Source organism: Ambystoma mexicanum, chromosome 2p, assembly GCF_040938575.1.
Source record: "Ambystoma mexicanum isolate Mex_15411 chromosome 2p, UKY_AmexF1_1, whole genome shotgun sequence".
In the NCBI taxonomy this organism is placed as follows: Eukaryota; Metazoa; Chordata; class Amphibia; order Caudata; family Ambystomatidae; genus Ambystoma; species Ambystoma mexicanum.
This window is the reverse complement of record NC_090923.1, coordinates 922,905,607-922,977,695: the sequence shown is the minus strand read 5'-3', so window position 1 is coordinate 922,977,695 and position 72,089 is coordinate 922,905,607.

Below are 72,089 nucleotides of genomic sequence, written 5' to 3'. Positions count from 1 at the left end.
ATCCCTCAGCGACTCATTAGCGGCCATACTGGTTACTGACTCCTCGCTCACCATGCTAGGGGATTTCAATATATGGTTCAATGTCCCGCATAACCCTATGACAAGACCAATCCTGGAAAACCTGGAAGCCCTCCACCTGACTCAACTGGTATCAGGCCCCACTCACTCCGCAGGCCACACCCTAGACACAATCTTTAGTTCTTCAGAACTGATCACCCCGCCCGATTACTTATCTGGATGGATCACGCTGCCATCTTCTTCACTTCACTCTCTCGACAGCAGACCCGCCTTCCCCTGCGACTAACCCAGAACCATCCACCCACTTCCCACTATGGAAAAAGGTCAAAGAAACTCTGGACTTGGCCAACTCCCTGCTTGCCTCCCTACACTCCCTCCCACTTCAGGCAGGTCAGCTTCCATCAGCCATTTTGACCAATGGCTCTCAAATGCTCTTATACCTCTCTTATACCTCTCACCCCTATCAGATCCTCCTCGAACAGACAAGGCAAGGCCCCTGGATGGTTCACTCCTACCCTCAAATCCCTCAAAACACAAAACCACACCTTGGAATGCAGATGGCGGCTGACCCTTCACCTCAGAATAGCTCTGCTTACACCCAACAGATCAAAGCGTACAGGGCAGAGATTTGGAAGGCCAAAAATACCTTCTACTGAAACAGAATCTCCAATGCCCCCAACACCAGCAGAGAACTCCACAAGTTCAAACCACACCCAAGCTCTCTGTGATGCCCTCTCTCACCCCTTTTAGGACATTGCCGTGGATAGAAACTGCACCATCGGCTCTAAATTAGCAGCGCTGGTGCCCCGTCCAATTGCACCCTTGTCCGGGCTCTCAGACCCACACACCCACCGGCCACTTTTCTCTACCTTCTCACACTTCTCCCACTCTGAATTCCTTAAGCTACTAGCTAGCAGCTGTCCTTCAGGATCTCCTGGGGATCCCTGCACTCCTTCTCTCCCTAAAGATATCATTTCCTTCACCTGTTCCAGCAGCTTTGCAAGATCTATCATTCACACTTCCCTCACTTCAGGCATGTTCCCTGCAGCTTTCAAGACATCCCACATCAAACCCCTGCTCAATAAACCCTCCCTTGACCCCTTCCACCGGCCAATGACAGACCTATTTCTAACAACTGCTTCATAGCCAAACTAATCAACGATCAGCCTACTCCCAGCTATGCCTTTTCACTGAATCAAACCTGCTTCTCGAACTGCCAAGTCTGGCTTCATACCCCTACACGGAACTGGATCTGCCCTAGTAACCATCTGGGATGATCTCAAAAGAACCTCAGCCTCAGAGAGCTGTGCCACACTTGTATATGTATTTGTATTTTATTGAATTTATATAACCCTGTAATCCAAAGTGCTTTACATAAGAACAAGAAGAAATACAACAAGCATAACATGGTAATTGAATCACAACTCGAAAACAGTATAAGGAACAATTTACAATATTGCAGAGGTGAGGAGGGAGTGGAGAGGGACAGAGGAATAAGGGGGAGGGGAGAAACTATAAACATAAGATGGTAATTGGAACACAACTCGAAAACAGTATTAGGAACAATTTACATTATTGGTGAGTGAAGAGCGACAAAGGAATAGGAAGGAGTGGGAGATCCAACTGATAACGGATGGCAATTGAATCACAGCACAAATAGTATAAGGATTAGTTTACATTATTGCTGAGGTGAGGAGGGAGTGTAGAGGGACAAAGGAATAAGAGGGAATGGGAGGGATGAGCGTAGATGTTAGCGGAAGTCAGAAGGGAGGCAAAAGGGTGTGAGGAAGATGAGAGAGAAGAATAAGATTAAGTAAGAGCAGGAGGAAGGATAAAAGGGGAGAAAAGGGGAGGAGAGGGTGGAGAGGTGGAGGAGTAGGAGGTGTTGGGGGGTATGGAAAAGATAAGAAAAGATAAGATTTTAGAGAAAAGCGAAAGGAAGAGTAGGAGGGAGAAGAGCGGATGGGTACCACTGTGCCCTCTTGCACAGACTCCCCACTCTAGGCATCAGGGATGCAGCATTGAAGAGAATATCCTCCTTCCTCTCCAACAGATCCCAAATCACACACATGCCTCCCATTTCCTCGTCTCTGTGCCCCGTCACTAACTAACACAGGGCACTTCTCTATCACCATTGCTGTTTAACCTTTACCTGATCCCCCTCCCTACTCTCATCCATTCGCATGACCTGCAACTACGCAAATGACACCCAAATCATCTTCAAGATCCCAAAGGACACTTCCAAACCATCCCATGACCTCCCTTCTTTCATCACAGAAATCAGCCACTGGATGACGGCTAACCACCTCCTCCTCAACCCCAGAAAACTGAAATCATGATCCGCGGGAAGACAGCCCTCTTCCCCAATGCACTCCTTGGCCATCCTCTGTTGGTCCTTCCCCCACCTCCAACACAGTAAAGAACCTTGACACTATCACATCACATCAGATCTGTGTCAAAATCAAGCTATCTACAAACAAACTATTCTCTGATTCATCTTCCTCTACCTCTCCTATCCCCACAGAGAGACCCCAATCATGACCATCGTCCTCTCTCACCTTGACTACGCCAACTCCCTATTACTGGGCGCCCCAGCATCTCAACTCAGAAAACTCCAATGGGTCAAAAACACTGCAGCCAGGCTCCTCCTGGCCCTAGGCCCTAGAGAGCACATCACACCCGCCCTGTATGTCCTGCACTGGCTCCCTGCCAGACGTCAGTCCACCTTCAAGGCTATGTGCATCACCCACCGTGCCCTGCACAACACAGGCCCAGAATATCCACAACACAAGCTCACCCCTACAGACCCAACAGAAACCTGAGATCAGGCTCAGCTCTCCTCCTTGTCATCTCTTCTACCAAATCAACCAGAATTGGGGAATCTTTCATCTCCGTCCAAGCACCCAAAATATGCAACGCTATCCCTTTTAGCATCTGCCGCATAGAGGATCACCTCGTCTTCCAGAAGGCACTCAAGACCTGGCTTTTCCCTTCTGCGTCCTGACTGACCAAATTCACCCCTGGACAGGTAGGCAGGGCCATCAATGAGTCACATGAGGAGGGGGCGCTGCTGTGCAGCCAGCTGATGGGGACATGAGCTGTCTGAGTCCCTCAAAGCCTAAATCATCCGGCAGCAGGGATCCTGTTAGAATCACTCATTCTGATAATTTTTTTATTTGCTTCAACAGTGGAACGTCTCCGTTCTGTCCTGATTTTTTCACAGGGAATTTGAGACATTTCTTTCTTTGGTTGAACACTAACAGAATTGACCTTGAATCCTGGGGAAGGGGAATCAACCAGGACATTAGAAGGTCATTCAGAGACTGTGAATGTTGTCTTGTATTGCCATATATTTTATTTGTGTATTTGTTGCTCAGTGTCAAAGAGAGTTATCCTGTGTTAGAGTGTGTCCCCATAGCTTTGGTTAGGCTAGGAAATCCTAAGCAGAGTAGGGAGAGTGAGACTTGTTGATGATATTTTCTTTAATAAAATGCAGCATGTTGATTAATCATCAAATAGTTGTCTGCCTCACATTACTGACCCCTCACAGTACTTGGGGGAGGTTTGAATGATGTCATAGACCATGTCAATGCCTGAAACCATCTAGGCAGTACTAATCCCCATGTGCCCACCAAACTATGCTCCTTTTCGGCTGCACTGGGCCTCTCAGATGCATGGAGAACATTGCACGCCTCAGGGGGTTTTCATTTCTTTCTGGGGCGTATGCCTCGATGTCCAGGATTGACTATTATTTCCTCCCCCAACAAGACATTCCCAGGCTTGGAGAGGTGGGACGACCTCAGACTGAGGGTGCAAAACCTGATTGCAACACATCGGCAGCGCAGCAGTGGCACAGGTGGAGGGCCTGCTTCACCACTGAGGCTGCAGACATGGGAGGAGCGCTTGTGATGCTGGAAATGCATCGGAGGGGCAGGGCCTCCGTATCCTTGTCCTTTACTGCCTTTTATTGTGTGTTCTGTCGTGTTTTCCGCGCAGGAGTTTATGTGGGACTCCTGGTGGTGCAGCTCTCTTTCATTTGGTTTGGTGAACGGACCCGTGGGATACCCTTATGGCACCCATGGGTGGGGGTACAACCCTGTGCCCCTAGTGTATGTTTTTGGGCACCTGTGGGTGGCCCGCAGAGCAGGGTATGGGCTGGTGGCAGCTCCATGCTGAATTTGACAGGTGCGCGGAGTATCCTCCATTTTGGGATACCCCGGCCCTACCATTGGGATCAGTTGATTCCTGATGGAAAACAAAATGGCCCGTGTGGCCTCTTGCTTTCTATTACCTATTACCTTGTTTTCCCAAAGTCCTGGGAAGCCCTGACTCTGTCCCTTCCCCCTGACTGGCTGTTGGGTGGAAGTGCCTTATATGGTGTTGTTGTGAAGGCCCGGCCAGACTAGCTGGAGCCTTCCCTGTGATGTATGTTGTGGGTACCTCCTGTGGGTGGTGGGACCCGGGTGAATAGAGTGTGTGATGAATATGCATTCTGTGTTGTGGAAGTCTAGTATCTGGTGGTTGACGCAATGACTGAGACAGCCCTGCCCGAAACCGGCATGAATGCAGTTTGGAGTGTGTAATGGCTCGGTATTTGTCCCAATACACATAACTTGTTGTGAGTGTCTGGAGAGAAGTGAATGGCCTGAATACCTTGTGTGCCTGATCGGCTGCCTGCCTGCATGAATGCCCTTAGTCGTGATTGGATGCTTGAGTGTGACCCAGCGGAATGAATGGGAGATCAACAGTATATCTGGGGACCTCTCACTGCTAGGAATCGTGTTCAGAAGCTGAAGTCCACTACGACGAGTAACTGGAGTAACTGAAGCTTGACCTTGAAGCCCTGCTGGACGAGAAGAATTGCTGTTGCTCTCCTTCACAATCTGAAAGCTGCTGTGTCTCCAAGGACTGACCCAGAGAGGACCTGGTAAGGCGCCCTCTTCCCGAGTTACGAGGGGCCATCGTGCACCAGCTGATCTTTGCCAAATCTCCCTGGTAGACAGACCTTCGACAGGCTGCCGACCCGAGACGGGGACTGACGCGAAATCCCAAAGGGAAGCACCCGGACTGTTGTCCGCCACTGTCGACGACCGCCGTCGCCGACCGGAGCCGCCGTGCTCCCGTTTGCATAAGAACTTCATTTGATCATCGGACGCTCTCGTCTGCATCGTCGCCCGCTTTATCCCGCTGGAGAAGGCCCGACTGTCGACGCGGCGAGGAGCATCCGCCGGTGGGTTTCCCGCCACCTAAAGACCACAGAGACGCCGACGACTCGACGCCCTTGCTGGGCCACAGTTCTTCATCCTCTCTTTGCAGTCCAGAACTATCGTCACCGAGGTGCCCCGCACGCCTCTTCCTGGCAGGACGCCAACGCTCCATCGTCAACGAGCACCGCTAGGAACAAAGCTGCCACTTCACCGCCGTAGTTCAACCTGTTCTCCGTCGGACGTTCGACGACCCGTGACTCCTGCCTTAAAGGGAGGGCACTCAAGAAGGGCCGTCGATTCCCCGACACCGAACGCCGAGTTCCTCGACGCCTCTCGACGATCCGTGGCTCCTGCTTTAAAGGGAGTCACTCAAGAAGGATCGGTCGACGCATCTTCGGAGAACTCTACTCCACCAGGTACATTGGGGGGGTAAAACCTTAATAGGAGGAAATAAGACTATTGAACAATATATGGACTGGGCTTGTGTTATATATCTTTATTTACAGGTGGCCCAGGTTGGGGGATTCCCACACAGAACTGTGCCTGAGGGTAGGGGTCAGAAATCTGCCTATTGTTTCAACCATCTTGCGTTCCTTCCTATCTCTATTGATGGTTTCCTCGTTATTGATCTGTGTGACATTTTAACCGTACAGTTGATGCACTTTAATGAGATTTGATAACATTGGTGGTACTACGTTAGAATTGTATATATTTATCATTGTGGATCTTCGAGTACAAAGTGCGTTATTGTGATCGTGTACATACCTTTTGAATATTAATTATATAAAGACTGTGTTTTCAGTAATACAGTGTGTGGATATTCCTTTGTGGGAGTTCGGGGACTACACTGTACTTAAGAACCAGCCTGCATCACCTCCCAAGAAGCTAGGCCTGGCCTTGATTGCTTGACCATTGCTTCCAATTAAGAATCTTGGCTGGGGTCCTCTGTGCCTCTCCTCTACCATATATAGAGCGGAAGTACAGGCACCCCACACCAGTATCTTCACAGCACTGCAGCAGTGTCCTCCACCTTGAGGCAATACATGGAATTGGTGATGCTGAGGCAGGAGTGAGCCCACCTGCAGATGTCAGTAAGTGCACACATTTCAATGCCATATGAGTACTTGTTGAGGCCAGGAGTGCCCCAAATGACCCATTAACAACCCCCAGTCAGTGCAGGAGTGCCCCAAAGGACCCATTAACAACCACCCCCCCCACAGTCAGCGCAGGGGTGCACCAAAGGACCCATTAACAACCCCCCCAGTCAGTGTAGGAGTGCCCCAAAGGACCCATTAACAACCCCCCCTCCTCCAGTCAGTGCAGGAGTGCCCCAAAGGACCCATTAACAACCCCCCCCAGTCAGTGCACGAGTGCCCCAAAGGACCCATTAACAACCCCCCTACCCAGTCAGTGCAGGAGTGCCCCAAACGACCCATTAACCCCCCCCAGTCAGTGCAGGAGTCCCCAAAGGACCCATTCATGACCCAGACGATAAGCAACACCCCTACAATACATGGCCATCAACAGTCATATGCATGTAAATGCAAATGGTCACTGATCAACCTGTTTGATGCATGTGATGCACCCATCAGGTACCACCACACAACTAATAGCATACCCTCTGTTTCCCCACAGCCACTTCAAGTGACAGTGACAACGCCCAACAAGCGAGGCAATGTGCACCTGCACGTGGGCCACCCAGCACCCCTGCCCAGGAGGAAGACGCAAGCTGCTCAGCAACTCTGCCACCAGCTGCATCTGGTACGGATGTACCAGCCAACTCCACCATCTCCACGCTGCCTGCTGCCACACAGGTGCCACGCCCACCCATCATGGCCACAGAACCCACCCTTGAATACGTCTGCACTGCGGAGGAGGCTGCAGGCAGTGACAACAGTGCCCCAGCACTGCAGTCTGATGTAGGGCCACAGGGGGAGGTGCCCAACCTGGATGACCTGTCATCCCTCCAAGACCTCCAGTTCAGCCCACCATCACTACATAGTCCAATGAGGTCGCCAACCCCCTCTATGGCTGAGCTGAATGCCCGCATGCAGCGGATGGAGGACCAGCAGGCCACACTTACCCAGCTAGTAGAAAGGCAGCTGGAGGAGTCCAGGCTGCAGAGGGAGAGTTATAGTGCATCTGTGCGTCGGCTCTCCAGGTCAATTGGACGCTTTGCCACCGCCATAGTGACCCCGGCACATCATGTCTGGGAGGGCAACAACAACATGTCCAGCATTGCGGAGTCCATGTTGCTTGCCCAGCAGGCATATCTGCCAACTATGCCAGCAACAGTGCCATCCACAAGAACCACCCCATACAGCTCCACCTCTGCCAGCGCACGGAGGCGCTCAAGTCGCCTAACAGGGCCCTCAAGCAAGGATGCCCGTGCGCAAAAGCGCTCACGCAAATGATGCCATGTGTGTTTGGCAGTGCAGGACACATACATGGACAAGAAGGGTGTAAGGGGGTGGGTACGTTTGGGTGGTGGGGGAGATCCGTTAGGGGGTTAGTAAATTAAGGCCTGGTTGGGGGTGGGTACATTTGGGTGGTGGGGGAGCTCCATTAGGGGGTTAGTAAATTGGAGCCTAGTTGGGGGTGGGTACGTTTGGGTGGTGGGGGAGGTCCATTAGGGGGTTAGTAAATTGGGGCCTGGTTGGGGGTGGGTACGTTTGGGTGGTGGGTGGGCACGGGTGTACAGCTTCCCTACCCAATGCACCTTCTTCCCTGTTGTTATGTTAAAAATATATTATCATTGAGAAAATCATTCATGAGTGGACATCCATCATTTCATTTGCACTCCATCAATGTATTAACTGCCATCGTCATATCCATGCAATGCTGTCAATGTGCAGTCTCTCAAAAGTAAATGCAAATTAGTGTATCCCATGCTCGTTGTCCATCTTGTGCACCCCCAGGAGGAGGTGGAGCCATCCCATCCCCATCCGCATCTGCATCTCCATCACCATCATCATCCTCTGCATCTGGGGAGGCGGAATGTTCCTGCGCAAGCACAGATTGTGCAGCATGGCACAAACGAGCATAATTTTACCGGTTTTTACTGGGCTGTAGAGCAGTGATCCGCCAGATCTGCTCAAGCAGCAGAACCGGGCCTTCAGTAGTCCAAATGTCCTCTCAATCATGCCACGTGTATGGACATGTGCCCTGTTGTACGCCTCCTCATGCCTGTTCCTTGCCCTCTATACAGGCGTCATCAGCCAATGCGTGAGTGCATATCCAGCATCGCCTACATGGGATGTAGACGTGGGGGACATGTCAGTGCTTGTTGTATCATGTCTTCATCAGATACAGTGCAATCATGTGTCATTGATCATTCATCCATATGTGGCAAGCAGTGGTTGGACCGGTGGGTGAATATCATTCCTGGGTCATTGTCGTCGACGTTGGCATCTGGACATTGACCAACGAATTGATGTGCATATGTAGTTGTCCCTGCGGGCAATAGTGGTTGGTAAGTATGGCATTGTGCAATGATGTACACACATGGCGGAGTCAATCAATTGACTGTGATGATGTTGTCAATGCAGGATGTCTCATGTGCAGGCATCATGTGCATTGGGGGGGCAGTGGTGCATAGTGTGGGTGGATGTATTGAGTGGCTCCAGTTGTATGGGCCAGTGGTAGTATCGGTTGTGTGTCTCATGTGGCAAGGTGTGTACGGGCACACTGTGGCACCCTGTCATGTGTGGCTTTGTGATGTGTCGTTTGTGCTGACTGTTCACTAAATGGGCGGGGGGATGATGCATGTGCAGTCGTAGCAGCCCACTCACATTGGTCATTGCCCTGGACACACACACCCCTCTAACAGGGCCTGTGCATTGGCAGTTGTACTCACCCATTAGCCATGTGCTTTGGCCAGCATAGCGTTCCATGTACCGTGGCAATGTCGAATTCCGCAGAACCATTGAGTCATGTGTTGAGCCCGGGGAAACGTGCGCAGCAATGTGTTATCACTTGTCCGGCATCACATACCATCTGCACATTCAGTGAGTGGTACAGTTTCCTATTGCGGTACAGGGCATCCAGTACCTGTACCAATATTTTGGAGAAACAGGGTTGTGATAGCCCGTGCAGCTCACCAACTGTGTGCTGATAAGTTCCGGTGCCAAGAAAATGCACTACCGACACCACCTTCAAGAGGGGGGGGTGGCAGTGGTGATGGCAATGTGGCTGCTGATGTCATTCTCTATCATGGTGGTGATGTACATGATTTTTGGACGGTCCAGCAGGTATAATGTGTGGCTCTGTCCTGGGGTCAGGTTCCAGGGTGAGGCCCTGATGCGTGGTATTGCAGGATGCCTGCGGGGTCGTGCCGGCTGAACAATAGGGTTTGGCATGGGTACTGGGTTTGCTAAGTTCTGCCTGCGTCTCCTCCGCCTCCGCCTCCTCCTCCTCCTCTGCACCATTACTGCCATCATGTGCAGTGCTGCCTGTTGGTTCAATAGCCCCAGTCCCAATGCTACTAGAGCTGCTGCCTGCATAGTTCTGTTTGAAGTTGGCCTGGGTGTGGCCCTTTTGTAGGCTCCCAGTGGCCTGCTGGGTCCAGCTGGGCTCATTTGGTGCACCTGTGGCCTGATTCAGCTCACCAGGCACTGTTTAACGTCATGTTCGTGGTGGCGGCGATACAGCCACCGTGTTCACGGTTTTTGCGCTATTTTTCTGGTGGTGTTTCCATGTCCATGGCACTCGTAATGCCCGCAGTGTTTCGTATTGCCAGTAACGGGGGGGGGGGGTTCCGTGCAGGCGAAGTTTACGGGGGCCTTGACTCCGCAGTGGCGGTTTATAGTGGTGGTATTTCTGGGTTCGTAGGTCATAATTTGGCGATCACGGAAACGGTGCCGGTATGGTCATACCGGCAGCGTTCAGTCCGGACCGGAGAACTCGTAATGAGGCCCAATGTGTTTCAAAGCGCTTCAAGGCAACGGAGGGAACAAGGGAAAATACAATGACATTCTTACAGGCCATGAACAGTAAGGATGTGAAATTAACTATCGTACTCGGCCTAACGACATTTCAGATAGTGCAAGAGCTAAGACATAGATAAGGAAGGGAGGGGGAGAGTGGGAAGGAAATGCAAACAGACAGGCGACTACCGTACTAGGCCTGACGACATTTCAGATAGTGCTGGACAGGAAGGCGGGGGGTCTGAAACAAGGGAGTAAGCAGTCAAACAGAATGTCTGAAGCAAGAGGGGAGAGCAAATACCATTGCAGAAGTCGGTAGTAACACATAATGTTGTAAGCCTAGATACAAGATGAAGAAGGGAACAGCATGATTCAGAGTCTCCATGAGAAAGGATGACGCACCGTAAATCAATGAAGTTCATAAAAGTCAAATCCAGTATTGGCCACAAGACAGTGATGTGAAACCAGAATGTATCTGGAAAGACTCCTGCAGAAGTAGTCTGGAGTGGGGAGGAGAAGCAGGGTAGAAGAATCAAGCAAAACAGACAACACCTGTGTGCGAGAAGGGTGGGCACAAGGGAACATCACGGGGGACCAGAGGGGTGAGGATGACGTCACAAAGTCCATGAGAGGACCTGCAAAGCTGGAGAGGTGTGGTTGGCCCTTTGAGCAAGAGGCAGCCAATTCAGCAGACACTGGAGGACCATAGGCAAGGCAGAGATAACCAAGAGAGATAATAAAAGACTGCAGAGAGGCAGCGCGACCCTGGAGGCAAAGGCACACAATTTGGGCTTCACATTACATAGTAGGAAATGCAGTAAATGTACCAAAGCATTGCTAAGAGAAGGAGCTCCACTATAGCATTCAAGTTATGCTGGCAAAGCATCAAACTACCAGTAAAATATTTTGAGAGAAAGAGCACCGTGGCTGCATTTTGCCGATTTATGGCTTTGACACAATCAAACGTACCCATAAGACGGGTCGAAAGGTCCGATGTTGCATTCTAAGAAATGTAGTTAATGTATTAAAATAGGCCAAAAGACGTAAGAGAGAAGAGAGATTCTACTGCCAAAACATTTTGCTTTAGGAAACAAACTCAATTTCCCAAAAGAATCAACAGTGGATACATTCGTGAAGATGACTTGATTTTGTAGAATGCACAGTCGTTTGCTACCAAAATATTACAATTTGGGAAATGGAGTGACTTTTCCAAAGGAGACTAATGTCAGGAATGTCCCTTCTGGAAATATTGTTTACGAACTGCCATTGTAACCCTTTAATTGTACAACAATTCGTAGATAGAAACATTTTTAATGAGCTTCTTCCAATCCCACCCCCCCCCCCCCCCCCCCCCCCGCTTAACAACATGGGTAGTGAAAGGCCTCCAATTAATGTATATGCACATCTCTCACCTGTTGCTACAGAAGAGAGAACCTCTCCCTAATGGCAATATTACATTGGTGCCATCGCCACACAAACCACATAACTCCTCTGTCATGCATACTATAGCATGATCTAGTCGCAAACATGATTGCATCCTTCGGTGAATGGCAAACACTAGTGCTCAAATTCTAGGACATGAGGGAGGCGTGTCCTTTTGTTGTGATAGCTGGGAGTACCCTACGAGATATGCTAGTAGTTTCTTGCATGGGCACACCAACATCTCTACGTAGTGGGAAAAACAAATCTGTTATAACCTCGTGGGTGGTATGAGAATTCATCCCCATAGATACTAGTCTGCATGCGAGTGCCACCTGTGCAATCTGTTGCCATGCTCTTGCAACAGAACATCACAAGTGTGTGACCATTTTCATGGGTCCCTAGATGTCATCACAATCCATGAGCCGTAGGAGTCTACATGTGCTCATCGGCCGAGGAGTGATATTGGTCACGTCGCGAGCTGGATCCTTCCTTCCTATAGATTAGCGCTATTCTACCATTTCAGAGACACCGCCACTTGTCTTATCCACAAGATCTTCACTGCATCGGGCAGCCTGACCATTAGTAGTTCAGGCCTCGATGGATGGGCCCAATGCTTAATCTCAGAAGGGCCTTGTAGAATGCATGGTACCACCATTAATACCTCAGGCTTTCTTAGAATACCAGGCGATTCAACAACTGTATGGTCTCGTTTTAGGACTCCTGACATTGATATAAGGTTTGACTGCTGTCTATAACCAATATTACATTCCAGAACGATTGCACCGGTATGTATCTTATCTTTTAGTAACAATTTGCCTAAACGCAAGTTGAAGCGTTTAGTGTCCTTTTTGAGGTGTGCCACAACCACTTGCCGACAATTTGCAAACACTCTTGTCACAGACTTCATAGGCAATGGCAACACCGTGAAGTGGTAGTGTTTATATTGAGCACTCTACAAGAAAGAATATTGTATATGGCAGCCAAAATACTATACTCTCCCACTGCGATCATCAAGAGGAGAAGACAAACACTGGACGCTAGGTTTTGGTGACATATGGACACTAAGGAGACTCACCTGAATCTAGTTGTCATCTGCCCCAAGTCTGTAAACATGTAGACTGAAACCTCTAATTGGAAGCATAGGCCCAAGAAAAGCACAATAATTTGCAATTTATATTCTCAGTGAACAAGACACGGACACAACAGTGAAAGTGGTGGGCTTAACAAGAGGCCTGGAAACGCAGATCCCAACTGCCACCCATTTAATATATCTTTTAATATTAAAACACATTTTACAATTCTGCACTTTAATTCAGTGTGCTTAAAATATTGGCAATAATGGTGGAGATTTTCTTTTTCGTTCTTGTCATGGTGTTTGCTTCATTCCTCTTTTTTGCCTGGTTAGAGTGAAATGTTTTTTTTAAAAAGCTAGCTTTATATTTTTATTAGGACAGACATTAAAAAGAAATGGAGGTGGTGAACATGTACAAAATGTTTGAATAGCCCAAGACACTTCCTGTTGATTTCCTGCTCCTCTACACGATAAATAATATTGTATAGCTTTATGCAAACACAGATACCTATTGAGGGGTTCGGTCCATTGCAGCCTACATTTTAGTAGGAGTTTACTCAAAACGCGTAGGATCGTCCCAAGCTAGGTCTTATCTGGTGCACTGGTTATTTTATCAACGTGTTCCCCATGTGTTATGCCACCCCTTAATCTGCTGATCTTTTCTCTATTTCACACTTTGCGTTTAGTCTGCTTGCATGCATTTCCTCCATCGTATGCTCTAATTGAGAAATTTTTTCACCTCTAAAATGATTCATGCATGCTAGACCACCTGACTGGTGAACAAATGTTAGGGGCACATATCCTCCAAGAAAATGAAGTGCGTTCAAAGCAGCACAATTGCGTGCTCTTGTTTGAAAACCATGAGAGTTAAGGTTTTGGTGAAGGGGGAATAGAGGTCACCAACACTTGCTATAAGCAATGAAATTCATTTGAGTTCCTCCAACGAGAATGTCCATTCAAATACTAGAACTAGGGCAGGCAAAAGCATATATAATTCTCCTGCTTCTATGTCACCCTTAATCCTGGACAAACAAGGTGAAGCCATGCTCAGCCTAGGTGCCATTCAACATCTGTGATCCAGAGTGTAGGTGCTAACTACATAGCGGCAAGGACCCCTGGAAAGGTGTCCATCAAAGCCCTGGGTGCTGCCAAGAAAGCCTGCTGGGAATTACCGGTCCGAATGAACGTACTCCAAGGAGCAGCTATTACACATAGGGCCACAATGGCATGGATCTAGCATGTAATATGCCTGTTGGGCAAAGCAAATGCATCCATTCTAAGAGGATGATAGATGTGAAGTGAAGTGGAAACCCATATTGCTGATAGGAGAACGGGACAATGTGTTTTTGGCAACAAAGGCATGCTTCTCCAGGACAAGTTATTAAATGAGAACCAGATTTTTGCCTTAGTGCGAGTGTGGCTGGTGAACGTGCATAATTTACTAATGCTGATGTCGGGTAATTTCCGGGGTCCGGCAGGGCCTTCCGCGTACCTCCGGGGTTGGGGAGACCCCAAATCCTCCCGCGTCTCAAAGGAGTATGAGGCACACACAAGAGCAAAGAGTTACTGCTGTTTATTACATAAAACAGACAGGGACGAGCTCTCTGGTCACGGGCATCCGGGAGACCTCTCAATCATAGTGGGCTTGCAGGCCCTTTTTCTAGCTGTATGACGCAGGTACGTGCGTCACCTGGGAAAAGTAGCCCCAAAACCTAGCGCCATCTCAGGTTGGCTCCCCGAGTGGTAGGGTCAGTATAGATACATATAGGAAATATTGTTAGTGGTGGAGGAAGGGTCAGGTGGTACTCTTGGGCCATCCCTAATAATTGCTACAAGAGAATTGTTACAAGGGGACAATTAGTGATAGGCTAAACTATAATGGCTTCCACGTACTGGACCGTAAGGGTGGTCGAGTACCCAAATCTTCCCTTGGGTATCGTGTCGTCACATTGGGATTTGGGCAATTCTATTCATAATGGTTTCTTTCAAGAAACAAAAAGTTTTTAGGAAAACTTCTGTTGTTTTGTCATAAAAGGCTGTCCTCAAGAAGAAGCAACATTAACTTTATTCGGTTTCATTTGAGGGCAGGTTTTTTTTAATTTAAAAAGACCCCCACTCATCCCTGATAGGTATATTTTCTGGGAGGTGGGTATACTTGGTGTATGTGGGACCTACAGTCCTCGCGTCTACTTCTTTTTTGTTTTGTTTTTTTCTTTTTCTTGATGTTAGTAATATAGCAAAATTTCTCTATATTTCTGTGTGTTTGATACACAGTGATGATCCTAGATCAGTCCTTATCTTCTTTAGGATTTATCACACTGTATTCTGGCATATTGCATTCAGGTATGCAGGTACAGTGTTGTGGTGAGCCGACCGGTTTCAGTGGTAGAAGACCACTTTCATCAGGGCTGGGACAGCTTAACCAATTGTGTTGCTGTTGGTATTTTGAGGCTAGATGTAGATTCTTTACATACAGGTGGACCAATCTGTATGGATACAGAACGGGGGAGGGGATGGAAGGGAGGGAGAAAGAAGACACGGCACATTGGTAAGTAGTGTTATGGCTACACCTTATGTCTTTTTGTTACCTGGTGTGGTAGGTGTCTTACCCTCCACTTTTGGTGTCTTCTCTTCCTAGGAGGGTCCTAGATATATGAGTGTAGGCTTCAGTTCTACTGCAGATGCCACCGTTAATCAGATTTCTGCATAGACCAACAAATGTAGACCAACAAATGATTTGGGTCATTCACTAAATTGAGGTATCCATTTTTATGACATAACTTTAGCTGCCTCTTCAATTACTTAAGGCAAAGTTCACAAGGAACGGAAAGTACCAACACATCTCTGATTTTGTATGTTTATAAGATACGGATAAGCCAGACCCGGTAAGTAGCAGACAAGGGGACAATTAGCGATTGGCTAAACTATAATGGCGTCAATGGTGGACCCCTCGTATTCTGATTGGTCCACCCACGAGCCCCAAAGCCTGGGACCATCGCTGTTCACAGCTTGCGGTGTATCTGGTGTTGGCAACAAAGTATGACTATGTGTCCTTGGTGGACAATGGACAGGTTTGACTAATAGCTGGTGTGCATGTCTTTCCCATCGCTGTCGGTGTCCAATTTGTCACTTCATTGTTGCAGTCTGTGTCCCAGACGTGAGACCCCAGTGCTTCTCTGGTCCATGGGGATTGGCATCATATCAGGTCGGCCTGGTCACGTGTTGTGAGACCGTGACTGGAGCAGAATTATGAGCATTTGATTTGTATTTCGGCTCTGGGAGCATTTAGCAGTGGCAGGTGTAACCTTGGCGCGAGCAGCGCGGCATGTAGATTGCAACTTTGCGGCCTTGGCTGTGGGCTCTTGTCGGGGCTCGTTGTGCGTGATCAGCACCTTGTAGCTTTGTCTGAGCTGCACCGGCCTGGGGACTCTGGCTTTGCGGCCTACCTTGGCCGGGTTTATGGGTGGCGATACATAGTCCATGTTATGGAGGTCGCGAGGGGTGACAGAGACTCATATGCATTAGTCCATATACAGGGTTACATCTTCATGGTTATAGTGGCGAGGAAGCATCTGCAAGCATGTACACAAGCTCTTCTGGCGTCTTGCGTTTCTGCGGTGCTTTAGTTGGCCTATGTGAAAAAACAACGATGCATGTGTGAGTGTGAGTGGTCCTCTATGTCATAATACTGAGTATGTTCTTTGTGTGGATTGGTGTGTGTGTGACCAATGTGGTTGGTGGCACGTGTGTTCATGTCAGCTGGCTATGTCGTCATGGCATCTCTAACGATGGTGGTATTTTGTGGTTGCTGTCTAGGCGGGTTGATCCATACGGTCGGTATCAGCTTCACCTGAGGCGCCAGCACGTGGTTTGATTGATGGGCAGCTTCCCTGGCTGTGTGGGGTGTGGCCACAGTGGATCTTGACATCTGGGGCGGCCATGAGCAGTTCAAATTCCTCTCACGGTGGGTGCTTGGGTCGTGACGTCGTAGGCCATGGTCTGGATGAGTATCGGGGGATGGGATTGTCCCATTTTCCCTCTTCAGTCCCCGCTCTGGTCGACTTATCGACCACAAAATTATCCACTCTCTTGTCTCCTCGGATTCGCCATACCTTCGTTATTCCGGCCAAGTATTCGTACCGGTCCACATGATCTTCAAATGACCAGTACATATAAACACATCCGCCACCGGGTTTGCAATAAACCCATTTCCCAATGTAGCTCTTCGGGTTCCTTGGGTTCTCAACCTTTATTGATGGTGGATACAAATCTGCTTCTACTATCTGCTGGCATAGCCGTTCACGTTCCTTAATAATGTGTGTGTGTTGGTCATCTTCAGCTGGCATTAGGACGTGCATACCGATCATTTCTTCAACAGTACGCTTAGACCTTTCCTCCATACCTTTATCCCAATCACAAAAGCCATTCCTAAAATTATGCATCCTGCCATAACCTTAAGACCATCTGAGAGCTAAGATGGCATCCAGGACCAGATGTAAGACAACCAGCTACCATCTTTCTTCACTCCATTTGCTTCTTCTTCCATCTTGGCGTGCATCTTGGCCAACTGTGATACTGCCTCAGATAGCGTGCCGTTGTCCACGTCGTTGGCAGGAATATACGTGGCAAAAACAAAGAGGTGATGGCTGGAAGGTTTAGAATTAATCTTAACCACTGGCAAGGCTCTGGGCAACCCTCCAGACCACCGTTCTTCGCCTGCCAAGCCATTACAGAAGGGAAAGACCATATGCAAATCAGGCTTGGCCCCACCCCAAAAGGGGCAGTCCAGCCCGAACTGCTAGGCCACATCCCTTCTGCACAAGACCACAAGCATCCCCAAACATGTTTCGCCCTTGTTGGGGCTCATCAGTGCGGAGTAGCTTGGGTCTCTAGGCCCAGCAGGCACGGGACCCACGTCTGGGCATACCCGTCCCACTCGGGGTGACATAGCAAAAACAAAGAGGTGATGGCTGGAAGGTTTAGAATTAATCTTAACCACTGGCAAGGCTCTGGGCAACCCTCCAGACCACCGTTCTTCGCCTGCCAAGCCATTACAGAAGGGAAAGACCATATGCAAATCAGGCTTGGCCCCACCCCAAAAGGGGCAGTCCAGCCCGAACTGCTAGGCCACATCCCTTCTGCACGAGACCACAAGCATCCCCAAACATGTTTCGCCCTTGTTGGGGCTCATCAGTGAGGAGTAGCTTGGGTCTCTAGGCCCAGCAGGCACGGGACCCACGTCTGGGCATACCCGTCCCACTCGGGGTGACATAGCAAAAACAAAGAGGTGATGGCTGGAAGGTTTAGAATTAATCTTAACCACTGGCAAGGCTCTGGGCAACCCTCCAGACCACCGTTCTTCGCCTGCCAAGCCATTACAGAAGGGAAAGACCATATGCAAATCAGGCTTGGCCCCACCCCAAAAGGGGCAGTCCAGCCCGAACTGCTAGGCCACATCCCTTCTGCACGAGACCACAAGCAATATACGTGCAACATGAGCTCCCAATTTTTTGCGCAAACGCCTCCTTCCATTGCTGTCAGGAGGTCCAGCACATTTCTGTTCATTTCAGGCCACCATCCTGATCACCATTAGCTCTTCCTTTGTTGCGTTGAATCCGTTAACTGTTGAATTTATTGTCATCATTAGCTCCCATCTTGTTATCTGAAGCCACTTCGCATTTGCATATGCATGTACCCGTGGATGTACGATGGAGGAAAAAAACATTGCCGCTCTGCTAAATAGTGTGCCGGTGGAATGTCACCCAGGGCTGTTTCTGGTTCTCCTTGTCTTTTTACTCTGGATAGGTGGGTAGTGTCATTCCGTTGCTTGCTTCCTCCTATCTTCAGTGACCTTTTCTTGCTCTTATTGCATTCGTCCATCTTAGGGAAGCTCTCCATGTTGACATGTTTTTGCGGTACTACCAGTAATGGTACGTTGATGTGTACCATAGCGCACACTCCATTCCACAACTGTGGTAAGCTATTGTATGCCTTCGATATGCAGGCCCAATAGTGGTCCATCAGAACTGATGTTCCTGCATCCCCCTCAGGAATCTTTATTGTCCTCTTGCAACCTACATTTGCTCCAATGTCAACTTCTCCATCATGCTGGTAACACAGTGTTGGTGCTGTGAGTTGAAGTATTGTTATGGGTTCCTCCTCTTTATCTAACCATGTCACCAGTGCTGCACTCTTTGTCCATTCCTTGTAGCATTTGTCGTTTTCTTCTTGAACTGTCATCACTGGTGACTTTGCCAAGTTCAACATTTTGCTTCCTACAACTCCGTCCACCCATCCACTTTTAGTGTACACCTTGCCATATATTAATATTAGTGGCCTCTCCCAGCATCCTGGTTCTCCAGCAACTTCTTTTGCGTACCATTTGCATGGTAGGTAATTCAATGTAACTTCTTCTGTCTCTTCTTTGTTGGGTCCCTCTGTTATGTGTTTGAGCCCTTTGGTCTGCTACCACAATTCGTCATACATTGGTAGTGTTTTGATGAAGTTTTTAAACAAAAATAATTTTATTGGTTTATTCAAACAAAACAATGCAAACCAAACACGCAGCGCAAAGAACAACAGCTCAATTGTTCCTTGCTTAATTTCGGTCACTGCTCCCCTTATCCCACCCTCCCTTACGAGCCTATTTATTCCACGCTCTCTGCATCTGCCTCGCATGGTTGGGTCTCACTTTCCATGGATTCTGTCAGATCCTGTATTGTTCCAAACAATTTCGCTATTAATGATTTCCATGCCATCAGGGTTCCCACCTCTTCCTCTCCCCCTATAATGCTCGCCTCTTGTCATACCATGGTTTCTGCCTCCGCCCATTTCTGCAACTCCTTCCACCACACCTCGACCCGTGGCCTGTGACATGTTTTCCATCCCATGGCAATCCTTCTTTTTGCAAGCACATATGCTAGATCCTTCAATTTGCTTTCATGCTTAGGTTTCTGTGATCTAGGGAACCCCCCCAGCAAGCATTCCCAAGCTGTATCAATAACAATCATGAGACCCTTTTCCGCTAGTTTCTGTGCTACTTCGCCCCAGAAGCGCTCAATTACTGGGCATGACCAAAACATGTGTACCATGCCAGCATTTTCTTCGTCGCATTTAGGACATGCTTGTCTTCCAGCATTTTGAAACCTAGATATCCTCTGGGGTGTCATATATGCCCTGTGCGTGAGATATAGTTGTATCTGTTTTAGTCTAGCATTTCTTGACACCTTCTTGTGGTACCCCAGGGCACGTTCCCACATCCCGTCCTCTATCGCAGTTCCCACCTCTGCTTCCCAGTCTAGTCTTAGTTGTATTAATTCCTTCCCAACCTTGGACATCATCATCTCGTACAATCTAGAGATCTCGTGCCCACCCTCCGTTATATCATAAATTGTGTCTATGCTAGCATCTCGTTCTTCTCCCAGTACCGTTTTGGGCCATGTCTTCCTAATTCTCTGCACCATTCTGTGATACGTTATATACTGGCCCGTGTGTAACCCCATCTCCTCCCCCAGCACTCCAAACTGTATAATGGTCCCCTCTTGCCAGGTATCTCCCATCGTCACTAACCCCACCGACTCCCAGTGGTTCCTGATTATCATCCTCAGCTGCTTATCTCCCCCTGCCAGTGCAACTAGTGGTACCTGCGGGGAGCATGGGAATGGATTGTCCATCATCTGGCATGCCCGGCGCCACTTCTTCCACCCCAGCATAATCATTTTAGGGCGCTCTTCCATTTCTGTCTTGGGCAGCCAGATCATCTCTTTTAAATAAAACGGGGCACAATCCTGTCCAAACAACCTGGATTCGGGGGTCTGTTCATCTGAGAGCCATTTGGCAACATACTGCAGCTGGCTCGCTACATAATACACCTCGTAATCAGGCAGTTTTATCCCCCCTCTTTCATACAGGTTCTGCAGTTTCCATAGCGCCACCCTGTTCCGGTTACCATGCTACAGGAAATCCCTACACATGCTTTTCAGTTTAGTGAAAAACTTCTTGGGTATCAGGTGTGGAATATTCCCAAAATAATGTAGGAGCCTAGGTAAGACCACCATCTTAAGCATTGCCCCCCGTCCCATCATTGCTAGGGGCAACTTCACCCAGAACTGCATACACTTCCCGATTTTCTCAATAGCTACCTCGGTATTGTGCCTATGCTCTTCTTCCACTGTGTGGTACACGTCTATCCCAAGATACTGGAAAGTACTGACTACCCATGGTGTTTGTAGCACCAGCAACCATCCCACAGGGATTCCCTTATAACTGCCTAGCGGGAAAATACCGGATTTTTGAAGATTCACCGCTATACCAGACAACCCCGCATATCTCTCCATCACTTCCAGGATGTACTGGAGATTTTCCTCCGGGTGCCTCAAGTACAGCAGCAAGTCATCTGCATATAAGGAGATCAAGTGTCGCTCTCCTCCTATCTCGATGCCTATAGTATCATATTGTTGTTGAAGGTATATTGCTAGGGGTTGCAGAGCTAGTATATAGAGCATTGGAGACTATGTGCACCCCTGTCTGGTGCCTATACTAAGTTGCCATCTTTCGGATATCACTGATCCTGTTTTGACCCTGGCCAGCGGTTCACTATATAGCATCTTTGCCCACCTTATGTATCCCGGCCCCACACCATAGCCCGCCAGGGCCGCCAGCAGCCATGGCCACTTGACCGAATCGAAGGCCTTTATCACGTCCAAGGACACAATTACCATTTCGCCTTCGTTCTTATTTCCCCATTCAACAACCCGCTGGAGCCGTCTGTGATTGTGAGTTATATTTCTATTCGGGACATAGCCCGTCTGGTCGGAGTGTATTAGTTTGCCAATAACTCTCTGCAGCCTGTTTGCCAAGGCAGCCGTCAATATCTTGCTGTCTTGGTTCAACATCGACAAAGGTCTATAGGAACCACAGCTATGCCCAGGCTTGCTGGGTTTGGGAAGCGGTATTATGATCGCCTCTCTAAGTGACTCCGGCAGCCGTCCCACCTCAAATGCTTAATTTAGCATGTCTAACATTGGGGGAGCACTTCCTCCCTATATACTTTATAAAATTCACTTGGGAGCCCATCCGCCCCTGGAGTCTTACTAGTAGGCAGCTGCCTCACCACTTCTCCCAACTCCTCCAATGTAATCCGTGCATCCAGTTCCTCTCTTTCCTCTTCACTTATCGTGGGCAGTCCTATGTCCTCTAGTGTTTCTGTTATCTCCTCATGTCTACTCCCCTCCTTATCTCCATATAGTAACCTATAATAATCTGCGAACGCCTGGTTAACTCCCTCGTGGGTGTCCGCTACACTCCCATCTTCTCTCGTTACCATTCTAATCGTGGGTCTAGGAGTTTCGCTCTTATATAACCATGCCAAAAGCCTCCCTGTTTTATCCCCTCCCGCATGCTGCCTCTCTATATACTTTTTATAGTTGAGGTTGCACAGTCTTTCCCATTGCTCCGCACATTTCTGTTGCAGTTTAAGTATCATCTCCATGTCGCTCTCTGTGTCACCTCCCCCCTTCAATGCCTTTTCCAGTTCTTTTTCTATTTCTTGTAGGTCAGCCAAGATCCCACCTTGCAGGCCCTTTGATTTTGCTATGGCTACACCTCGCACCACCACCTTAAAGGCTTCCCATAATGAGCTTGCTGAGTCCACACTACCTGTATTTGTCTCAAAGTAGTTTATAATCTCCTACCTTATATCTTCCCTAAAGAAGGGATCCTTAAGTGCCTCTGCCCGGAGGCGCCATGTCAGAATCCTTGCTCTTGGGGGGCAGTGTTGCCATCTGAGCACCAGGGGTGAGTGGTCCAAGAGGACCCTCGCTTTATATTCTGCCTGAGTAATCTCAGTTATTACTTCCGACATAGCAAAGACATAGTCCAGTCTCGTATATAACTGCTGCGGGGCAGAATAGTGCGAATATTGCCTGTCTTGGGGGTGCCTCGTTCTCCACACATCTACCAGACCAAAGTCGTCTAGTAGTGTCTCCAACGCTTTAGCCGCTGGGTCAGGTCTATCAATCTTTCCATCAGATCTATCTATCCTGGGGTCTAATACACAGTTAAAATCCCCACCCCAGATCACCGCACTCCCCATACACATGCTGAGGTTAGTACACAGAGTTCTGAAATTTGCTGCCGTATTCTGATTGGGGGTGTATGTATTTACAATGTTTACCTCCCTATTGTGCACCAATCCCCTCAGTATGACCATCCTCCCATCTGTTTCCGCTTTGTCCTGCAACAGTTGTAACGGGACATGCTGCGCCACCCAAATGAGCACTCCTCTAGCATAAGCAGAGTATGTCGAGCCCGCCACCACCCCTTTCCATTTCTTCACAACCATCTCCATCTTTTCCCGTGTCAGGTGAGTCTCCTGCAATAATGCAATGTCTATCTTTTATCTGTGCAGGTACAACATAACCTTGTTCCTCTTTAGATAACTATTAAGTCCCCTGACATTCCACATATTTTTTTTAAGGTTTCTAATGGCTCATTAGAATTCCTTTCCACCTCCCACTGGTGCAGTCCAAATCAAACTTCCATCTCCGTCTATATAGGCTTGTTCTCCCTTTCAAACTTCCCCCAACTACAAACACCCCAAACACCACTTCCCCTCCCCTTACCCCCTCCCTTCCCTTCCCCAACTTTACCCCCCACAACTATTGCCCAGCTCCATCCCTGGATCTCAGGCACCCCCGCATCTAGCTCTTTCTGGCAATAGCCTGTACTCGAAGCTCAGCAGGGTGAAGTCGTCCTAATGACTATCCTGCTATTTCTACTGCCACTTGGGGGATAAGGTACCTGTGTTCTGCCGCTCCTATATGCTACAATTCTGCTACATGCTACTATCCAGTTTGCTCATATATTTAATGTTCTATATTCCAGTCCATTACACACCAGCAGAATCAGGGACATCTTAACCTGGCTACAACACTACCCATCCCTGCACCTCTATCAATGTCTCTATCAAGTCTCTACTGGGATGCCTCGCCGTGTGATATGCCAGCATAAATAGAGTGTCTTAGTCACTTATCTTGCTCTCCTTGGGCACGTTCCACATCTTGTTCCGGGCAGCCCTGTAGGTCCAGCAATGCAGCAGCTTCCTCTGGGTATCAAAGAAGAACATTCTGCTTTTGTACAACACTTTCAGTCTTGCGGGGTACAGAAGCATATATTTGATGCCAGCCGTGCGCAGCCTTCTCTTCACCGCAACATAGCTATACCTCTGCCTCTGGACCAGCATTTTATAGTCAGGATAATCTGTGATAGTAGCCGAGGCTCTTTCAATCGTTCCCCCTTTTCTGAAGTACTCCAAGATCTTCTCACAATCTTTATAGTTCAGTATCTTGGCAATTATTGTGCGGGGAGGGGCTCCAGGCTTTGGCTTCCTCATGAGGGCTCTGTACACTCGCTCCACTGTGAGTCCCTGTGAGAGTTTATGGGCCCCTATTTCCTGCAGGATCATATTCTCCACGTAATCCGTAGGGTCCTGGCCCTCTTCTCCTTTCGGCAAGCCGACCACACAAATGTTATTCCGTCGCACCCTTCCTTCGGCCTCCTCTGCGCGATTTTGCAGTTTAGCCACTTGCTGCTTTAGTATGTGGACCTCCTTTGCATTGTCAGTGCTGGTGGTCGTGTTACTTTTGACCGCACTTTCCAGGCTACTCGTTCTGTCTGCCAGCGCCCTGACGTCTTGTCGCAGCAGATTGACTTCTATCCCCGCTGCGTCTATCTTGGCCTCCAGGGAGGTTCTTAGATCCGCCATTTCTATACCCCAAGAGTCTCTTAGTTCCATTATGGCCGTCAATATCTGGTGTTTTTCAGTCCCCTGGGAGCTTTCCGTGGGTACACTTGCGCCCGTGTGCGCCGACATCGTTGGAGACTTCTGTGACTTGGCAAACTCATCCATCGTGGGTTGTTTGCTTTTACCCTTGACCACTCTCCCCGCCATCTTGTGGTCTGAATTGAATGCCCCTGGCCGCTCTGTTCGTGGTGCAGCAGTTCTATTACCCCGCTGCGCCGTGATGTCAGCAAGTCGCCACCGGCCCTGGAAGTTATCTTGGGGTGCCCCACGTAGATTTGTGTGTGTTGAGCTGCGTACTCGAGTGGGTTATGTCCTCCCACGTTTCCAATTGGCTTGTCTGCCACTCAGCGCAGTGTAATGCTATGTGCTTGTCTGTGTCAACTCTTGATGCGCAACATGTGCCCTCTCCGGGCTATCTGCCTTAGCTTGGTTCCTCGGGGATCGTGGCGCAGTGTCCACACCAACATGTGCCTCAGACAGAGCGGGAAGTCCTCCTCTCTCTGTCAGCCTCTGTCACTGTTATATTATGGGCGCAGTGGTATTATTCCATTTGCACTAGGTGCTCTAAGGGCACCCTCCACAGCGGGTTGCTGTCACAGTCATTACTCAGCCTCAGGTCCCAAGTCCCCTATGTGCCTATGAGCAAGGGTATCTCCAGTGGGCCTCGTTGGTTTCCACTCTCAACACAGCTCCAGCGTTGCGTCACTCAGCAAATCCCCATCTTGCTTTTGGAGTGCCACTCGTATGCACCACGCATGCCACTAGCCTTCCGGTATAACAGCCTTTACACACAGCTGTCCGTCAGTGTGTGCTCCTCCTCGCCCCAATAATTCCGACACATGGTGTTGGGTGCACAAAGCAAGGGGCGATTTATTATATGCCTCGTGTCATTATACCCCCACTTATATGCTGGCAACCTTTGTTTTGGCTGTTTTCCCCTGATCCTGCTTTTCTTGTGGGAGAAATTCCCAGCCAGCAGCACAGGTCCTTCCTGCCATGCAGAACTTAATTATATCTGGTCCATCGAGGCAGCAAGCCTCTTTTCCCGGGTCTCACACACACGGGCGCTCCGTATCCGTGTAGCACTTGATGCACGATCTTGGGGTTACTGTGCCCCGCCGTTCCCGCGACTCACGGTCACTCTCTCTTGGATTCGCCACTCACCTCTGCTCCTCATGTGCCACTCTTGTGTCCCGCGGACGGTGGGGAGCCACGGGCCCGATGATCCTGCACAGCCGGAGGCCGCTCGGTCCTCGGGCGCTGGTCCTCCCCTTTCGTTTACAATAGCTCTGCATCCTGGCCAGCAGTCCGCACACCGCCCCAGGCGCACAGACCCACACGCAATCCAAGGGGCAGTGCTCCTTTATCCCCGTCTCGATCGGGGCTGCAACATCCTTGTTGCCGTGGCCGTTTTCCCTTTGTTCTCCCCCATCTTGGATACTTCGTTGCAGTGCAGCCAGATACTTTAAAGTTGATTTCATTTCTTTTCTTTAGCCCGATTTGCTTGGCTTTTGTAGTTGTGGCAGAGGACCCCTTCAGACACCCGTGCCTTTATTTCTGAAGCAGCTTCTCCATTTTTAGTGCATGTTCAGAACAAATCATTGTCGGATCTCAGGAGCAGCTCTCTTGGGCACGTCTTATTCCATGGCCAGTTGGCCACGTCCCGCCTGCTTTGATGAAGTTATCGTCATAGGGGTATGTTGACCTTGATTTCCATCTTAGTTTTGCTCTTTTCCCTTGAAATCATCCACGTGTTTGGAACAATGCTAGATACAACAAGCTTTCAGCAGTTATTGCAGGTACTTCAGTTGCCACAAACGTTCTTGAGGTGTTCATGGCGTATGGGATCAACGAGCACACATAGCAGTTGTCCTTAGTCGTATCCTTACCAATTTTGGACATGTGCTTGTACCACATCTTGTTAGAAACGTGTGCAGATTCTGTAAGATATGTGTCCACCCCATGTACATCAATAGAAACACTACTATGTTGGGCCCCGTACTACTTGTACCACCTGACACCGTGCTTGTTGCAGCCATGGTAGGGGAGATGTTAGTAGAGAGAGATGCCAACACATAGAAAGCATAGTAGGCCTGCCAGACAGCGGCAGTAATCAGACCAGTGGTGAAGAATATCCCTACAATTTTTATTACAGTTGCTAATACCACTGGCATGTCTCTCTTACCTTTGCTGTGGTCCTGCAGCTACTTTACTTTAGATGATATAGGTTCCCACCTGAAAATCTCTCAAAATATGCGTTATTATTGTTAGTATCTTTATTCAAGCCCTGCTTATCAAGTAATCTTTCAATGCCCAGGTGAAAAGCTGTTCCCACGCTTTCCTTATCGTCCTATCTCTTAGGGCGGGTAATGCTGCATGGAGATGTGGAAATGATTGAGCTATTATCATAAGGAACGTGTTATAATATTGATTGATTGATTTATGTATTTATAGAGTGCTTTACACCAAGGCGCTGATACACGTATTCTTCTTCTTAAGTATTTTGGCCTTTTTATAATTTATACAAACTGGTGTGACAGTGCTTCTGGGCTTTTATCACCGCGGGTAGCATTTACCCCTGGGCAGTGACGTATATTTCTTGTCTTTTGTTACATACACAATAGCAATGCACAATACCTGAATGTGCGAGACAAAAAAAGAGAAGAGAGCATGTACGTGTTTACACAGTGTGGTGTATAATGCAGATTGTTTGACAATGTTCTTCATTAACTGGTGGTTGGTGGGAGTTAATTTGAGCTAACTTATGTGCTTTGACTGGGATCTCGTGATCATAGAGTGGGCTATGGGTAATTGGTTGTTTATGTCCCTTGGGGTATCTGGTGTCTGCACTGTGTCGTTGTTGTTGTCAGTTGTCGTTGCTGAAGCATTGGCTGAGGTGAGGGAGGGTCTGTGCTTTGTAGGGCTTCATGTCGTGGATGTGTGTCCACATGTATTTACCTTTTATTTTTATGGCTCTAGGTGCTAACTTGTCCACCAAGTGTGGGCCTGTAAATCTAGGATTGTTCCATGTTCGTCGATAATTCTTCAGGAGAACCTGGTCTCCTTCTTTCACTGTCCGGTGTGCTGTTTGTTCCTGTTCCTCGTTGGTTGCTTCTCCTTGCTGATTGTTCTTCGACCCGCCCTGTGTCCGTTCGATCTGTTGAGAGATAAAAGCGGCACTAGTAACCAAGGAAGAGACATATTCGTGAATTTCTTCACCAAAAACAGTGCAGGTTTCATGGCAGTCAGTTGTGGCCCTTGATGGTGGTGTAAGTGGGAGGTGCATTTGAAGTCTGGTCACCACCTCGTGGGGTGTGATGTGTGGTCCGACCATGGTCTGTTCCTCAACTCAAACAAGGCCAAAGGGAGGCAGTACAGCCAACTCTTTGTGGTTGTTTGTTGTATTTTTGCTATCTCTTCTTTTAGGAAGCCATTGAGGCGTTCACATAAGCCATTTGCTTGCGGGTGATACGCTCATGCAAACTTTTGTTTGATTCCCAAGAGGGCAGTTACGTGCTGGAACAGTTCATTGGCAAAGTGTGGGCCATTGTCTGACCGGAGCACTTTGCATACTCCCCACCTTGGGAACACCTCCCTCACCAAGAATTTGGCTGCCCTGAATACATCTGCATGAGAGCATGGAACAGCCTCCATCCACCTTGAAAATGGGCACACTACTACAATCATGTATCTGCAGCCTTGGCATACATTGCTCATGTCAACGTAGTCAATGTGTAGGTGCAGGAAGGGCCCTTCAGGCCTGGGTATGGTACCTTTGATCACTTGCAGCGTGTGACCGGCCGTAAATTGCTGACATGTGAGGCTGTTGCTGATGAAACTTGTAGCAAGTGAGTTTAGTTTGTGGCAGAACTATGATTCTTTTATCCATGCAGCAATTACTTCTTTCCCTGTATGCGTGGGACAGTGTAATTGGGTCAGAGCTATTTTCAATAGGGCCAGGGGCATCACAACTTATCCTGTGTTATTCTGCCGCCATAATGCATCTGTGGGGGACATGGTGCATCCTCTTTTGACCCATAGTTCTTTTTCTGCCATTGGTGCTGCTGCCTGTAGTTCCATGATCTGTGTCTCTGGGATGTGTGTGTACCCATCCTTCATCAACATCTGTCTTACCCCCCTCCACCCTTATCTTTTTGTTTTTCTGGGAGGGCCCATGTCTCGCCAAAGTATGCAGCATGTTTTGCATGTGCGTCTGCTGTTTTGTGGGCTTGACACTTTACCAATGCTACCTCTTCCGGGTAATTAACTACTTTATTAGTTCAGCCAGTAGGAGAGCACGTTGTACCGGAGTACTGTCTGCTCTTTTGAATCCCCTTCTCTTTGCCATTTTATTAATCCTCAGTGTACTGTTGATGTAATATATGCACTGTCAGAGTATATAGTTACTCTTTTCACATTGCTTTCTTCTAAGGCCAAAATGAGTGCTACTAGCTCTGCTGCTTGCGCTGAATAGTGTTGTGGTAATTGTACACATTTCACTGGAACGTAAATCCAGTCTTCCCTCAATCGTACTACTGCTGCTCCTGTCCTCCTTATCCCATCGGTGTGGTCAATTGTTGATGACCCATCTATGTACATTATCTCTCCCCCCTCTAGGGCATTTTCTTCCACTCTCCTGGTACTTGAGTAAATTTTAATAGCCTGTGTGCAGTCATGTGCCTGCTCTCCATCTTCCACTACTTCTGCTATGAATCATGCGGGGTTAAAATTACTGCACCTTACTATTTTGAGCTCTGGTCTGGAGAGTATAATCTCGAAACCTGTAGCTCTTTGGGTGGTCAGTGTGGATTTTGGCTTGTTCAGTATTGCAAAGAGAGCGTGCTCCACGTACAGTGTGGTGGGGCATCCCATTGTGATTGAGGAAGATTTTTCTACTGCAAATGCTGCAGCAGCTAGGCTCTGTTCGTACAGGAAGTGGCTCATCATTACAGGATCCAAATGGCCACTGTAAAATGCCACTGATTTTTGCCCCATGCTTGTCTTTTGTGTCAGTACTGCTTTCATTACTGCAGTATCACAATGTGAAAATATGTCAAATTGTTCTTCGTAGTTGGGAGTAGCTAGTACTGGTGCAGTGAGATGGCGTTTTTTAATTCATTGAATGGCTCTGTCATTTCCACTTTCCATCCCAACTTTCTTTCCCCCACTCTGTGCTTCTCTAAGGGCATCGAGCAGCGGTCCTATGTATGAGCTGTAGTCAAAGACCCATGCCCTGCGGTAGTTGCACAGGCCCAAGAATTGCTGCAATTCTCCTACTGTCTGCGGCTGTGGTGTATTCGTTATTGCTTGTGCCCTTTGTGGTGCAATGTTCCTTCCTTTTTGTGAAATGATCTGCCCGATATAGAGCACTTGTTCTTGACAGTAGTGCAGCTTCCCCTTATCAACCTTGGACCCTTTCTGATCCAGCACTGTGAGCATCTTTACAGAGTCTCTCCTGCACTTCTCCTCAGTGGTGCTCCAGATGATTATGTCATCTACATATTGTAGCACCGTGCTATCCATCTCAATGTTTCCCAGATCCATTTGTATTACTCTGTTAAAGATGGATGGTGACTCGCAGTACCCTTGGGGTAGTCTAGTGTGTTTCCACTATGTGTTGTGGTATGTGAAACTTGTTAAGTCTTGTGAATCAGGGTATTGAGAAAAAGGCGTTCTTGAGGTCGATCACAGTGAATCGTGACGCCTCTGCTGGTAATCCGCACAGTATAGTTGCTGGGTTAGCTGCTATGGGGTATTCTGCCGCTATAATATGGTTGAGGGGTCTCAAGTCTTGTATGAAATGCCAGGACCCTGCTTTTCCCTTGCGCACAGGATACACCGCAGTGTTGCATGGTGACTCTGATGGTACCAATATTCCTCTACCCACTAGGGTAGTTATTGCTTCATAGATCCCTTCATCAGCCTCTTTTGATAGTGGGTACTGCTTCACCTTGGGCAGCATTGCACCTTTCTTTAGCTTTATTTGTACTCCTCAATGCTTTTTATGCAGCCTACGTCATATGGACTAGTAGTCCATAGAGAGGCGGGTACTGCTGCTAAATCTTCCTCATAGAAGGGTACTTGGGTGGGGGTGGGGGCTTCTAGTGCCATTGCCATTTTCTGTGCTACCTCCTTGTATGTCACTCTCAACCAAATATAGACGCTCATCTGGAACACCATCTCCCCATCTCCTGCTCCATCTGAGAACAGTTCCTCATCTGATACCTGCGTTAGCCTGCATCCTTCTGCTAGTGCTATTACAGCTCTCAATGCTTTCCCCTCCCCATCCTGGGCGTGGACTGCAATGCAGTCTGTGATTGCCACAATACTCTCTATGTTCACTGATATTATAGCCCCTTCCTCTTCACTGGTGGGCTTTTCTGGTCTGAAAAGGTAAGCTGCTGGTCTCCTCCACACTTTGCCCTCAATTCCTGGTAGCCATGCTATTGCCATGTCTGTTCCATGTTGGAAGAGGTCCCCATCCCATGGTTCGGCCCTTGCCACTGTTTTGCCACAGTAAGCCTGGAGTATGTGTTGTGCTGTGAGCATGTGTATGCCTAGTATGGAGCATACTATTCCTTTGTCAGTAAAGGATATTGTCATGTTCAGTCTGCTCATTGTGTCTCTCCCTAGTACGTTTACTGGCGATTGTTTTGAGTATAGCAGTGGTAGAGACAGGTCGAGATCTCCAACAGATAAGGAGATGTTATCAGTGAAAGGAACCAGCCCTCGAGCCCCAGAAAATCCTTGAGTGTGCATAGCTTCGCCTGACAAGTTGAACTTCCCCTCCCTTATACAGGACCTAGTGGCCCCTGTGTCAACTAGGAAGGAAAATGTTTTGTCACCTATCGCCACCTTTATGCGTGGTTCCTCCGCAGGGTTAGGTGTTACTGATAGGATGGGACACATTAAAGACATCTGTGGGCTGTCCTATTGTGGGTATAGTGACTGTCCGCTCCCTGTGTATAGGTTGTGACCCAATATTGTCACCCTCCCCAGATGTGTCTGTTGTATTGGTGTGTCTGCGGGTAGTGATTTATTGTCTTGTATTTGTGTGAGCTGTTGTACTGTCTGGATGTGTTGTTGTTGTGTTGTTGCTGCCTGTTGTTGTGCCTGTTGTGGTGGTGTGTATGTTTGTAGTTGTTGCTGAGATGGTGGTGGTAGCGCTTGCTGTCGTATTAGTGTTTCTGTCCCCTGCTGCGGCTGTTGTTGTTGGTAGAATTGTTGTCCCCCATTGTAACCCTGTTGCCCTCGCTCTCCCCAACCTGCTTGTGTCAGTCTTGCTCTGCCCGTGCGTGACATGTGTCCTATTAGGCCACATGTCCAGCACGTTGGCGGCTCCCATGCTTGCCATGGGTATCCGCCAGTGCTTTCTAAGTACCCATGTTGTCCATATTGGTTGTGCCCCCGGAATCCACCCCCTTGTTGTGGTACTGCTGGTCCAAATCCCCTCCCTCTCGTTTGCCCACCTCTCCCCCCGGTAGTTATTAGTGTACCTGTTGTCCATCTGTGTGTATCCACCTCCCATCTGTGCTATGTATGATGGGGGTGGTGGCATTTGCTGTTTTGTCATTTGTGCTTGCTGCAGTGATGCTATTTGTTGTTGTGTAGTGTCTGGTGACAGAGTGACCTGGGCGGAGCCTGTTATCAGCGCACCTTCCATGGCATATTTGGACAGTTTCTTTTGGACCAATTTCGCCTCTTCTGCCTTTCTGTCTTCCTCTTTCTGTTTCATCTTTTCTTGCCATAGCCTACAATGGTGTACTATTGTTAGCTGTATCTCTGGCCATGCCTTTGCTTCCATTCCTACTAATTTCTTTAATTGTCTCTGCACTGGTTCTGGGAGACTTTGAATCAATATGTGGTAAAAATTGCTAGTGTTTTGTCTCAAGGGTCCCAAGTTTCCAGGCACCACTTCTCCTGAATTTCCTGTATGTAATCAACAGGATCTTCATTCCCACGCATTTTGCGTGACGTTATTGCTCCTATGTCTGAAGTGTCTGGGTATTGCACCCTCAGCGCCTGCCACAGTGTGTGTCTGTAATTTGCAAATGGCGCCACCCCATCATGTGATGTGTCACTTATAGTTACCCCGGGGAATCCCAACCTCTTCCAAATGTCATCTGCTGCGTCACACAGTATTGAAATTAACAACCCCTTTACATCAACCCACCGCTAGTTTTTGCCCTGCAGTTTGTTTTTCCATTTCATGTATCCATTTCCCGGCCCCTCCGCTCAACGATGGAAGCCTGCATTTGATGTTTTCTTTGTCTGCATTTTTCCACAGGACATATTGTGGCCTTGCTCCCCCTCTCTCTAGTAATGGCATTAGAGTGTACTCCTTCTACTCACCTGGCGTTCGTCTGTGCTGGGATGTGTGTGTGTATTCGCTGTCCTCTTCAATGTCAGAAAGTTCTTCAATAAAGTCGGTAATGTGTTGTGTTACTCTATCACCTCCTATGCTCTTGCTCCTCCTCTGTTGACCCGCTTGACCCTTCCTATGTGTATCAGTATCAGCTGATTCTTCCATTCCGCATTCTCGGAGGTCTCTGAGTCTATTAACATATGGCGTGTGTTGTGCTGGCGGTGTCAGTGGCTGTGGTGTTCTTTGTTTTAGGTGTCTTTTACTTTCCCTCCCTGTGTTTTCTTCCTCCCGTGTCTCACATTCCCACGATGACTCGTACTCTGTGCGTGTTATGTATAATTTGCTTAGCCCTTCCCCACTTCCATCACTTCTTCCCCCGCAAGATCCCTCCTCCTCCTCACTGCAAAATCCATCTGAGAATGTTAACCCTGTGCCTGGGCATTTCCCCCCCACTGTAACTGTCCATTAAGTCTATGGGCCTCATCACGACCTCGCCGGTAATGCCGGCGGTATTAGCGCGGGGGCTATTAGCGCGACCGCCATAGCCCCCGGTGCTAATAGCGCGGGATCACGAGTTGGGCGGACTTGGAAGTCCCCATTCCCCATTGAGCCCATTCGGGAATGCCCCATTGGGCTCAATGGGTACATTTCACGCTCATACCGCCGGCGGATTTCCCGCCGGCGGTATGAGAGCGAATTCTCGGCGGATTTCACACCAGCTCAGAGCTGGGTTGAAATCCTCCGAGGCCCTGATTCGGTGGACCCTTAAATCCGGCGGTAATAGCGCTACCGCCAGATTTAAGGGTTACCGCCGAGGTCGTGATGAGGCCCTATGTCTGTGTACTCACCTGTCTTCTCCGCGCCCCTCTGGGCGGTGTTTTGTTGCTACCTCCTTATTGCTACACACGTATGTCTTGGCCCCATGTTCCTTGTGCGTCTCTCTTAGCACTGTATCGCTTTGCTGGCTCACTTCAACACTTACCTCCGCTCTTGCTCTACACAGTTCATTCATTATTGCATCACTTACCTGTTCTACTACCCTTTCCTCTTCCTCCTTGTTGTTCCATATTCCGCCCTCCCTTGCCAGTATACTTTCTATAATTCTCCCCTCCTCATACTTTGGTGCACTTTCCGATATAATCTTCTTCCTCCATAGTCCCATCTCCCTGTCATTTTCTTCTCGTTCCTCTTCTTTTCTCCTGACCTCCCGCTGCTCCATGCGTGCCATCCTTTCTGCAATTCCCCTTATGCGGTCCTCTTCTTGGTTCCTTCGCTCTTCTTCTTGCTGTTTTAACCCCGCCTTGTCCCCCTTACTTCCTTTCCTCTTCTCCTTCCTTTCCCGCTCTTCCTGCTCAAACTGTCTGATCAGCGCACTCCGTGCCTCCCTCAGTTCTGCTAATTTTGCCTCCAGCACCTCCTCTTCCTCCTGCGTCATTCTTCCTTCCTCCTTTGTAGTTACCCTGCACCCCCTCTGTGTGTATTCTGTTTCTTCTTTAACTACCTTCTTTACTGCCTCTTCCTCCTCTCCTATTAATGTCCTTCGAAGCTTCAGTAGCACCTGTGCTGCTATCCATTCATGTGGTCCTATACTTGCTAAGTCTATTTGTGCCCTTTTTTCTCCCCCGGTGCTTACCTGTGTTTGTTTCGCATCTGTTGCACTCCTCGTACCTACCCCCTTTTGATAGCTGTCTGCTGGCGCGTATGGTGGTGGGCTGTATGTAGGGTTGGAGTATCCTTCAGCTGCTGTTAGTTGTGATTGTGTAGCTTCCCTCAACTCTCTCATTGTATACAGACCCTCTGTTTCCTTCTTTACTTCTTTAGTTATAGGTGTCTCTTCCTCACCTTCCTTCTTTACCTCTGCAACTGTGAACGATTCTTCTGATTGTTCCTCACTTTCCTCAGCACTGGGGGATTTTCGGGCGCACTTTTCCTCCTTTACTCCCTGCATGGTGAACATCCCTGGTACCCCTGGTGCACACCCCAGGAACATTTTCCAGAGGTCCAAAACTTCTAGGTGGCTCGCTAATGTCTTCCCCTTATATGTGTTATGTAGATACGCTAGCAGTGAATGTTGGGTGGACATGTCAAAACTGCCGTTGGGCGGCCATGGTATCCTTATTTTGTCATCTGACCCTTGCGTCCATTCGATACTGTACTTTACTATTTTGTCTCTGTGTGGTGTTAGTGTTGCGCAGATATGCTGGAGTGTTGTTGTGAAGGTGCTGGCCCTGTACCCTGCCCCTATCCCATAATACATGGACATCTTTAAAAACTTTACTTTCTCAGCACCACCGTTACCTGGCCCCGTAAATTGGGGTCTTCCAACTTACTGTTGCAAGGAAAAGCAATTATTTATTACAATACTTTTGTGCTGGGCGCCACCACACTCTTTACTTTTAAAGCAAAGTCACCTTACTTTATGCTTCTCCTTCCGGAGCTAGGGCCCCCTTCGACCTGTGGTGCACAAAAGCCCCCTGCGGCTGTGTGCCCCACATGGCGTGCTTTTGAGCGGCCCCGCCTTTCCTGTGCCGCCACTACTTGGCGCACCCGCAATTTACTTCTAACTCCTCTGCCTTTACTGCTTGCGTAGTGTACGCTCCTCTGGTCCCCCTCCCACCGGCCGCACCACCTCCTTGTGCGACCCCTGTTGTCGAGAGCGTGCCGGCGTTCTCCATGCACGTCCGGCTCTCCCCCTTTACCCTTCCCGTACCACGTGCCCCTGCCCCGATTACTCCTGCAGGAAAAAGACCGCTGTATCCTATAAAGCCCTATGGGTGACGTCACCAACTACTACAAGGGGTTACCGGTACGTATAATAACATTAAAAAAAAAAAATGAGTGCGCACCATATTTGACAATCTTATTCCCCGTTATCCCCACAGCTGTCTTCCCACCACATCTGGAGTAGAGTATTCATCAGTTACTTCGTTATTATAATCGAACTGCTCACGCTGCATCGCCTCGCGTGTGATACGCCCCCTCTCTAGGGGAGCTTAACCAGCCAATTAACTTCCACACTGAGAAACAATCTAGCTACCTCATGCGGGAATACATCATCTATTCACAGAGCTAAAACACTCAATCAATAGGAATCTTCATCTATTCATTGATCTACAACGCCAACTCATAGGAATACCACGCCCCCTTATACAGGTGTCCGCGATCTCGACCAATCAGCGTGATCCGCCAGTCACACATGGGTGCTTGAAGCCCCACCCAGTCTGCTCTGTAACACTAGAGGGGACGGCCATCGTGCCAGTCCCACTACACCTTACACACCAATCGCCGCTGGATGACCAGAATCTTTTCTTAACACCCTGTAAGAGCCAACCACCACCCTGTTTACAGTTCCTCCCACCTCTCGCATGACATTGTATTGCTGGTTGTGTATGCCATACTCACATCGAGCTCTCACCTGCCAGTGCCGCTCGACTGCGGGCCCCCATCCCAATGAGGTCACTGCCTCCCCTCATCTGGACCACACCTGGACACTCGCCATCCGCGGGCAGGATACTTCTCAATTCGGCTCCCGACGGCCAATCTCTGGATTGTGCTGTCAGGTCGGCTCGCAGTTCCGCAATGGTCCTGTATTCCACCAAAGGGGGCAACGGCAGAGGGGGCCGCATTGCCGGGCCACCTTGACGCAAGCAGTCTCGCTGTGATCTCCCTCAGTTTCAGCAGATCTCAGCAGTGCCTCCAACTTGTCGGGGTAATTTCCTGGGGGCTGGCAGGGCCATCCGTGGACCTCCGGGGTTGGGGAGGCCCCAACTCTTCCTGCGTCCCAAAGGAGTATGAGGCACACACAAAAGCACATGTTGTGAGACCATGGCTGGAGCAGAATTATGAGCATTTGATTTGTATTTCGGCTCTGGAGCGTTTAGCAGTGGCAGGTGTAACCTTGGCGTGGGGAGCATCTCATGTAGATTGCAACATTGCGGCCTTGGCTGTGGGCTCTTGTCGGGGCTCGTTCTGCATGATCAGCACCTTGCAGTTTTGTCTGAGCTGCGCCGGCCTGGGGACTCTGGCTTTGCGGCCTACCTTGGCCGGGTTTATGGGTGGCGGTACATAGTCCATGTTATGGGGGTCGCAAGGGGCGACAGAGATTCATATGCATTAGTCCATATACAGGGTTACATCTTCATTGTTTTAGTGGTGAGGAAGCGTCTGCAAGCATGTACACAAGCTCTTCTGGCATCTTGCGCTTCTGCGGTGCTGTATTTGGCCTATGTGAACAAACATACTCATAGCACTGAGTATGTTATTCGTGTGGATTGGTGTGTGTGTGACTAATGTGCTTGGTGGCATGTGTGTTCATGTCCGCTGGCTATGTCGGCATGGCATCTCTAACGATGGTATTTTGTGGTTGCTGTCTAGTCGAGTTGATCCATACGGTCGGTATCAGCTTCACCTGAGGCTCCGGCACGTGATTTGATTGACGGGCAGCTTCCCTGGCTGTGTGGGGCGTGGCCACAGTGGATCTTGACATCTGGGGCGGCCGTGAGCGGGTCAAATTACTCACGCGGTGGGTGCTTGGGTCGTGACGTCCTAGGCCATGGTCTGGATGAGAATCTGGGGAAGGGATCATCCCATTTTCCCTCTTCACTGACATGATATCAAGTCAAGCAAATGCACGTTTCAGTAATCAAAGCTTCCACAGAGCGGTTTCTGGTTATATTTGTATTTTTCTAAATAATGTGAAAATGAAGTGAATCAAACAAGAAAAGTATTTTGTGTGAAGGTAAAGAATGGAGAAAAGAAAACACTGTACATTGCTCATCTCTCAGAAAGTGCAAAACATGTTCGTCACTTACAAGAGGTATTTACAAGAGGTATTAATCACTGTGTGATAATATTATATCTTTGCCAAGCCCAATATTTTCCCCCAAACGGTTTGATGTTATTTTACTCCTACTATCCCTGAAAGCAGATTCTCAAAATGTATTTTACTCAGTTAGTTAAATGTATGGTGGGAGCAGAAAGAATAAGCTGCCACAATTTTTTTAACAGCAATACATTTAGTTGATGCATTGTTTGCAGTGTCTATTCTACTTTTTCAAATAGATTATTTATAAAGCAAAAAAGACAATGTGCAGAGGGGGTCGTTTTCTAGAAGGTTCCTAGTAAGTCATCCTTAGTAAAGAGATACAAGCTGATTCATTGCACTTAACATAGGTACTGGGCTTTTACTAGTTGAGTGGTGTTCGGGTTTATGGTGTCCATTTTAGTTCCAGTGCGTAGGCTGCATTTAATCTGAGCTTGAGTAGAACTAAGGGATGTCCAGCTGTGTACTTTGTCTGAGAATCAAGCACGGTTTAAAAGGAGTACTAATTGCCTAACAAGATTAGACATGGGAATTGTAACAGATTCATATTAACGCTTATGTTAGACTTCATAGTTTAACGCAAAATTATACAATATTCTAGGTCAGGGTCATGCACATATTTGCAATGAAAATTAACAAGGGATATCCCGAAAACCAGTCAGGATTCCGGCACCTCGAGGCTTGGAGTTGGACAGCCCTGTTCTAGGTGATCTTAAATGTATTATAGATGTACACACTGCCTAGGTTATAAAAATACTGCATTCTGCCTGTCTTGTTCTCTGTGTGTCTTGTCATTACTGTCCCATTTCCTCCAGGTAAATTAATCTACTGCGACTTCTCCTGTATTATTGTAAGGCACTCATTTATTACACTCATTTATTACAAGGCCATTGTAACATAGACCATAACAAAAGAATCACAGTAACACTAAGTAAACCAACACAACACTATCAATACAATATATATACAAGACCAAGGGGTCTAAAGGGTTAAATGCACGAAATATGTCGAAAACGTAGGGGGAGGGAAACAGGCAGTGCAGATAGTCTTTAGGCCCTGTTCGACATCGACAATACACCTAACTAAGAGGCAATTCAAGTCCTAAGAAGAGAGGAGCCTTGTGCTCAATAGTACATGCAATGCAAGCACACACGGTTGTTCTAATGGGCAAAATAGGGTCTGTTCAGGGGTCTCTAGCAGTTCGGGAAGGTGGATGAGGCGATGCAGAACAAGTCCCCCCTATTCAAGAAAGACCTCCACTTGAAGGCAGAGGCAGTTTGAGAGTCCAGGATGGAGTCGCTATTTCGCAATAGTAGTGGAAAGGAGAGGGGCCCCCAGGGGCCACTTGTGTGTAAAAATTGACCCTTGCACTAAGGGCCACTGGTTTGGGTATGGAGTACTCACCGGTCCCCGATGCAAGCGGACCCAAACTTCGCCAGTTCAGTCCACTTCGCTTGCAGGTTTGAATGCGGCAAAAAGGACGTCTCTGCTCCTTTCAGTTCCTGAGTTACAGCGATGATTCCCAAACGGGACAGTGGCGATTTCTCCGCTCCGGGTGGATGAATCGACCCAGGTTCACTGCAGCAGGCTTCAGGGGCAAGAGAGTCACAAATGCAGCAGACTTGCAAAAGACATTGCTGCGGCAGGGCAACAGGGTAACCACGTTCACTCCAGTCCTGGCGCACTCGTCTCACTTCAGACCTGGGAATGCCAAGTATACGAAATTCGGTGTGAGGGTGTCCGGGACACAGAGCTAGCAGTATACCAAGTTTCGAGGGCCTCCTCGAAACGGCGGTGGTGACCGAGCAAAGCAACTGGGCAAGCTGGTCAGCCCACTGGTTGGCCCAGGGACACTTCTGAGAAAGCTTACTTGCAGGGTTTGATGAAGGTGCCGAGAATAGTTGGTCCCACTATTCCAATGGGTCGAAGCATCTTCGCAGACCTTCTAAGACGACCAGATGCAGAGGGGTCCCACGGGACGACAGCGGGCTCAGGGTGCCAAACGTTCCAGTGGGTCACCAGTGGTTCCTCGACTCGGCTTCGTAGTTGCAGGATACTTGGATCCTATCCTTTGTTCAGTGAGAACTCAGGAGATCGACATGGTATGGGTGTTTTTGGCCTCCTCTTCTCCAAAGTTGCCTTCGTGCCAAAACAGAGAGGACCCAATCAGTGATCTGCTCACAAACACACACTCCATACGTGGACCAATCACGGACCACGGTGTTCCCAGTCATTCCTGGCACTCCAGACTCTCTGGCACCCAGGATGTGTATTGGAACCAGACGTTCCCGCCCACATCCTGGAGGTACACACACAAGGCATGCAGAGGCCCGCAAAAGCATTGGGTTTCACGGGAAAGTGCATGACCAAATAAGGACTGACCCGGGTCGACTCGACCTGGTGAAGGGGCAAGATGGCCAAAGTACAGGACAAAGAACCTCGTGGCATGGCCATTTTGGAGCCAGGCCCCCTATTCGAGCCAAACGTGGTTAATGTGGTTAACATGGCAGGAAAGGGTTAAAAATAATGCAAAATAATAGCTGCCACCAGTCCTGTCCATGACACACCTGCACAGTTCATAAAAAGTCCAGCGAGAGTATCTAGGGCTTTTGGAAATGACTATAGACCCAAGTATGCTGTATGGTAAGATACATTGCACACTTGTTACAGCTTGCACAAAAGTTGCAACACGGGAAAAGGACTAAGGGAAACAAAGTCTCCCAGTACTAACTGTCTTAAGGGCATGTCAGTCTCCCCATAAAAAGTGAGTGACAGCCCAGAGGAGTGCAGCTGAAGGCTGTGCTTCTCTGGCAAAGTCAGTCAATGGTGTCTAAACTGCAGCAAAAAGTTTGGGGGTTGACACATGGAGGGAAAATTACATACAATTATGAAATCTTTCCTAACAGAGGCTTGTAGAAATTGAAACGTATTATCATTGCATTTGAACCCCTTCTTCCAGAACAGCGGATTATCGAAAAACCTCGATTTGAGGTCAGGTAAAACAAGGGTTTATACAATGTATCAGGGAACTAGTGGGGGAGTAACACCCCTTCAGCATTTGTGTAAGACACTGCCACCTTATAAGGAAAAAATAGTCAAATACAGTATAGAGTGTTCCAAAAGCACAGAAGGCAAATTGACCAAGCAATGGCTGCCCTGCAGCATTTCCTCCAGAGATGTGCAGCAATCACTACTGACATACAGTGCCCAGAAGCATTGGTGCGCGATGCGATAGAAGCGCATCATTCCAGTCCGACTGGATCGCGTCAGCGCAAAGCGTTGTTTAGGTCTGTTTGTGGCCTGAGAACCGACGGCCGGCGGGAAACGCTGGCGTTTGGGATTTCGGGATTTAGCAGTTGTAAACTAGGTAAGATGCTCCTAGAAGGTATAGATCAACCTACATGGAGGTACTCAGCCTTACAGCTGCGAGAATTGAATAATGAGTCAGCTAGTTTAAGTCTTAGAAGTCTTAATAAAATACGTTTATATGGATTGCACAAAGATATGCAGCTAGTGAGGGAAGGAGAGCTAAGGGAGGAGGAAGCCACTGTAATAAAGGCGGCATCGGTGAAGGCACGATCGGCAGTGGAACATGCAGTGGAGGTGGGGGAATTGATCCAGGAGCACGATCTTGAGCTCCTCTTTCTGTCAGAAACCTGGTTCACTGAAGGATCTCAGGCTATCTTTCATAAATTGGTGCCGGAAAACTATTACAATTCAAACTATAAACAGAGTTGGCAGAAGAGGGGGACATATTGCCACAGTTTATAAATCATCCCTTAGCATCTCACATCTGGAGATGTTGGACTGGGGTCACAATATACAGATCGGGGAATTTTTGATTTCACTGTCCCACACTAGGACGGCAAAGGTAATTTTAGGGTATAGACCCCCTGGTCCTTTAGGACTTTTCTTGGAAAAGTTAGATACACATCTCACCCTGATTGGGAGCAAATATAAGGAACTTTTGTGTGTAGGAGACTGGAACATTTGGCTGGAGAATGATTCTCACCCAAGCTCAGCTACTTTGGCCGAGCTTTGAGATAACCACAGCCTGGAGACGATGACAAAAGCTTTATCGCACAATAAAAGTCATTGTCTAGATCTGATAGCAGCAAGAGGAAGTGTTGTGCAATTTGTGGAGATAATCCCACTGCTCTGGTCAGATCACTGCTTACAATTATTTGGATTACTGGGAAAAATGACACAAGCAGGAGGAGGGCGAGAGAGTATGCCAGTGTGGATACGGAAGGCAGTTGATCTAGCTAAAATCCCAGGTGATGAAATCCAGAGAAGTTTAGCAGATTTAGATGTTATGCTCTGTTGTGAGGAATTCTTTAAAAAGGGTTCAGAAATCTTAGAGGAGATATGTGATAAATACACCCCCTTAAAACTAAAGACCACCAAAAAATCCAAATCTTGGTTTGGACCGGTGCTGTCCCTGATGCATAAACAGGTGCGACAGGCAAGTAAATTGTAGAGGTCCTCCAAATTGGATAGTGACGTAGCAAAGGCAAAAGAAGTACTCAAATTGTACAGAACAGCTTTATTCGAGGTAAAAAAAGTTCCTTCTTAAGGCAATCGTACAGGTAGGGAACCAAGCAAGCACTGTCTGATGTAGTGTCCAGATTTAGGAACCCAGCATGTATGGCAGTGTCTATTGTTCCTACGCAGGCACAAGTCAATAAGTTTAACAACTTTTTTGAAGGAAGGATTGTGGACATCCCAGAAAATATTGTTAAAGTGAGGGCCCTTGAAAAATGGGAGAAGCCCATAGAAGTGAAGAACATATAAGAAACTGAGGAAGAGAAAGAGGGCTCTCACTTCCAATTTGTGAATGAGGAATTTGTCCACTCTCTGATACTCCAACTAATGATTGAGCATTCCCGATGCCGGCAAGTATGGCTAAACGCTTGGCGGCTGATATTACCCCCTTCATAAAAGCCTTTGTAAATAAATCCCTACTGGAGGGCCAGGTTCCCGGGGCTCTAAAGCGGGAAACCTTTATTAAAAAAACCTAACCTTGACCCTACAGTCTTAAAATATTATTGCCCTGTGGCTAATATGTGCTGGCCCAACAACATTTTGGAAAAAGTGGTATGTGGTCAATTCCAGGCTTGCATACAGCAAGGGATTACTGAATGAACTCCAGTCTGGTTTTCGACCCAAACATGGGATGAAGACCGCACTGCTGGCTGTCTATGATGATATGCTGGAGGCTGCGGATAGACGGAAATCCACTGTATTGTTGATGTTGGAGCTATCCGCAGTCTTCGATACGGTGTACCATCAGATCATGCTCCAACGCATAAGAAAAGTTGGGAAAGCATTGAAATTAATGGTGGAATGGTTCAGAAGGATAGGACCCAACAGGTCACCTTGGTGGGTTTTCCCTCCGAGTTTCTGAGGTTAAGCTGTGGAGTCCCACAGGGCTCATCACTTTCTCCATTGATTTTTAACTTATATATTCGCCCGGTACTCAACATACTGAGGAGGCATGGACTGAGGTTTCATTCCTATGCCGACGATACCCAAATCTATATTGAGACAGAGAATATTGAAGATGCATTTGAGAAGATTAATCAATGTATGGGAGAGATCAAGAGATAGATGGCAGATAACCAGTTGTAGTTGAATGCAACGAAAACTGAGTTAATATTGTTTGGGCTAGAAGGAAAAATGACTGTGGAAAGACAAATGCCACCTCCCTTGATACTAGGTGAGGAACCTCAGTATTCGAAGAAAGTCAAAAACCGTGGGTGTCTTTGGCAGGAAAACCTGATCAGTGAAGCCCAGGTGGGTGCCAACGTGAAGGCAGTGCATCATTCACTGCGCATGCTGAGGAAAGTGCTTCCATTTGTTCCAAAGGAAGACCATGCAGTAGTGATAGGGGCAATGACCAACTCGTATCTTGACTACTGTAATAGTCTGATGGCGGGGATTGCAGCGAACCAGATCAGTAGATTACAGAATGTGGCGATTAGGCTGATTGGCCATCTAGGGAAGAGGGATCATGTCTCGGCCTTGCGCAGATCTCTATACTGGTTAATGGTGGAAGACCGCATTAAATTCAAAGTGGCCTGTCTGATGTACAGATGCATCCATGGACTTGCACCGGAGCACCTTTCTGCCAGGTTGTGCCGCTATCACCCAACAAGAAATCTACGCTCAGGAGATACATTGTTGATGTGCAAACCTCGGGCTGAACAGGTATTCAGGTGGGACAGGAGATTTGCTGTATTTGGCCCCAAACTGTGGAATCAGTTACCACTTGAAATTCGAGCATGCCAGACTATGGAAGTGTTCAGAAGGAGGCTAAAAACCTTTATATTTAAATAAACTATTCCGATTTTCGGTGATTACCGAATTTTACCGGTTTCTAGCCGCCGTTGTTGTTTTTAAAAAATCTCGAGGGACTCCGATAAACCCGGTATTTTAATTAATTTAATAATTAATTTAATCCCTGCGCAATACCGTGCTACTCTGCATTGGTTTGCTTGAAAGACCAATGCATTGCAGGTGAGCTGTCCTCCAAGCCCTTGTTAATGGGCTCTGTTGCTGACTATGTGAATTCAGGACCCAGTGATATTTTTTATCAGCCACTAGATGACAATATTTAGCTTTCTTTGCTGGCAGGTTAAAAGAAAGCTAAATATATATAAACATGCGTGATGTCCAGAATATACCGTGCTGAGCAGTTTAAAATACGCTGGGAGTCGACAATGTCGGAATCCCTAAATATACATCACCTCCAAGAAAGGCAATACGTTTAATTGACCTCATTAAGCAGCAACCTGTCCCTCTGTGTAATTGTATAACATGTCTCATTTCCAAAGATATAATGTACATTGCATGTTGTCTTTTGTAGTGTCTCTTTACCACTGTTTTCATGTAACAATGAAAACAATTGCTATTTTACATTGTGTGATTATTATTTTCCAGAATCATCAGAAGCATTTGAGCTAAATCCCTAAAGTGTAACAGTTGTAAATTATTGGAACATGTTAACTTGCTTCCTAGAAAATCGCTGTGGAAAATATTGTCTTTTTCCCCGGAATCAGGCGGATAGTAAGCTTGTCTTAATAAAGAAAATCACAGCATTTTTACATGAAGCAGATGCTACTGGCAGTAGTAAAATATACTCCTCCTTGTTTTATTGCTTTGCAAATAAAGCTGTCTACGCGGGAATGCGGCAGAAACTAATTACTTCAAGGTTTCAGCTAGTCCAGTTCGTGGGCGCATATCATATAAAAACGGGGTTTCCAGATTGTTAGTGCCGAGGAGGAATAGTGGGGACGGTCGGTCCGTATCACTAACACCTCACTCAAATCATTGAGAAGACTATGGTGCTGGGACCCTTCCATTCAGAGAGTGATGCAATGCGTGCTTTTCATGGATGAGACAAGGGTCCTCCAGTGCACAGTGGAAAGGAAGCACACAGTGGAAAATATAACCTCGCTGACATGCGAACACCAAACACTGTGATCAATACATTACCTTCATAGCTCGCTCTGATATACTGTAACAAAAGAAAGATCAATTGAACCGTGGGAGGAGACTCAGCTGCTTTACTATGCACAGTAATACTTGCCATGGACCAAAAAACTTACTAGACACATTTTAAATGGGGAAGCTCTTTGTTGTACACCTATATGAGGTTTTAATGCAGGCATACAACACATGGCTTCCCATGGAACCCACCTCGGTTTTGCAGCTGGTCAAAACCAGGTGCCTGCCATAGTAATACATTAGCAAATGACCCCTGCACAGGATATTTGTAGCCGCAGCATTTACTTTTTCCCGAGACAGCCTGGGAAAATGAAAGAGCAAAAGTGAGATTCCCTCATTTTTATCTTTCCTTCGCCACTCCAGCTTGTGAATGTGTAAAATTGCATGCAGGGTATCGCAGAGCAGACAAATCGTAACGCTGTTGGTCCTTTGCATTCAATTTGCATTTCATGCAGAAAGCTGGTTTATGCGTTTTAGCCAAGATTGACATTTTGAGTGAACAGCTGTGAGTGGCAATTACACATTCAACACCTTCTTTGGTGAGGTCAGCCCTGAAGCACATAGTCAGGGCCATCTTTGTCGATCATGATAGTCATCAAATAATGTTATTCAACATATTTGTCATTAGGTACACAGCATAAAACAGTAATGAATCTCAATAGTATTGTCATTCAGGAAGGTACTTGCCATGAGAAGCGGATGCATCCTGGTTCAGACTGTTGTCTCTGGCAACTGGCAGTGTGCAGTGACTGGTTCAGCTTCTGAATTTGGTACAGCACCAGTTAATTAAATGAATTAATCTTTTAAAATGCAATTAATACCGGAGACCAGTCTCTAAGCACGGGACTGGGATTTGAACCTGTGTTGCTCTGAGTTGTCTTGCTTCCAAAAAGAAAATGTTTACCCTGAGCTACCCTACCCGAGCCATTGATGATCTCCTTCCCAGTGGTGTATTGCACGCCAATTCTCGGTGGTAGAGCTGATGGTAGGTGTCTCTATGGACCTCATCTATTGCAGTATCCAAATCCCTCTAGCCCAGACAGAAGTGCATAATCCTGAACTGTCCAAATCACACTGGGATGGGTGGCAACCCTAGTGGCAAGGTGTTATCTTCCTGGCAGTTTACACTTGGATCTAACCATTATGCACACAATGAAAGAATATTTGTGTGTTTACACAGAAAAAAACTTATCTGCGATTTTTCGAAGTGGGCACGTGAGAAAACACTGAAAAACACAGATTCTGAATTTTTTTGAAAACACTGGAAAAACACTCCATTTGGATAGTTATCATCTGCGCCCGAATGCAGTTAAGTCTGCGTGGTGCGCCCAAGAATCTTTCAAAATTCATACACAAGGGCAATTTCAATGGGAAGAAGTTGACCAAACGCATGGGGGTGTTTCAGGTATGGTGCACGTTCCAGAGGGGAGAGGGAGAAGCGGCGAGGCGTATGTGGATGCTAAACCAGCATGAGGTGAAGGAAGAGGTTCTCATTCTTCCACACCACCCCCTTCCCCTCCCAGTGTAGTATCCAATGACACAGATGATGACCAGGGGATATATCCAGTAAGAGAACTAAGGGCAGTGGAGGGGTACACACACCCAACATATAAACCACCAGCATATACTAAAGAAGAGAAACTGAAAGGTGCAGGACAACCAGCTAGCGGTACATGGGCGAGCGGGGAGGGGCTCCAGGGCGCGAAGGCGGAGTTTGAGGGCAGAGGTACGGAAGTATGGATAACAGCACAGATACTCTTGAATCTTAAAGGGAAGACAACAGGGGAGGCAGAAGGAGCGACAAGGGCAATAGAGGGCTTGGAAAGACTTGATTGGGCAACACAAATGGAGGAGCAGGAGCAAAGGGAGAAGGACAGGGAAATAAGGTTGGAACGCGAGGACAGGGAGAGAAGGAGAGAAGAGAAACTAGAATGGGAAGAAAGGGAACAGAGAAGGGAGGAGGAGAGGGAACTCATGGAAAGGCAGCGAGAAGAAAGGATAGATCGGGATCTCAAGGAGAAGAAGAGGGCATAGAAAGAGAGATGAGGGAGAAAAAGGAGAGGGACGTAGAGAAGGCAGAGAGGAGGAGGGTGATGGCGGGCACAAAAAACGAAAGTTAGCAGAAAGGGTGCAGAGCAGAGAAGTTGCAGTTGGATAGACTTGCGAGGGAACGAGCACGAAAAGAGGAAGAGGAGCGAGCAATCAGGCGGTTAGCAAACAGTTTGCCCGGGAATGGGAGAGAAATAGACAGAAGGAGGAGAGGCGGATAGAACCAGACAGTACGAATATGCAAAGGAGAAGCACAGGAGGAAGCGGTGCCGCACGCCTAGGGGTATGGGCAGGAGGCAGAAAATATAACCTGGTGGATATTGATCTTAGGTCAGAAACCAATATTGATTTAACAATGCAGAGATTGAATTTTTCCAATGACGTTTGCAGCAACATAAACTTAGGGTCCGACAATGACGACAGAGACAGCAGTGACGAGAGGGGGGAACAGGGCAGGCCCCACTCCACGGGGACCTAAGCGGGAACATCATGGGAGTGTAGGCAGCATGGACAGAGAGAGCGAGGGGCTGATATCGAAGAACGAGAACAGCAAGCAACCGACAGGTGCACTACATATAATTTAGGGATCTCCCGGGACGGAGAAGAGAGGAGACAGCAGTGGCACATTCCAGAGGACGGTTGTCTAAGGCTCATGATGAAAGCAAGCGAGTACCCACACTCGAGCCGGTGGACATATGCAAAGACGTTAAGGACAAAAGGGAGCCAATAAAACGTAGGCTGTATCAGAGTACCCTGGAAGAAGGAGCAACATATTCACAGATGCCACTACTAGAAAGGGGTGGGACGAGGCCTCAGTATGTGCCCTAGAAACACACAGATAAGGAGACTGTCAAATGCAGGTCACCATCACTGAGCGTGGGAACTAGGAAGTGCATCAATGAGATGGAAAAACTGACAGCGGGTCACAGACTGGCAGTAGGTGACGTAAAGGGATTGTTATTTTCAATTCTAGGTTACGCAGCTGATGACATATGGAAGAGGGCGGGGTTCCCAGAGATGATGATACAGAATACAGCGCATGATGGGTCACCATTTGCAAACTGAAGAGCTGCAGTTTGGCAAGCACTACAAACACAATCCCCAGACACGTCAGACATCGGGGCGATTACGTCACACAAAATGTGTGAAGATGAAGACCATGTTCAATATATTAAGGAGACTCAAGAGCTTTGACACCTTGAAACTCAAGAGCTGTGGGACAAAACAATAGCTATCTTTTATCACATCTTAGTGCAGTGGCTACCTGAACTGGTGCAGAAGAGTGTGAAGAAACCAGTGGGGATGGAAGTGAAGGGATGGCCCGAAATCCAGCTCACAATAGTACACGATTGCAGACTATGGCACGAGAAGGTTAAGCAAAAAGCGGAGGAGAGAAAGGCAGACAAAGCTAAACTAGTGCAAAAGAAATTATCAAAGTACGCAATGGAAGGGGCAGTGATAACCAGCCCCACCCCGCCAGCACCAGCACCACAGCAGCAGTACCAACAACCACAACAATACGCACTGCCCATGGGTGGAGGGTACATGGGGCGGGCGGGTTCCAACCAGGGTTCCGATGGAGGGGAGGATTCCAAAGGGGCCGTGGCTTTGGATCACAGACGCACCACAATCAAGGGGTGTTTCGGGGATATGGCCAACAGATGCAGCAGGGACCAGGAGACTTCCAAGGGGGCTTCCCAGGGCAAGGGAGGGAACCACCACAGTGCTGGACCTGCAGGCAGCTAGGACGCATTTCAAGAGCCTCCAGATTTAGAGGAGTGCAGCAGAATTGGGGAGATCAGGGACAGCAGAATTATCAAGGGAGTCAGGACGATTATTACGTTCCGGACCAACAGCAACAGGGACAAATACAGGGCACCTACCAACAAATGCCACAAGCACAGATGGCGGCACTAGCACCACCACAGGTACAGACACAAGCACTGCAAATGGCAGCACCCCTACCACAGTATTTGCAGACACCACAGATTAGGGGAAATACACAACAGCTAGCACAGCTGCAAGACACCAACACAGCTGAACCCATGGACACAATGGCGACTGTGCCCGTTAGAAGAGTGGGAGGGGTTACCATGGTGGGGAACAACCCCTTTACAGGAAACGGGTTATCATTATACCCCCAATAGGACAGCCCATAGATGAACTTGATGTGTCCCATCCTGTCGGTCACACCCAATCCTGCGGAGGAACCTCTCATAGGGGTGGCAATAGGTGACAGAACCTTTTCCTTTCTTGTTGACAGTGGGGCATTAGGTCATGCATCAGAGAAGGGATATTTGCGTTGTCAGGCGATGCCATGAACACTCAAGGATTCAATGGGGCTCGAAAAGTGGTTCCTTTTACTGATAACATCTCACTATCTATAGGAGATCATGACTTATCATTACCTTTGCTTTACTCTCGACAGGCACCTGTAAACATATTGGGACACAACATCATGAGCAGACTAAACATGACCATTTCATTCACAGACAAATGCATAGTGTGCTATAACCAGGCATACACATGTTGAATGTAAGACAGATTGTCCAAGCATATTGTGGGAGCAAGGTATAGACAAGGATGCCAGTGGACCCGTAGATGTTCCAGTATGGGACAGATATCGCCATTGCATAGATGCCAGGCATCGCAGGGAAGGTATGGAGAGCACCAGGCGAGTACCTATTCAGACCAGAGACCCCACTAGATGAGCCAGAACGAAAAGTAGTATCCATAGAAATTGAAGCTGTATTGGCAAGTGGGGATTGGATGCAGTGCATGCCACAGATGACATAGGGAAGGCATGGAGAGCAATAATTGCAGTGGCAGAAGGGTGCCAACTAACAACAGTGACAGATGAGGCGCTTTTTGGGGAAGAGAGATTGGAGATAGAGATTGGGTTTGAAATGAATGTAACGTTCTGGTTACAGATTCATTACAGAGAGGACCTGCAAAGAATGGGGATGGCACTGGAGGCGCCGGCCACATTCTGGGAGGAAGACCTGGCCAAGGTACCATACAGCTTATGGACCACAAGCCCTTATGACGTGGGTGCATAAAGAGCATAAGTGGAGTGAATATCAAGCTTAAACCAGGAGCACATTTTACCAAGAATAAATCCGTACTCCCTAACCATAGAAGCGGATGAGGGCATTTTTGAAACCATCAACGCCCTCATTGAAAGAGGCATTTTGGTATCATCAGAATCTCCATGCAAGCATGTACCCCTTGCTCGAGACTAACGGGGGTCTTGGCATTTCATTCAGGATTTAAAACCCCTTAACCATATTGTAGAAGCAGAATATCCAGTAGCAGCCAATCCAGTGACAATCTTGTGTGGCATTCCAGTGGAAGCCACCTGCTTCAGTTATTGATCTCAAGAACGCATTTTCAGTGCCACTACACCCAGAATCACAAGACCTCACCAGCTTTATTTACTGTAACCAGAAGTAGAAACACACCCGTTTGCCACTAGGGTACTACGAGTCCCCATCCATCTTCAACAGAGTGATTCAGATGGATCTAGGCAACAAAGAGATGGAGGGCACAGTCCCACAATATGTTGACAGCATTTTGATTTGCAATGAGACAGTAGACGAATGCAGGAGAGACTCAGTGCACATGCTGACAGTGTTAGCTCACAAGGGGTACAAGATGGACAAGGCCAAATTACAATATTGGCAGAAGGACGTGTTATACATTGGACAAATGATATCCAAAGACGGCAGGCACATTGCCCCAAAGAGAGCAGGAACCATACTTGCCACACCACAGCCCAAAACAGTGAGAGAAATGCAACAATTCTTGGGGTTGTGCAATTACAGCAGAGCATGGGTGTTTGATTACGGCACCTTACACAAGGCCACTCCTGACAGCACTGAAAAAGGCCCAGAGGGGAACAAAGACACTACAATGGACCTTAGAGATGCCTGACGCTTTTGAGTAGCTGAAACTGGCTATATGCACCGTCCCAGTGTTACGGACCCCTGACTACAAAAGGGAATTCTTCCTGTTTGCCCAAACTGACGGTGTAGTGATAAAGGCAGTACTGACACAGAAAACAAGCATGGGCCATAAGCCAATTGCTTACTAAAGTGGACAACTTGACTCAGTGATGAGAGGACACTACCCCTATGAACAATCTTTGGCAGCTGCAGCCTTCGCAGTGGAAAGAGCATCAGCAGTGACAATGGAATACACCACCACTCTTTACAACAACATACCAGAAAGACAAATTATGGAATTGCAGGGAGCTGCACCACAGGAGGAGAGGGGGTACTATGGGTGAAGAGAGGATGTTCTATGTCCTCTTCAGACGCACTATGGTGACAGAACAACACAGGAAAGGAGGTCAGGTCACTTGCACTATTGAAAACAGCACTAGTACAACTGTATTACCCAACACACACAGGAAAAGAGGTCATTGCTTCACGAATTGGAGAAACATGGTTTTGCCCAAATTTGAATGAACATGTACCTGATTTCATTAGTAATTTATTTATTTTTTATTTATTTATTTATATAGCACCAGTCGCTCGCAAGTATCAGGGGGCTAACATATAGACAGTTGCTACAAAACACGTAATCACAGGACAATTTGCTCAAGTATGTGGTTGGTTTTTTTGTCTGACTTGCCAGCAGTGTACAGCTGGACACACTGTGAGATTTGTGAGAGGAGCCATACTGAGAAGGGATGGGAGAGGGATGTGAGCTGTGAACGACAGTTTCTTTGGGTCAATTCAGTGTCACAAGCAAATTGGGAAGAGGTGGATTTTGCAGTGCAGGGCCAGATGCATCAGGATGGAAGGAGCAGAAGTGGGCGTCTGATAAGGGGAAAGGAGTAAAGCGTTTCCTGAAGAGGAGTCGGATTGATCAACTCATGGGGTTCTGAGAGGTGGAGAATTTAGTGGCAGTGGTGGGTGGCGTGCCGGCAAGAGCTGATCTTCCCACTTAGCTTGGGACACTGAATTGACCCTAAGAAACTGTTGTTGTTCACAGCCCACAGCCCTCTCCCATCCGTGGGAGCAGGTTTAGAGGAACTAATTCAAGGGAGACCTTGCGGTGGCCCTAGAAGAAGGCTACTACATCGACAAGCCGAAACGTCATTGGACACTGCACTTCATGTGCACTCACAGTCCTCACCAAGAACATAAGCCTTGGATTTACATCCTGATGTAGACCTACCAATAGGTAACCCTTCTGCCTGATGTTGTAAGACCGCAGAGAGGTCTCTACAAAGGAATGTGACACCCCACACAACCCTTGGGACTACAGATACGTAGCAACCTAGTTGCACTACTATAGCTCTGACTTGTCTTCAAGCTCAGCTAACCCCCACTTTTATGACTGAGTTTGCACTGTATAATTATTGTATGTTTAACAATTGAGTAGTTTCCTACATGCGCAATCAATACATGTACAATGTCAAGCTATCGAGGACTCTTTGTTGAACACAAAATCTATTGCACTTTTTTGCTGTTGCAGTTATGTTTGGAAATTGTATTAAGTTGAACGATCCACATAATGTCATTTTGGAACCAAAAAAAGTTCTTGACAGTAGAGTATTTATAATAAAAGTAAAAAAGTACCAGCAGCAAAATAATAAAAGTTGTTTAGACACTGATTAGTTTAAATGTGTTTTTCTATGTTACACCTATGTTATTAGTGAGACAAAGATGCTTTTGTCTTTGTGATACATGATAAAGGTGATTATGTTTGCATAAAGTATATGTAAATATCTAAATATTGATGGTAGGACGCCCCCCTTGTTTCAATTTGTTTCCAGCCCATAGTCCTGCCAGCTTCAGGGCTGTCCCTTCAGTTACCACAGCACGAGTAACCAACAACATGCTGTATAAACACGTGTCCAAAGTTGGTAGAGACACCACTGGGGACAGCTGTTATGTCTGCTCCTTAATCCCCTAAGCTATGAGTGCTTTGAGAACATTCATTGCAACTGAAATACAGGCAGACAAGGTGCACTGCTTGATGTACCTCGCAATGGTCCAGACGCGAGGCTGGTTCCACGGGAAGACAGCAACTGTAAGATGAATGTCAAAGGGAACGTTCCCATATGAAGACAGTTATATCAAGACTTTAGACATGATAAACAAGTACTGGCAGCTCGATGAAGGGTTGCAGTACATAACTGATGGGCCAGAGAAGGGAGAGACAAAGACTGTTACACTGAAGGAGTTAACTCTAAGTATTTAGTAAAGGTAGATAGATTTTGAAAGCAACAGTTCAAAGAATCTAATGACTCTAAACTAAGTATTTCAAAGATGTATTAAAAATGTTTATAATAGATGAATCATCTGTGAAATGTTAATACATTAATACAGGTAAGAAAACATTATTAAAAATAGTCGATGACTGTTTCCTTCTAATTGTACTCTTATAATGGAGAGTAAACAAATCAGCAAAGAAAGAAAAGAAGGGGAAACCTCTTGATTTTCAATCACGTTGTAGATAGTTTTAAATCTAATTTGAATATAGACCCTATTATCAAAAAAGTATACAGGGTATGACTCTCAATATGTTTCTGTTCACTTTTTAATCTGGAACATTCATCAGGAGGAATACCAGGAGTACCATTAGAAGGAAACAAACAGTCACCAACTATTTTTAATACTATTTGTTACCTGTTTTAATGTATTAACATTTCACAGATGATTCATCTATTATAAACATTTTTAATAATAATTGTTTAATACATTTTTTAAATACTTGCTTAACGACATTAGATTATTTGAACTGTTGCTTTCAAAATCTATTTACCTTCACTAAATACTTAAACACTAAAGGAATTGCCATGCCCCTGGACAAGAGCAAAGGAAGAAGGAGGAGAGCCCGGCTGCTGGGAGAGACACTAATGACGGCTGGGAACATGGGGTGGTGAGAAGCAAGGCACTGACTTTAGTCAATTCATCAGTGAACAAAGTGCAAGAAGAAAATGACAAGTGACTGAAGGAATGGGACAGGAGTGCAAAGTTGGTAACATGGGTAGAGAATGAAGCTGGACCAATGCCGATAATACCCCTGAAGACACCAGCCTTGTGTTACCAGCACAATGGCGATGTGGACGTTGGCGGGAATGTGTCTATCTATCTATCTATTATGGATTTTATATAGGGCAATATCACCCATAAACCTCAGAGCGCTCACAGAGAAGAAAACTTCAGAAAACATATAGATTGGTACTACAGCAGGAATGTAGAGCACCAAAGAGGTTCACAAGGTTTTAGTTTTCTCCCTCGTCAAACAGGTGTGTCTTGAGTTGTTTCTTAAGGATAGTGAGGGACACACTGTTTTTAATCGGAGGGGTTGTGGAGTTCCAAATCATTGGTGCCCAAAAGGCAAAGTTTGTACCACCTACTCTTTTCAGATTTTTTCGTGGTTGATATAAATCGTGCTTATCATTGGAACGAAGGTCTCTGCGGAACGGTGCCTTTGTTAATTGTTTGACAAGATAGTTGGGCACAGTACCGGCTAGGCATTTCAAGACTAGGACGGTGCACTTAAAAGTAATCCTTTTTTGGACTGGTAGCCAATTAAGTTTTCTCCTGGCTGCTGAGATTTTGTCCTGTCGACTGAGTCCAAAAACTGCCCTTGCCGCTCCATTTTGTATAGTTTGCATTTTTGTGAGGTTGCTCTTAGACGTGCCCATCAGGAGACTATTACAATAGTCTAGTTTTGAGTTAATTATGGCTCCCGCAATCAGAGCTAGGTTTTGCTCAGTTGGGTATGGTCGGATTTGCCATATAAGATTTGAGTGAAATGCACATGTTGATTTTAAATAAGACACATGTCTCTTGAAAGAGAGGTGCAAATCCATAATAATTCTCAGAGTTTTAACATGATCCGAGACTTCAATGTAGCTATTATTGATTTTAAATGTTTTGTATTGTTTGTTTAGTTTTTCTATTTTCTGTGGAGTGCCAAGTATCAGGAGTTCAGTCATTTTTGGATGGCACTAAACACTTCTTTGACTCTTTGCATATCCTTTTCATAAATACCTGACAGTTCAAATACCAGTTGGGTGTCGTCTGCGTAGTTTGTAAACCGGAAACCCAGTTTTTGAAGCATGTCACACAGCAGTTTTGAGAAAATATTAAAAAGCAACAGGGACAAACATAATCCCTGCGGGACGCCACAAGTCAGCAACATTTTAAGGGAGCAGAAGTTTACCTTTGCCACTGTGGCCATCCTTGGACCCAGGAAGGATTTAAACCACTTTGTTGCGAGTGGGGAACATCTTCCAGTTGTTCTCAGCCTCTCGGCCAGAAGATCATGATCTATGAGATCAAACGCTGAGGAGAGATCAAGCAACAGAAGTAAAGCAGCGTTTCCTTGTTCAATAGCACCAGCGATGTTAGCCTGGAGATCTAAGATAAGCATGCGGAATGCAAGACGACTGAGACTATCCCAGCAATGGGAGCAGGGATGGCAGTGCTATGTATCACTATTGGGCATGCAAGTCTAAAGCATATGAAAAATTGACACCCAACTGGGGAGGGGTATACTCCCTAGTACACATCAACATGCCCTTGCTGGTGGTACCCAGGAAAGATGTGAAGCTTGATGACTTCCCAAAGATGGAAAACAATAAAAGGAAGAAAAGATCTCTAGAGGTAGCACCACTTGTCCAGATCAAAAAGGACTGAGCAGAGTGAAGAGAGGGGGAAATGACTTCTCAGGCAAATCAGAAACAGCCTTGGACGAAGTACCGGCACAGCACAGACTGTTGAGCAGAACACAAATGTTCTTTACATCGCTGTTATCCGCAGTACAGACATACACAAACGCCAAATGGTTACAAATAACTTGCTGGGAGTTGATGGTAACAATACATTCTACAGTGAATGGGTTCAATGCTATAAAAGAAGAGCTCAGAGCAATAAGATTGGTGGCGCCATTCTGGATCTCCTCATCGCGATGGAAGGAGGAGTTGGTGCAAAAATTCAGGAGTTTCTGTTGCACATTCATACCCGCCAACAATGAAGATAATGGAACTCTTTCAGACGCAGTTGCACAATTGGCACAGATGCATGCGAAGATGGAGGACGAAGCACGTGGGACGGGGACGGACAAGAGCTGGCTCGCATGCCTATGGTCATGGATGCCATCATGGCTGGCAGACGGACTGAAGGTGATAGTTGGAGCACTAGCACCAGGGGCAGCATCCCTGTGTGGAATAAAGATCTGCATTGGAAGATGCAGGAAAACGGCAGAAGAAGGAATAGGAATGCAGATACTGAAGGATGTGAACATAGGAGGAGTGATGGATGACATTGTAAGAGAAAGGGAGCGACTGAGGCAGAGGATAACAATGTGTGACCTATTTTCGGTGGATAATCCCAGTGCCCCAAGAAAGTATAAAGGGAAGTGGGTTTGGTGCAGCCCGAAGGAGCATGCGTTTACATGTACTGGTCCTTGGATGATCATGTAAACTATTATGCACACCTTGGAGGAGTGACAAAGATATGGCAACTTAAAGAAGATGAGTGGTTCTTTCGTGATGTGGTCGACATGTTGACCACAGGGGGGACTGAAGAGGGAAGGTAGAAATGCAACCCTGCCTCTCATCCCACCAGACACACAAACCGGAAGAAGAGCCAAAGGAATTATGACCGTTCGTACCATCCAGGAAGGACCAACCCTACCTCTCCCCTGATTGACAAATACGTTGAAAGGTACCCACTCTGCCAACCCTACAGCCCAGGGCCAGCCCAGACACTGCCCAGAGTGGATGAGGAGCCTCTGGATGCCGTTAAAGACACTCCAATTGACAGGCTCAACTAAAGCTCCAAGAAAACATACTCAAGGTTGTTAGAGACACCACGACGTAGCAGTGTTAGACATGAAGCACACTTGCCATCTGCACATCGGGACATAATCACGCACCCGAATACATGAAGAACACATGCGTACCGTTCTGTAAGCTAGAGGACGATCACATATACATATTGTCTTGACCTTTATTATTTTGTCATTAGCTTGACCGCAGCAACGTGGAAACCGCAAGAAGCAAGAGATCCTGTGTAAACGCTTGCAGATGCTTATGTGCAATTAACTCTATGGATCTGCAGGAGCGCCTAAGGGACCTGACAGTGCCATATACAACTAGCCTATGGATACTAAAGAACAGCACAAAAAGGCTAGAAGCCCTGCCATGGCTTAAGAAATTACAGTAGGCCACAACTGTCTCAGTAAAAGCTAAGCTGAGCTGAATTCAGTGCAAACAGAAGAACAAACTGTGTGGGACAGGGCCTGCTCCCAATGCCACCACGATACGAGTGACATCCCATTCTCTGAACTGCAGTTACACCAGCGCAGTAGGACCAAATCAATCCTCATAATTCAGACTAATTCAGAGCCGGAGACCCCAATCACTGTCTCTAGACACGTGACCGGCTAAGCCGATGATGCAGCCAGACAATGGCTTGCAACAAAGTTGTTACAGAAGAGTCCATGTGTTGCATGATGAGAACAAGCACTCTCATAGTCTTGGTGGTGAACATACGTTACAATGCAGACACATAGTTGTTCTTATTACCTTGAAAAGGTACACTCCGAGCTGAGGCCCAGGCGACAGCTCTAGCCAATCACAGTTCAGGACCCTAGAGGTGGGTAGCAATGGGCACAAACCAATGATCAGACCCCACACTGCAACATTGTAGAAGTACCATTTTTCGGGGATGGTCCAGGCCTAACACCTGACATGGGAGTGTCAGTGAACTAACACAAGTAGGGACTGCTATAGGGGAACTACCACTCGATGTCCAATCCACTTGCTCGATAGGTTTTCAGGAGAAGGGCTAGATTGTGATGTCATGCTGACGACACAGTGTTACAAAACTGGCCTGCGAGCCAGAGATGTTTGAAACGTCCAGGAGCTTGTTACTTGTACCAATCCCTGTTGGTTTTGGCTATAATAAACCGCAGTTGAACTTGCTTTCTGTCTGGGCCTGCGTTCCTTTTGTGAAGGGAAGGATTTAAGCCTTCCATGAGTTCTGAGTTTGCAGACTCCTAGCACCCCTCGACCTGCCTGGGAGTTTTATCCTAAGACTATTCCTCAAGCTGCCCCCTTCCCACAAGGCTTCTACTTGGGGGTACCCTCCGCCGCCTCTTAACCCCTTCCTTCTTCACCCTGTTCCTCATCAAACATGCCATTGTCGTCCTCCCTCTCATCGTTTCCCAACACTGTATTCTCCTGTCCCAAGAACATCCACTCACCCTTTCTTCCCTCCTTCTCAACACATACACTTCTTATTCCTTCATTATCCATCCTGAGCAAAAAGTCCCCTGATTTCCATTCTTCTGATCCTTTTTCTGATGCCCTTACACCCTTCCCCACTTCTCTTGATGGTGCCTGCATCTTGTTCAGCACTGCTAGAAACTCTGCCAACCTTTCTTCAAACTCTCTTGACTGGACACCAGCGGGTGCTGATACTTTAGGCAGATGTGCATATGGTGGTGGGGGAGCGGTAGTCTGTGGTGTTACTGAAGCTGAAGGGGTACCTATCACGGTGGGTGCATACGTTGGATTTGTGTACCCATCTATGGGACACGCTGTCAAGAGATATAATCCCTGTGCTCCTCTGGCACCCCACCCTCTCCTTCTACCCTCCTGCATTTTCCATCTTTATGGATCTGTGCCCCCACTCCATCCCCTTGGTCCTCTGTTTCCTCAAACATTCGCCAGAGGTCTGAAATGTATTTTCTCTTCTGTAGCTGTTTCCCCTTATAGTTAGCTATTACAAACGTGTACATATGTTCCATGACGCTCTTATTGTGAGAGGCCTGTTCTAGCCATGGGCAGAGCATCCCCCCTTCTCCCGTCTCTGCGATGCACTGCTTATGGTATTTCTCCACCCCAGTGCCAGGGCCTTGGACATATACTATATTGGTCTTTCTCCCGCTATGCTGGTACTGTCTATGTTTTACTGACCCTGCAAAGCCCTTCTAATGCGCCACGCAGGCTGATGCTGCTTGTAACAAACAATGGAAAATCAACCCATCCTATTTTGTCCCCCTCCCCCACACACTACTTCACACAACCATCCGATGGCACACCACGCTGCGACACACACTATTAATGCTTCTCCTAGGGCCTGTTCTTCATCTAAAAAACACAAATACAATAAACTAAAATAACAAGCTAAAATAACAACCACTGCTTGTTCCAGGCCTACTACTTATACGAGACCACTACTTTTATTTCTGTATTCCTCCTTTAAGTAATATATTTTATTGTGGTACCACCTTCCCTCCCCTTCCGAGGCAGGGCTCCCTACCTTACTTTGCCTTACCTTATAATGACCTACTGAAATAATCTCTTTGCAATACAAACACCAATAAACAATAAGACAAACCACATCCACGTCACATCAACGATCTCGCTCTCCACGTGTTCACACCTTTCACACTTCCTCATGCATCTGTCCCCTACTTGTTATCGCTTACAAGAGTTTACTCACATGTGCGTGTTTACCAGAACTCCTGTGTCACGGGGTTGCAACACTGGCCTACACTCTCCTCTGAGATGCGCCCTGCCACAAAGAGCAGAGAGGACTTCTCTTAAAATGGCTCCTGCTAAACCATTCGGAACACGTGTTCTTTTGGGACCGGTCGCTGGAGGTGGTCGCGGCTCCTTCTGGAGAAGTGGCCTGGAAGCCTCCGCAAATACGGAGGGAACTGGGATCACGTTGGGGTCCCCAATTGAAGGCACGCCTCTGAACACTCACGCCAGAGAGAATAGAACCCGCTAGGGAAGAAAGGCCCAAGTCAATCTTGTAAGGATAACAAGTTTTAATCTTACACAAACATGAGAGCAACAGCAAAGAACTCTGCTTCCAAGAACGTTCTGCTGAAAAAGGGTACAAGCAGAGGCTCATGAGACACATTGTCATTGTGACACAATACCATGCAGTAAAAACCTGCGCAACTGGTGGTGTGTGCCTATAAAGGACCTGCCTGCTCCATAATAGATGCCAGGCCATTGGTTCCAGCCAGTCCATCCGTCTTCCATCACGTGGGTGCTGCAGAGATCGTCTTCTTCTCACTGACGAATGTCAAAGATCTAATTAACTACACCTCTAACACAATGCTACTTCATCATTATACTGTGCACCTGGCAGGCTTTAAGACTTACACAAAGGAGATTCTGGGGCACTCTAACATCCACACACACATTTCACTCACTCCCTTTCCACGCCATCCAGCTCCAAGGTCTCCACTCTCGTTTTGAACTATAATGTATCCCTCCCAGCACTCGCAATACAAATCATATGATTGTAGCTCAAAGACGTGCAATGTCCGTTCTCTTTGAACATTCAGCACTTGTTACTTTAGGGTTAGTGGTCGAAGGCCATCTGGTGTGTTGGAATTCAAAGATCTTGGGGCTTAGTCAGTTATATGGGCTATAACTCGTGGTGGCCTGGGGGTGGGCCGAGTCAGGCTTTGGCCAGTGTGAGATAACATGCACACCAGGTGCCGGTCTATGATCACGGCCTTGCAGGGCACATTCCTTTTGGGTAGAAAAACATCTTTGCAACAGTGGTAGAACAATGAATGAGCTTTATAGCGGTTGGGGGTGTGGGTTATCCTCATGGGAGCTTGGGCATGGCTGGAAGTTTCCCTCTTCTCGCCACTGGGGCCTAGTGCATGAAATGCTGCATTCGCCATGCAGGCCTGGTCTCCTAACTATGATTACTAACATCTGTGCAAAATGGCAGTCTTGCTCGCACCCTGCGCTACACTATGTGGGTTCCTTATATTGGGGTGAGGTCCTATCACGTCCACCCCACCCCCCGGTACATCGTTGTGCTTCGAATGCCGCTCGCCTTTCGTGAAAGCACTTTAGGGGGGTGGGACGGGGTCGCTCCCTTACCAACACTGACAATGTGAGGGAGGTTCAGACACCTGTAGCAGACCATGAAGAGGATGACAATGGTGAGGCAAATGAAAGCCTGACAGATCTGCACCTGACAGTAAAATGAATGACTGTACAGACTGTCTGTCGCTCAGATGGATGCACCCAGAAGAGTGGGAGCTGAAGCATCCGATACAACATCAGAAGAGAGCCAACCTAATACATCCAAAGATGCCAGGCATCCAAGAAAGACAGCAGGAAGTTTATCTAGATGGTACCATGACTTGTGATATATGAGCAAGAAATGCTCTCACAAGTTTGTTTCTCTGTTAGGTTCTAATTTGTAGCACTAATGTGCTATAATGAATGTATCATCACGCAAACATAATACATATCAGCTAAACCTGTACATGCGTAGAGTCAGCACCTGAGCTGGCAGTTATTTGCAAGTGCTTTCAACACAAAGCATCAGAGTTCCCCATACCCGCCCTGAACCCCTTTTATTTGTTGAGGGTCCCACTCTTCACCCCTCCAGATAAACGAATCGCAAAAATGAAGGTTAGGGTAGGTTGATCTCAATCTTTGTCATGTATGTCTTTCATAGTCTTAAAATATGGATGAGCTTTTCCTTTAACATGAATTAATGCATCAGCAGCATGTTTGCATCATTTAGCACTAGACCTTTTGTCCCTATATCTGTTCATAAACTTGATATTTTGGCCAGAAAGTATGAGATTCTATATCAAGACCGGAGGCTCGGATTATGCTTCTTCTTTCGTTACTTCACTCGAGCAGCCTTAAAAATGAACAACAATAGGTATACACCACTGCAAAAAACTACATTTCCCATGGATCAGTCTTTGTTGTAGTCCGTTTATGATAGATTGTAAATATTAACATGTGATTAAATCATCCAATCTCCATTCCTCAAGTCCATAACCCTAACTTCCATTCCCTGTCCTTCCTCTTTCTTTGCTGCTCGGGCAACAGTTGAGTACACATTGCTATTTCTATTTGATGTGTATGTGTGAGGAAGATTTCAGTGACTTGCTTCATACTGTTTTGATGCGTGTGCGCAAGCTTAGGTATGGGTAGGTGTGTGGGGCTAGAGACGGAACATTTCTGTGTAGCCCAGAGAGGTTTAGGCACGACGGGCCTCCGGGGAGGTCCGGCACCGCAGGGTTGGGATCTCAGGAAGGCGCTCTCCCACGGAAGGCATAACGGCGCGCTTGAATCACAATTCTGGCACCTCAGGTGTGTTACGATCGTGGCAGATAAACATTTAGAGTGTGTAGCAGCACAAGCATTTTCGGAGCGGCACACTACTAATTAATTGAGCAAAATGAGACGTTATCCTCAGAGGTAACGAGCATCAAGAGACCGCAAGGCATACGCTTCACAGCGAAGCCACAGTGCAGGAGGCATGAGCCTGCCATGCGGCGAGCCAAGTTCAACCGAGTGAGGTGAGCTAACGCCACTGAATGTCAACATTCAAAAAGACACTTCTAGTCTCAGGAAACAGGCACCTACTGTGCTAGCAGGAAGGAGGCAGTTATATTATAGGGTTGGTGATCATGCACATCACTAGAGAAGGCACGCAAACCCAAGACAACCTGCAGTACAGAGATTCACCCCAGACCCACATAAAGCTGCTTACTGGCGGGGGCATGCCCAGGACTCCCACCAAAGTTTAAATATGCAGAGCTCCAGTGATTCATATAATGAGCCCCATGCCAGCAGAAGATAGGCAGAGCCCAGCAGAGGGCACGCAGTACTGAGAGTACTGAGTGCAGGCTTGGGACCATTAACCCAAGGCAGGAGCTTGGTGGAGGCCCTAATCACTTTCTTCCAAGGGATGCAAGCCCTGAGATGAGAGGCCCCAGTCAGAGGTCAAGCGGGGAAAGGGGAAGAAAAAAAGACCATAAGGCCTGCAGCAGTCACCACCCCTCCAACCCCCGGGCACACCATGAATAAAGGAAGTGGTGCTAAAAGAGTGTGGTCCTAGGGTAGGAAGGGCAGGTATTACACCAATGAGGAGTCCAGTTCAGAAGAGCGGGATGGTGGGGATTGGGACGAAACGTCTGAGGAAAGCTCTGAGAGAGAGCTATCATCCCTGGGCCCTTCAACCAAGCATAAGATAGCCAAGAAAAGCAAAAGGCAAAGAAAGGGAGGAAGATAAGCTGGGCAAGGTATTCGACCGGACTCTCTCATCAATCACAGGTTTGCAGAGTGGGAGCACCCCTGCTAACATTGCCAACTACATTAAGAAGATGATTTGAAAACCTCTATCAAAGGAGGCCAGGAACATACACCGGGCAGAATGCCCCAGGCCCATGTGCCAGACAGTGTGGCATAAACACCAGTCATTGACAAGAAGATGCTATCCTTCATGGGAAAGCATGGCAGAGATATGAAGAAGGGCATAGACAGATATTGGTGGTCATGCCTGTGGATACAAACATTAGTAAGTCCATGAACATGTTGTAGCAAGATGAATCCTGTAGACCCCCAGAGTAGAAAAGGGAGATTAGGTGCGACTAGGCAGTGTTGCGAAATTTGTTTTCTTGTTAACAGATGTCAAATTCCAAGAAGAAGGGAAGGGCAGAGGGTGGTAAAGGCCTGGCACGACAGATACAAGATAGTCATGAACAGCAGAAGTGGATTCCCTGAAGAGGGCCCCTGAGATGCTGAGAAGGGCGTAATGACTGTGCAGTTTTAGGCTTATCAGCTCACACCAAGAGTGTGTTTACAAGGAACTCTTCTGCACGAAGGAGGGATGGGGGAAGGAAGATTACGTGACTAACTGCTATGCTTATGTAAACTCCTTCTTTGTGCACGTGCTAGAGATTGGAACCAATGATATTTGAAAATGTATATAAACCGTGCAGACCTAATGCTTATCAGCTCACTTCCCCGTTCTCTCAAGGACGCTGAAGTCATGCCCTTCCGTGGAAGATTGACAAATAAACCTTTGTGACTTGACCAGCCGTCTGAGTCTTTTGGGGTGGGGTCCCCTTTGACGGAAGTGGGGTGAGCGAAAGTGTACCCCCATGCCAGGATTTGGTCTTACATATTCTAGGCCCTTTAACCAAGGTCTGGCAGATGGCTGAAGAGGCAAAACAGTCAGTTCAGAAAGTGGACCCTGAGATTCTGGCTGGCTGGGCGCAGAGGGCAATATGCCTACTCGGCAATGCCAACAGCGTGCTGACAACTGAGAGGAGGAAATCTATCATGGTTAAGATAGATCCCAAGAAAGGGGAGCTGGCTACCTTGGAGTCAGCATCGGACGCAAAAGGCAAGGTCTTCGGAGATGCCTTCATTAAAGAGATGGCGAAATTCGCCAATACTTAGGCTGCAATTGACAAGGCTCAGGCCTCATTGAAAAGAGTATTTTGACATAAGGTTTTTGAAAAAGGCTGACAGACGGCAGGGCTGCTCGGCCAGCCCCTATTCGTCATACAGGCCCAACTACAATAGCAGAAGCAGCTGGAGAGAACAGGAAGAGCGCAGACTGAACCCCTTCTTTCAATCGAGAGGAAGGAGTAGAGGAAGAGATTGGAGAGCCAGCAACAGAGGCAGAGACGTCTTTATGCGAGGGCAAAAGGGGCACTTGCCCCGGGCCCCCACCTTGCAAGAGGCCCCAAGAAGGAGCATTAGTAAAAAAAAAGTCAGTTTCCCATGTTGACAAGTACATTTTGTTCTGATCTTTTCATCTATGCTATGTTCACTGTGGTATACATAGTTTGTGTGGCACAACACATATAGTATTCTCACCTTTCTGTAGGGATTTTATAGATCATGTGAAATAGCCAAAGATGAAATACATATTGATACATTTGAGTGTCCCGATGGTTCAGAGGATAGCTCAGTGTGCTAAGCACTCCTTGCAGAGTTATGAGTTCACATGCAAGATTACAATACCAAATTCCAGGTAGGCTGACTCAGCATTTCCAATGTATGAAGTTGTTAAGCCTGCATGTATATGTGCTTTGTTCTATAGCACTCCAGGTGTTATCAACAATGTACCTGCACTAGATAGCGGTTGCTATAGAAACTAACATAGATTCAATATGGTGATGGTCTTGAAATTGGTTTGTTTAGATGGGGAGTTATAAAACCTAAGCAGGCACCTCCAATGATGACAATAAAGTGTTAGAGATGTTTATGTATCCAAATTCCAGACTGTGGATCCAAAGCGTTCATGCTTGGATCCTGGCTTTGTCAGCAGACGGTACAGTGATCCTGGACAAATCTTAGATCACTGACAGTACTGTGCTGCATTCTATGAAAAGGTTTTCTTCTCACATACTGGTGGCATTGTTTGGCCAATTACCTGATCTTTCCTATCATGTAGGCCGGTTGAGTGGAAGGAGTTCTAGACAGAAGAGAGGAGACCAGATATTGCAGGCTTTTTAACAGCATATTTTAAGGTCTGCTTATGTGACAACAAAACAGTTTGCTTTTTTGTCCAATTCAAATGTTTTTCTGCATGTTTTTAAATACCATTGCACACGCCTGTGTTTTGGGTGTATTTAAAGCTTTACAATACAAAAGGGAAACCTGTCTGAAATCTTTTGAGATCACATCCATTAGTATGCCGGTATTTATATACTTTCCTTGATGATGGAGACAATGAAGCTAGAATCATTCCCATTTTAAACAATGTGTTTTTATAACGTGTTTTGTTTTTTAAAATTTTTATATTGGGTTATGTGATTTTCATATTTTCCAAGTCAGTTCTGTAAAATGGGATTATTTTAGTTCAAGGTAATAACTAGAAAATAAATTGGTAAAGAGCAGAAATTGTGGGTAAGTATCCCAGCTTCACCTCCTAATCAATGTGTGATCCTAGGTATCTCATTTAATATTGTATTTCTTCACCTGTCAAGATTGCAAGTCCCTAAACCTTTCAAAATTGTCAGCCCTTAAGAGTGATTTCGTTCTTAGGGTATGATATTTAAAAAAGACACACTCATGGTTTCACTGGCTATATATAGTGTTGCTTTCTCTATAATGTTAATGTGCATTGATATATTACACACCACAGCCACCTGTTTCTTTGCTCTCGAATGGCAACACTGCTTCAAAAACATGTCTCAATTCTAACCTCAGTCTGTCTGGATACAGACTCCTTCCTGGTATCTTCAAATTGTTATCCACTCTCTATGCTATGGTATGTGTAGTTTTATCCTTGCTTCCCATTGTTCGTCTGTATCCATGCTTGAGCACTTTTGCTGTCTCTGAGGCAGCTAATCTCAGACTATTCTGGATTATGTGTATCTGTGTCATAAAATCTATATCCTGCAGTTAAACTATGTCCGGTACACATATATGTGGCTGCTATTGATGACATGTTTGCTGTACGTATGGCTGGCCATACGTACCCTGGTGTAGATTGCTAATGTTGCCCTTGAAATGCTACTTGTTTATCACTCTGATTACAAAATGAATGAAGAGGGTAAGGTATCTGAAAGGAGGTTTACCATGCTTATTTTGATCTCTGCAAGGCAGCATATCAAGCTATGGGTTATTGTGACATGGGGTGCGGCGCACTAGATATTCTATATCCCTTAATTCCTTTGGTCTGTTGGAGGGGGGACCCAGAGGTGTCCGTGCCCCGGGCCCCCAAAGTGCTTAAAATGGCCCTGAACAGAGGCCAGCAAATACAGGTGAGATTGGGACCGAGCACGCTGATTCAGTTGGCATGGCCAGGGACCCCAGAGGTAGGGGGAGGACAGCACTGTTTTTAGAGAAGTGGAAAGAGTTATCAGGAGATGCATGGGTCGAACAGACAGTACAGGGTTTCCAGCTAGAGTTCTGTCAGGACCCAGTACAAACAGAATGGCAAAGACCAAAAGTGGTCAGCAAAGATGAAGAAATGTTAGACAAAGCGATCTTAGATCTAGAGCGAAAGAAAGCCATCACACCGGCGTCAAGCATCTTTGGTCGGTTTTATAAGTAATACGTTCTTCGTAAATGGCAAACGGAACACCAGACCAGTGATAAACTTGAGAAACTTAAACGCATTCATTGTTTACAGACATTTCAAGATGGAGGGAATCCATCTTTTAAGAGACGTGTTACAAACGGGATATTGGCTGGTGAGGATAGACCTCAAAGATGCCTATTTAATGATTCCAGTCGCAACAGAACTGGTTCCTTCAATTCTTGTGGAGAGGTCAGAAGTGGTAGTTCACATGTCTCCCGTTCGGACTGGCATCATGGCCTTGGTGTTTTACGAAACTGATGAGAGCAATGATCAGTCACCTGAGAGAGCAGGACATCAGGCTGATAGTGTATTTAGAGGACTTCTGTCTGATGGGTCAGGACAAGGTCATTTTAGAACAACAGGTGAAGATAGCAACTGATCTGCTTCAGAGCTGGGGATTCACAATAAACTTGGAAAAGTCTGAATTGGCGCCTGCTAGGTTTCGTGATACACACAAGGTTGGCTACTCTCAGCTTGCCGACAGCAAAGATTAATCTGATCAAGAAAGAGATCAGGACATTACTAGCGAGGGAAGCCATCTCATTGAGGGAGCTAGCCAGGTTGGTAGGGAGACTTATCTTATCCATTCAGGCGATCTTTCCAGGGCCTCTGCATTACAGGGCACTGCAATGTCTAAAAATTCAACACCTACGGGGAGGCTTATGTTAGGAACAGAGAATACTGATCTCCACAGAGGTGAGGACAGAACTGTGGTGGTGGTTCAGACACATGGATGCCTGGAACTAAAGAGTGACATTTGGCTCATCCCTGGACCTCATAATAAAATCGGATGCCAGCGATTGATCTGGGAAGACCATTTCAGGGACATGACAATGGACGGCACGTGGTTAGGGAAGGAGCTGGAGCTCCACATCAACTGTATAAAGCGAATGGCAGGGTCCTTTGCTGTGAAATGTTGGACCCAAGACAGAGCAAATTGTTGTGAGTTATTGAAAATGGACAATGGGCCTCATTACAGGTCGGGGCGGTCCGGAATTAACAGTGGCGGTAAACCCGCCGCCACTGCTAATTCCTGACCACCCGATCCCGTGTCCTGCAGGTCAGAAGGTGATCTTCCCGACAGGTCTGACCTGGCGGGTTGAGCACCTCCCGCCTGCAGGCGGACGTGGAAACACCAGCACCATCACGAGATGGTGCCGGTGTTTCCACTTCCCCATTCCCATTGAGTCCTATGGGGCTCAATGGGAATGGGTATTTACCGAATTCCGCCTCCGGAATTCCCGGGACACCAGGGCTGTAATGCCCTGGTAATTCCGGGAGTCACGGAGGCGGAATGGTAATACGAGTCTGGCGGTAACCAGGTGGTTTTACCGCCGCGGTTACCGCCGGACTCGTAATGAGGCCCAATGTCTCTGCGGTACGATACATAAACAGGCTGGGTGAGACAAAGTCCAGGATGCTAGCAGAGTTAGCGAAAGATTTTTGGCACATGTGCTTACAGAACAGTATCAGCGTTACAGCAGAGTATCTCCCAGGTCTGCAGAATCAGGTGGCAGACTGTAACTCGAAACATCTAACTCGGCCAGCCGCTGTTCGTCATACAGGCCCAACTACAATAGCAGAAGCAGCTGGAGAGAACTGGAATAGCGCACACTGAACCCCTTCTTTCAATTGAGAGGAAGGGGTAGAGGAAGATGTCAGAGAACCAGCAACAGAGGCCAGCAAATAAAGGTAAGATTGGGACCGAGCACGCTGATTCGGCGGGGACGGCCAGGGACCCCAGAGGTAGGGTGGAGGACGGCGCTGTTCATAGAGAAGTGGAAAGAGTCATCAGGAGGCGCATGGATCGAACAGACAGTACAGGGTTTCCAGCTAGAGTTCTGTCAGGACCCAGTACAAACAGATTGGCCAAGACCTATACTGTTCATCAAAAAAGACAAAGAAATGTTACCAAAGAGATCTTAGATCTAGAGCGGAAGAAAGCCATCACACAGGCATCAAGCTCCTTGGTCATTTTTATAAGCAATATGTTCTTCGTAAAGGGCAGACGGAAAACCAGACCAGTGAAACTTAAACGTATTCATTATTTACAGACATTTCAAGATGGAGGGAATCCATCTTTTAAGAGACGTGTTACAAACAAGAGATTGACTGGTGAGGATAGACCTCAAAGATGCCTATTTAATGATTGCAGTCGCAAGAGAACATCGACGGTTCCTTGAATCCTTGTGGAGAGGTCAGAAGTGGGAGTTCACATGTCTCCCGTTCGGACTGGCATTACCACCTTGCAGGGGTGTTGCTAAGTCTGGAAAAGACCCGGGGCTACGCTAATGTCGGAACTGACAGGACTGGGGGCTAGCTAGCCTTTTGGCTGTAGCTCCTGAGATTCTATCCGGGGCTACAACCAAAAGACCAGGGGCTATAGCCCCCTTAGCCCCCCCCTAGCAACGCCTCTGCCACCTTGGTCTGAAGAATCAGGTGGCAGACTGTAGCACAAGACATTTGAGGGATGCCATTGATTGGCAGCTGAACAGAACAGTATTTCAGACCCTAATGAAGCTGAGGGGTCCATGCGGGACAGACATGTTTGCATCCAGGCTGAACAGTCAGCTATCTTGGTTTTTCAGCTAGATACCAGATCCAGCAGCGGAAGCGATGGATGCTTTTCTCCAGAAATGGGGGCCAGAGAGGGAATACGCCTTTCCACTGTTATGTTATGCTATGATTGAGAGAATGTTAGCAAAAGTAAGAAGACAACAGGCAACTGTAGTGCTGGTGATGCCAGACTGGAGGAGTCAGGTATGATTCCCGGACCTTCTAGAGATGTTATTCTCCAAACCACTGATATTCCAGCAAAAAAGACAAAGAAGGTCTACTGAAGAGCTCTTGGATCTAGAGCAAAAGAAAGCCATTACACATGTGTCAAGCTCCTCAGTCAGTTTTATAAGCAATGTGTTCATGGTAAAGGGCAGACAGAAAACCAGACCAGTGATAAACTTGAGAAACTTAATTCAATATTTACAGATATTTCAAGATGGAGGCAATACATCTTTTAAGAGACATGTTACAGACAGGAGATTGGCTGGTGAGAATAGACCGGTAAAATGGGTACGTTGGAGTATGCTCTATGCAGGCATTGACATAAGAGCCTACGGGACTCATTCAGTTAGAGGAGCAATGGCCTCAAAGGCATATAACGTAGAAGCACAGTTGGAGGATATCCTGAAAGCAGCTGACTGGTCGAAGGAGTAAACTTTTAAAGACTTCTATTTTCCACCAGTAGATCAAATGTCTGTGTTGGTGGTGAGTAAGCTTTAAACAAGCATAATCCGAGCCTCCGGTCTTGACATAGAATACTGATTTTCCATACTAACGTTATATAAAGTCAAGATTCTATTAAAGACACAGAGGCGAAGGATTATCCCACCTTGTCAATCGCTGCATGAGATACGATGGATCTGATGATGTCATGTTATATTATTGTTTATTGTGAAGAATATTGTGCAGACGATTGTCCACCCTATCATGGCTAGCTTCAGCTTTGTTTTATTTCTTGACAGGAACAGAAATGAAGGCAGCTGGATCCTGAGGAAGGCAGGTAAAAGGTGTTGACAAGTGGAGCTAGTGGGAGGAAAGGCTGTGTTGCTTCTGCCCGCCCGTGTGGATTTTGCTGCCGTGGGAATTCTGTGCCATATAACTGCTGCTGGCGCTTTAAGTAATTCGAAAACTTTGTCCGCCCCACCCCCTCTGAACAGGTACTACTCCTACTTAATCTCCCTTCCTCCGCAAAGCGGAGCGAGGTGGAGATAAGTGGAGTTAGCAGGAGTTGGTGAGAGGTGGTGAAGTGGTGGCTCATTGTCGGCTTCTTCCTGGAAATTCTAAAAGAAGATGGAGAAATTAAGATCCTCCTCCCTGCATTGCACGAGAACCCGGCAGCAGGTAAGGAGAGGTGTGGTGGAGTCTGAGACTCTTGCTGATGACTGTGTGTTTCCACAAGCAAATGAATTATCCAATGCCGCGATGAAAGGGATGCCTTTGTTGCCCTTGATGGAATCAGCTATGAGGGATGTTTTGATGCCCATGAAAGACGGTTAGTGTGTTCAGCTGGGGTTTTTGGTGTTCGGGGCCGGGTCTCAGGCTCACTTATCAAACTCTCATGCCTCCAAAAGCTCCAGCGACTTGGAAGCCCCACCGCCCTCCATTGAAGTCAGTTTGGTGGAGAAGTGGAGGGGAAGCCCGAGGGGTGTTGAGGTGCTTCTGGAGACTGAAGAGGCTGCCCCTAGCATTAAGTCCTGTTTGCAATTAGCGGCCCTGAGCGTAAATCCATCAGGCTTGAGAGGAGTAAATGAGGAGCTGGCTAGCAAGCTGCCGAATGATCTCTCTGACCTCACTCTCAAAATTGCTTAACAAAAAACACTAAGCCTGTCCCAGGTGAATGAATGTCCAAGACTCTTGGATAAATCCCTCCTTGAAGCGGTGGATTTGGTGGACAGAGAGGTGGACGCTAGATTAGAGCTGAACGATGTGGGGGAAGGAGGCGCAGGGGAATCAACCTGCGCACAAAAGGATGGGGAGTGCCGAGTGCTGTCCGAGGGGGATGAACCAATCAAAGCTGACCAGCTGGGAGTTGTGGATTCTCCTATTAATAGTCCAAATATACCCCCTGATATAAATAGGCCACCGTTTAGGAAGGAACTACGGACAATGGTTTTTGGGAGTGAGGCGGCATCTGATTCCTCATCATCAGGGAGTGTGTCTCCTGACTACTCCCCCAGGATTCACGAGCAACGGGGAAGAAGAACGAGAAGAGCCGTCGATGGTGGGCAGGGGGGTGAATTTAATGCAATTGCAGCAACTAGTGATGACCTCACTGTCCATATCCCTAGGGCCCTTCACGAAGCTGTATGAGAATCTGAATGAGTTCCTTCAAACCCAATCCGCTTTGATTGGTGGCCTCTTAGAAAAAATGCAAAACATGGAAGCTCTGGCGATGAGAGTTGATAAGAGACTTGATACAGAGGCGGAAACCTCGTCCATGTGGCAAAATAGATTATGTGACTTGGCTAGTCGAGAA